Source organism: Varroa jacobsoni, unplaced genomic scaffold, assembly GCF_002532875.2.
Source record: "Varroa jacobsoni isolate VJ856 unplaced genomic scaffold, vjacob_1.0 scaffold_812, whole genome shotgun sequence".
Classification (NCBI taxonomy): domain Eukaryota; kingdom Metazoa; phylum Arthropoda; class Arachnida; order Mesostigmata; family Varroidae; genus Varroa; species Varroa jacobsoni.
In genome coordinates, this window is record NW_019213714.1 from 220,758 (window position 1) to 288,109 (window position 67,352).

A 67,352-nucleotide genomic window follows, 5' to 3' on the forward strand; every position below is an offset into this window, starting at 1 on the left:
GCACTTTAGCTCTTCTGCGGTAGCTAAATCCGATAAAACATTATTTGAATAGTTTTATTACTGATCACTGCCACCAAGCAGAGCCGAAAGAAGCTTTTAACTATTATATTTGCCAGCGCTCAAAAAAATAGCTCCAATGGAAAAAGAATTATGAAAATGAAATCAAGTGAGTTGTGAGCGTGCTATAAGAAACCTCTGAAAGAGTGCATAAAGAAAACAAGTAAAACACAGACATGGATCTCCAAGAATTGCTAAGGTTCTCTAGGGTAGAACGGTTTGCCCCCTTAGCTTAGTGGATAACGAATTTGCCTTCTAATTTACAGCACACGCTGTAGTCCTAGTTCAAACCCAGATATAGACAGATTTTGTTTCATGCTGATAGCCAGCCGTCTGATGGAATGCCAAATGGCAATACCGGACATAATATTCGAAGTATAAAGTATAAAATGGTTTTATAGAAGTACAAACTGTAGTTTACCAATTAATGCCTACCCAACCCTCATCTCCTACATGTCATGGTGATAGCTGTAGAAGATGATCAGGCACGTCACTGGTGCACGTGCACGTACTTTCTTCACACATACATTGACTATATCTTCGTCGTCTAGTTATTTAGTTACGTCTGATGTTGTTGCTGCCGCTTCGAATACGAGTACCATTAAAAGCGGAGTTTTTGTAGGTACCACAAACAGACCGCAATAGGAATTGCTAAATTAACTTGCAGCAAACGATGACTTACTTAACATCCTAATCGACACGGAAGAATGCGTTCTTCTTTCGTGGTAGTATTCTCGGAAAAATATTATATCTATTATTAAAATATCTGGAGTATCTAATCGATTCAGAGATTGTTGTTGTACAGTTAAATAGCCTCAGCAATGTAGTGGCTGAAGATGGAACTCAGAATACCCACTTCTATCCGTCACGGGAACCTTATACGGTTCTCGAATTGTTTACTGTGGGTACGTTCTATTGCCGTCAGTCGCTGTGTGTTTATAATATGAGTACGCAGAATTTATCTTTTCTACCTTGCTATCTTTTTGCAAGCAATTGCCAAGCTCATTGGACTCTTTAGATCTGAAAAAAAAGATCGGCCTCGTGAAAAGGTGAGAATTTTACGTTAAGGAACCTTAACCACGATTTGCGTTATCGAGGTAGAAAGAAGACTTTACAGTTATCCAAATCATATAAATGCTTTCCGCACATGACAAAGAATTTGTATTACTTATTTAAAATAGTTTGGTTAATGCTCAAGCAACGTGCCATGATCTGCTTTGATCTGACATCATGGCATCATTATATTATACGATCCAAGAATTTAAGAAGGGACCTTTCAGGCAGAACCCATTTTGTGGAAATTATTTTCCAAAGAAAAATGCCTTATTGTCTTCGAAAACGATTAAATTAGTAAAATGGTACTCAAAGTCCTGATTTTGACTCACTCGACGGAGAACGTCCGTTACTTTTTTAAATCGTACAATTAATTTGTACTTACTATTACGAAGTTTCATGAGACCCAAAACGCCTATTTGTGCTAGTTCGGTTACCTGCAGCTGTAGTTGCTGTTGTCTTCCTGGAGAAGGTTGTGCACCTGCAGCACACGCCAGGGCGGAAAACACCGCTGTCGCCACCACTAGACATGCCCAGACGGAAGCACAGCCAGACGTTTTGAGGTTCATGGCGGACCGGAAGGATAAATAGTAACACTCGAAGCGCTCGCACACGACGATGATATTGATGACTACGGGAACGACTACGATGACAGGGTGATCACAGCTGTGGGCATTGATGATCACAGCGGGCAATACGCTGGTATGAATAGCAACTTCACACCGGGAGTCACAATTTTCTTTGTTATTAATAAGCGAAATCGTTATCGCTACTTATTTAAGCATAACGCACTATTTAATCTACATAAAAGCACAAGAAAAGTCTACTACACGGCCATTTAATCTAACCTAAAAAGTTTGTACAAATTAGCTTAATAACAAATAGTGGGGACCATCCTACAGAAATATTATACGATTTAAGAACAGGAATATTGCAATCCTAATAAAAAAAAATTCAAATTTTGCGCGCCGATATGTTAAATGAGTATGGTAACCGGGAATGCACAGTTACAATACTCCGTTGCAAATTTTTTTGCGGCTACCTTGTCAATCACGCACGGCCATTTAGTAGCCTCAAGAACAAAAAGTTTTTTTGTAATTTAATTTCAGATTAACGATTAGAAAGATTAGACGAGAAAAATTAAACGATTCAGATAGCTATCAAATTTTCTTTTGGGTTAATATAATACAAACTTAATTTTCGGAACCTACAGAACTGCAGTTTTAATGGCATTTAGGTTTCCGTAAATAATAATAGTAAAACCTGCACCAATCAATTGCACAAAGCATTCTTTACTATCATTATAAAATTATATAATATATAATGTTATAACATTATTATATATGTTAATACAACATCGTAACGACTACTTATAACGGCTAAAAATATTTACACCTTTTTCATATAATTATTCAATTTACATCTTATTTAAGTGAGTTCGAATTTCTGTCATAAATTGTCTTACTGAGTTGAATTAACTCTTTTCATATGCAATAAAAGTAAGCGCTTCAGGTGCATATGAACTTAAAAAAACAAAAACTTCTTCTATCTTCATTTTATTTTCATTTGTTTTACTTGCGTGTATATATAATAGACTATGTGAAAATAAACTATCACACCAACTTTCGGCCTTCTTCAATCGTCCAAGCTATAGCGAGGACAAGCTTTTTTTTTTTTTTTCGTAAATGGACACTCTAAGGATCATACGCCGCGGCTATTTTCATCATAAGACTATTAACAGGTTATTATACGGCACATAAATAAACATCTCAATGTATCAAAGTGTCGAATTTGTTCTAGGGAGTACAAGGCGACCTTTCTCTCTCATTCGCTTCACCAACGCACTAGAGGATTCATAAACGGTCAACTATCGTCGCAAAATTGTGTTTCGTATATGAACTAATAGAAGGGTTTAGCGTGTTACTAAAACCAGACAGAGCTCAACCGGTTCTTCCAATTTAGAATGCAGTCAAATTCGTTGAAGTAGCATTGTTCTAGTTGTGGGCAAAGCAAACGACCTTGTGTACATAAGGAATCTTAAAAATCTAGAAACAAACAACCTATCCTTCTTGAGCCCAATTGTGTTTCTATTATGCCCATTCTTCCCTTTTTATGGAAATACCAACCGTGTCAGTGCAAGCTGGTGATTACTGATATACTGCCGTGAATGTACATATCTGTTTTGTTTTTTGCTGCATGAATTACGCGATGATCCGCCGTTTTTCGTTTAGGAATAACTAGCATAGGTCAAATCAATGTTAAAGGCAAAAAAGTACGATGCATTGACCTCCGGCTAACGAGTGAGACAGTTAGTATCGAAATTTCTAATGGAAAGGCGTCGCTACTGCTTCTGCCGATGGGGTATATGAGTACATGCGTTTCTATGAAAAAAAAAAACACCTTGCTCGCTCGACGCAGTACAAAAGTGGTAAAAAAAAAAAACAGTTAGCGACTTGTTGTTTGTCTCGTTATTCCATTATGTTGTTATCCTGAGAGGATAGGTGGGCATCAGTCTATGCGAGCTTATCCTCTCATTTATGAGACGATGTAAGTGGTCGTAGCAGTAGTCGTAAAAGCTTTCCTAGATTTTTACGGCTTACTCATGTCGAGCTGCCTTAAACAGTATCGGAGTCATAGCAAAGGCCTAACTTTTGTACAAAATATAAACTAAGATTATTGGAGTAGCACTTAATTGTACTGTCCTCCTGAAGCATCTTTTTCTATTTGACACTTGTAGTTTTTTTTATGTGATAGCAGGTGTTTTCCAACGTTTTTTTCAGCTAGTTGTCAAGGGTATCTGAACAGGTGCTCGGATTTGACCGCTCGAAGAAGAGTTTCATGTTTTCCAAATTGTCCTTTTAATTACTTCTAAAAAAGAAAGGCTTGGTGGTTTTCTAACTTGGAAATGGCTTAGCGGATTCTAACAGAATAAACCTTTATTCACTCAATCTTGTAGTTCAATATTGTATATAAAAAAAAAAATTATTAAAATAAGTAAGTCTAAATTCTCAGAAATAGAGTCAGAAAACATGATACCATTTTTTCTATTTCTTTCGGACTTTCGGACCATAAACGATATATACACTTCTCACAGTTTTGGATTTGCACCTCTCTGTGGCCTATACATATAGCATTTAAAATTCAGGCGACAGAGAAAGTAAGACTAACTGGTTTTTTTTTTTTAGTATATGATCTTCAGCTCTAAGACATTTATACCATTAAATCACTGTCGTGATGATTTAAAATATTAGCAGACTACGTAGAAGCTGCCCTGAGAATACTGTGAAAATAGAGCAATAGCCATGGCCTTTTAAAGAATTTAGTTTGCAACATTACGTAGTATAATCATATTGCATTTTTAGATAATACTATATTCAAATGGTTTTTGATGTTCCTCCTCATCGAGTTTTCTTCCTACCATTATTCGTTCGTCGAATCTCTCGAAATATCGAATCGAAAATATTTAGGATAATCACAGCCAGGGCTGTCATGAAGCAGACGAACTCGACCTCGTTCTTTCAGCGTTTTTTTGATGATAGTTCTTCCCATTTCTATTTATTCATTTATCAAAGAAACGTACATTGTGCGTGGTTTGTAACAACAATGAGGCAGCAGCACAATATTCGTAAGCTTGCGGTTTCTTGTGTAAAAAAAAAAGAGCGACAATTCTAAGACGTACGAGGGCAAAAAGGCGAAATCCGCTTAAACGTTAAAAACACTATTTACGTTCAAGTTGTATATCGTCTTAGTACTAAATTAAAATTACTGATGCGCATTAAGGACATACTAATGTACTAAGGCGTATCGAGTTTTAAGCTCATGGACGAAATAGAAATAAATTAGGTACAATAGTTAAAGGAAAATTTTTTTAAGCTAGCTTTATAGTAAGCTTCCTCGTGAAAAATAGTCATTACGCCCCACTCTTGACTTGAAGTTAAAAAAAAACCAGATACGATACCCGGCCAATAAACCAGATGTATCTATATCATTTAATTAATGCTGACGTTTACCTTTACCTTCAGGCAACGAATTACAATTCCTTGAATTTTTTTTTCAGATCAGGTTAATAATAGAAATAGAAAATGTTCTTCGTCTCGAGCCTGGTGCCTTCGTTTCCGTTTCACCTTAGGCGGCATCACTGAAGCGAGCATGCTCAACTATTCACCACATTCAAATTTAATTAGTGCTAATATTGTTAACTAACGGAGGATGTCTACGCACGCCAGATGCTAACAAGAACGCCCAAACACAATCGGTATCGAACTAAATGAAAGATATATTATACAACATCAGTTTGTATCGAATATCGATCGGGCTCATAACAAGATTCCTGTCTGCTTCGAAACAAACCAGCTAAATTAGCTTAATTGTTCCGAGTATCGACCAGCTGTATGGTTTAAACTTTGCGCAAGTGCCCTTTACGACCGTTAACACATTCTAAAACTGGCATAAAAATACTCGTTTAATAAAAGGAAAATAAATACATTTTCTTTTTTATTCAACGAAAAGTATGCTTGAAGAGCAAGTCCCCAGTCACATAAGTTATTAACAACAATCCTACGAAACGCAATTTAATAATTGGGGGCACAAGAAATTTACGCCAACCATTTGAGCAAAATCATTTACGATTCGTTCGTCCCTATGAAAATAAAAATGCCTTTTGAAAAATCATTACTAGTGTTCAATATATAAAGAGATCTCGGTAACTAATACCAACGCAATGTTCACAACACTGCGAAAACTTCAAGAGGCCAGCATGGGACGTCATCGCTTTTTTTTTTTTTTTTTTTTTTTTTCAATGTCGACGTCACATAATATTGTCCAAAGAAATTATGAGTACAAATAGAAATTGCTGCGCTTTATACGGATAAAATCTCTAACCATATAAACTAGCTAGGCACGAGGGTATCACTAGGGAAAAATATCACAGCCATTTGCATAGCACGTCGTATGCAAGCAAGCGAGTGCACGAGAATTATAAGCGTTTTTGTGGGAATGGGTTGTTTTGTTGATGTATACCGGTAGTGGGTCAACAACCCACTGGAAGAGACTGTGCCATTTGATAGTACATTAGAATCAGGCAAGCATCTCAGAAAAGCACACAATTACAGTTCACCTTCACTAAAATGATTTACATTTTGATTATCATTCTCTGAAGCTCATTGTTCGCATGTAAATAAAGCACAAAAAACAGGTACAGTATTAGACCTTACAGAAATCACATGGCTGCTTTAATTGCATAAAGCGGTAACTAATGTGATTTTTCGGGTGAATTTTCCACGAATCGCTATATCGAAGTATGGAGATCCAACTGTCTCTGATCAGCAAGTCAGTCCTATTCTACCACCAAACAGTTAACTTCTAGGTAGTCGTTTTGCTACTTTAATAAAATAGATTGATCAATGTATTTTGTGTTATGGCGTTTAGGTATAAGTGCGGTAGTCGAGTTGCTCGTTGTTCCCGCTGTTTAAGTGAGGCGTTGTGCACTTTCTACTGCTTCTCCTCCCCCAAGAGAAGGCTACTGGAAGGCAGCGCCGTAAGAAGTTTAAAATCTTTTTCCTAAATCATTGGCTGACAATATAAATAGAATCGCAGCATTAGTCCGCCGACATTCACTTTACGCGTATTTCAAATGAATCATTTATGCCGGCAAAACCCTGTCTTTAGCTAACCCTAGGTAGCGATACTTCTGGACCGATCTCGCACGCCCTCTATCTAGTCCCGATGCCGCAGGAAAATCATCAATATTATTAGTCATTTATTTACTAATATTTATTACTATTTGGTGGTAATTTCGGATTTGTCCACATACATGGTCAATGCCACATAACTAATAAACAGTATCTGATGAATACCAAGAAATTAACACTCTGCGATGAGGTTCACTGTTTCTTTATGAGATAAAGACTGGCTACAAAGAGCCAAAGAGATTCTAGCTTTTCTCCTACAGTGGACAATCACGTTTTATTAGAAATACGTTTATTATCCGCTGTTCCTAACGGTGTTATTAGGATAGCAGCGTTTGCGGCATATAAGATAATATTCCATGCAAAACGCCAAATTCAACATAACTTTCAGCTACACACAGTCTCTTCTTATGTATCGTCTTATAGTAATTTTATTCCCTTAATCGCAACAGTTCCGTATCGCATCTAAATGTTCACTTCGCGGCATTGCGTTCACTTCTTTAAGGACCTAGCCCTGCTGGATGAAATAGGCTGAATTGGTCGTTAGTACGTTTGCCTGGTGGTGTTTCGTAGAGGAGTACGCAGTCTCTGCTTGCTGGTCCTATAGTGTTGATTCGTAATGGCAATGACAAAGAGTGATTGATACACAATGCAAGCTCACCTCTTAAGCCCTGGCCATTGGAGGTTCTATCTAAGTCATCATTGGGGCGAACATGGCAAGGGTGGGTTCACGGGGGTTGGCATCGCCGTTCTTGAGGGTTGTCGCCCCAGGGCTCCTTGGCAACATGCTTTGCCACTCTTCGGACGCTTCGTGAACAGACGACTTACGTCGTTTCAGGGGTAATACCAGTCGCGTTGCTACGGCGGAGCGCGATGGAACCTACGCAACCGGATATGTATCGAAAGAGGTCGTTTGTCTAGACGTAGCGTTGAACTTACTTGGGCACGTACAGGCTATTCGAAGAAAGGCAGGACGTGCGAACAGTGCGAATGACCGCACTTACTTCACTCAAGGTTCTTACTTTAAGGTACCTCAAAATGGGTAAGGGAACAGAACTAGATCCACCTAACCTATGTACAACATATGAACAGTTAAGTAAGCGCACGGAAGTATGTTGCTTTGTTTGGACACGACGGCGTACATTTGTGAGATGCATATTTAACAGTATCGTGACGAAATACAGCAGACGCAGAAATAATGTTCCGAACAAAGATAATAACTGTGCTCAAACTGCATTACATCCTCACCCCGTGCTATTGACAATAGCCTATTTTCATCCTATGTTTATGTCTTATACTTGTATTTATACAGCAGAAGCAATCAAAAAGTAGATTTTTTTCCCTATACTACACAGTTATTAGTGTTTTTAGTATAGATACTGATATTGTTGAACAGGTATGCGCATCGTTCGAGCTAGCAGGTTGTTATCTTTGTTGTTGTAACCTACCAAGTACCGCCTACAAGTTTTGCATTCGATGACAGAAATAGCTCACTCACTGCGAAGCGTTGCTTACAAATGCAAGTTAATCCAAGTTCGGTATAAAAATACTTGAAAATTACATTATGCTGACGATTTAGATTGATCTTAGATATAGAAATACATGCGATGTCTCTTTCAATGCCTATTTAACTTCAACTAGCAAATAATAATAATAATAATAAAACTTATTTGCAAGCTGACGTTTTCTCATGAAATGTTCCACGTATTTTAGACCTCCTGCAAACTTGATAACTGCTTCGTTTTGCATGAACTTGAAGAAGATGTGTAATATTTTACACTGTATAAAAAAAAAGATTGCATTCCTTTGTCCGTACAAGCGAAATATTAATTCTCTGTGCGAACGTATATTGGACTATTTGAGTGAGGATGTAGCATATATGACACATAGCGCATGTTGGCTGATATAAAACAGGCGAAATGGCACACTATGATGACATCGTAAAGGACATTCTAAGATCTTACTATTTGTTTATCGGCAGGGTATATAACAGGTAAGTGCGTTAAGTCCGTGAAAATGCAACACGTACGTTTCTAGCCTCGCTTCTTCATTATTATTTTCTTTTTCATAGCATTTTTAATGCTCCACAAGTTACGGTGGGACCCCCCTAGCTGACTTGAATGAATGAATTTTTCGCGCCTTTTTTCTGCTAGTACTTGTTTACTTTTGTGCGAGAAAGACGTCTTGAACTACTCTAACAGGAACGAGTGTGGAGCGAGGGTGGAGCAACCGATTGATTGTTAGAGAAACAACTGAGCGCCTTGTCGTTGAAACTTATTTTACAAATATAACATAGAGAAATTTCAGTTTTAACCAAACTCCAGTGGCTCAGTCGACCCATTGTTTGGGTACATTTTTTAAGTGTACATTTTATGATAGAGAGACGAATATATACAGTTTTATTAGAGTAGGATACAGAATCAACATTTACTGCTAGAGTTCGCTGCAGTGAAGCTTTTTTCACAAACACATTAAAGCGGATTTTACGCTGCGGGCGAACTGCGGAATAACTGGAAGAATCGGAATGTCAATGCGAAGCTTAAATGGAACCTCGACTTTGAGAACAGAATGGACCATCCACGCATTTCTAAGCCGAGGACCGTCTGGCCAGCTAAGAAATGACTATTCAAATGGCCTTTGAAGTATCTGTGTTGTATCTTTCGAGCCCTCTCTAATATATGCCACCGTTGAAGTTTTCCGCTTAAACGGCGTGCTAGATGCACGCGCGTTTTAGAAAGGAATAACTCTTTCAATGGGCTCTCCGTGGATATTTTTCCCATTTAGACGTTACGCGTCGCCAACACATCCCTCACGATCCTTCGTTTAGGAAAATAAATTATGACTTACAGAGGAAAAGCAAAAGAAGCCATCCTCTCACCCCCATTTGGGGGTTATATTGGGAACTAAATATGCGTGTGCTACCTAGTGGACCTTCGTATCGTGCTATGAGTTGGACACCAATATTTGGGCACTGTTCAAGAGTCAGCCTGATAGAGTATGAGCTAATTTAACTATCTCGAGTCTTAAATTTGCTACCCCGCCATTAGGCGTTCATCAGATGGACCTAATATCGATATGCTGAAAAGGTCTGGCAGTGAGAAATAGGGGAGCGACATGCATAGTCGCAAGAATAATGCTTTTCAAAAGCTTTTGTGAAAGCCCATTTATAGCTCAAAGCAGTATTGGCAGGACCAATTGTGTCACTATCATGGACGCTCAGTATGTAGACATTCCGAAAGAGGAAATTTAAGCGTTTGCAGAACTTTCCCTCTGGTAATATTTTGGCTTATGTGTAAATTTACGTACTGATAACATTCGTAGAGAAAGCGATATAAGCCTTTGCCCGACGTCTCAGAATGGGTCAACAATTTTGAAGTATGAAAAATAATAGTTTATCTTTTCTACTTGTTTTGCCGTTTCAGTATCTCTCGCATATGGAGAACAACGTAAAAATAGCTATCCTTAGCTCATATTTTTAAGGACGTCCTTTAGAAAAAAAAAAAGCTGATCAATTAGAAATGATTATTACAAATCCTCGTTGTTCTATAGGTCCCATCATTACGAAAGCCAGCTACAATAAATTAAATTCCTCTGAACGTTGACTAAATGGATAAAACAGGAAAAGTGAATAGTGTGCCTCATCTAGAGTGCGTTTATATGCCTGTACCATTTTATGTTTAAGTGCGGATTTCATCATAATGTTTGTATAATGCCACTGTCCATTTGTGCACTGAGTTCGTTACTAGTCTGTTATTTGTTAGATTTTTGGACCAGCACCTTCTAACCTTCTGCACCGTCTGTGCCTCTCGAATGGCAGCAAAGTACATGTAATCAATATTTTCAATAGATTCAATTTTGCGATAGGATATTTCGAAATACTGCCAATGTGGCTTGGAATCGGATATCAGCCAAAACCATTTTCACGCTCATCTTTCATCCTGATTGAATACGCGTTTCGTTTTTTTGCATGACACGTAGTTGTTTGGTCAAACGTCTAATAACGTCTTTGTTTATTTTTTACGAACAATACTTGTAAGAATAACAAGTATCTAAATCCTTGTTAATAGTTAATTAGTAGCAAACGAAAATCTTCGACGGAAATAAATTGGCGTATTTCTAAGAAATGATTTTGCTCACAGTCACGGAAGCACAACAAGTTTTATCAGCAGATAGAGATTGATAAATAGAGACTGCCGAAAGTTACTAGGTTAGTTTTTTTGATACTGCAATGGTAAATAATGCCTCTGATAACGTAGAGACCAATTTCGAATATGGAAGTATGTTTACGCTACTAAACTGCACGGTGAGCTCTATTCTATAACTAAATAACTCAATTTATTAAATAAAAACGATTCAGCTCTCAGGAGACATATCAACCCCGAGATTTGATGATTATTAATCAAACGCCTTTTTCATAGCAGAGCAGTTCGAAATCCGATTATTCTTTATTAATTAAATTTTTCTTAAATATTAAATAAAATAGGGTTTCTCATACATAGTCGCATGACATTCAACTTACTCTTTCTTAAAGCGCATGTTTGGTCAAGTATTGTCGAAGGTGTGAGCAAAGATCTACACAACAAATAAATTGTACTGCAAATATAGACATAAAAAGATATTCCACCACTCACAAGCGAGTAGCAAATGTGAAATTAATTTTTAAGAAAATTTCCCTCTATTTAAGGCTCAAAGTCAGCCAACGATTACGTGGCTTAGGATGGGAATTCATAGTCTGAAAAAGCATTCATGGGCTTGATAATCAATGAAACGTTGAAATCAATTGGTCACTGTACAATGTTCTATGCGCATGACTTCTTGGATCGCCTCGTGTGGTCGATCTTATTATAAAAAAATCATCGCCATTTTGACACAGAGTTGTACATGCTCTACATTAAAAAATGCGGTTCTTATAATTGGCAAAAGTGAACAGTAATATCACGAATAGAACACTACCTCCATCAATATTTTCGTAACGACATTTCCGGGACAGAAAATGCGTTTCGAAAATGCGCGCGTTGACCCAGCGCAACAAGCGACACCCTCGCCGCAAGCAAGATAATACTCTAATTGCAGTTTCGACAGCGACATATATGACCCGTGTATACATTTACACTATTAAAGTTTCACATGCGCATGCTTAAGTTAACAATCTCGACAAGTACAATCATAATTGCGAATGCTTATATACTGTAAAATGTCAGCGAAATCGATCAATAATACTCCACAAGAAGACCAGAAAGACTAAACTCTACATGTCTGAAAATATTATTTTTAGCACATTGACTTAGCAAATTATAGGACTGAAATATTTGCCTAAATAAGTGCTTTTCGTATGGATACATCTGATTTCGTTCAATTTGCTACTATTATCGTTATTATAGTTTATTCAGTTTAGATGCAACCCTTTAGTAAACCACAATTTAACGTGGCTTACTAAAAGTAATTTGTTAACTGTGCAAACTTCCCTTACAGAGAGTTCCGCACTCTATATAGTAACCGGTCTTGATATTCATCGGACAACTTCAAGCTTGTCCAGATGCTGAGCTAGTCATCTTCAGCTTCTTTCTATTTCCCGAAGTTCAGATTCGATACTCGAATACAAATATACTCTAGTCGATAATAGCAACAAATTCGTGAGAAGCAAAGTACCTTATAAGACTAAACCACACACTATGTTACACACTTACAGGAAATCGCGGTGTAATGAAGTGTTGTACAATTTGTGTAACGGCTTTGTCGGCAAAGTGATTGCTCAATACGGAACGTTCGTGAAGTCCTGCGCGATGAGACTCCAGGGAGCTCCTCCTCCAACAGGCCGTTTTGTACCCCCCCAAGGAGAGGGCAGCACGATTTGAGAAAGGGACGTAGCCTGATTAACTCCCATGAGGTCGGCCTTCAATGACAAATCCCTTGGTGCTAGATCAACACGAAGTAGCCGAACGAATACACCCAACGTCATGATGCGACACAAACATGGAGTAGTTACGTCATACAAAAAAGGTAACTGCAAATGTTTGTGAACTCCGTGATGCTGCAATAGTGGGATACAAATGGACCCAAACATATTAATTTCACTAAAAAGTAAATTGTCCCTTTTAACATTACTTTGTGGATTGTTTATAGCGAACTTGTTCAGGTGGGTCCTCTGCCAGTTTTAACTACTGACACAATATCAGTATGATGTTAAAGTCGCCAACTGAAAGTTAATTCTCTGCTCTTTTGTGGTGAATGTCGTACTAATGTACTCCCCTTTACTTGCCTTTACGTTTGCCTGTAACCCAAAAGCACAGCATATTTTACAAAATCGCCGTAGAATAACTCAGACTTCGTGTTTAAATTGCCTAATATATTTTTTACAAGAATTTAGAAATACGAACAGTATCACTAGGTTAATTTGCTCGAAGGGCATATTTTTTACCTTAGAGCGCAGAAACAGCTTTCCAGTCACTGATAACACTTGACCATTAGCAAATGCAACATTATGAAAGAGATACATGAAGGACATCGACGTACGTTTACCATTGGGCAGCAACGTCCATTTGCTTACTAATTTATTTATCGCATACATTTTCTAGAGATTATATACACTGGACCCTACCTAGCATTATCTCGTTATTTTTAGCATAGGAATTTTAATTCCTATTTTGTGAATTATCCCATGCTCCGACTGCGATTAAGCTATTGCTGTCCTACCATTACCAGTGTGTGCTATTGTCTCTCACGCCCTTAAGATTAATGGCGTGACAAGTAACAGAATAATCTTTGGAGAACCAACTTCAGCTTTCGATATTCTATGAAAAAGACAGGCTACTCAACGACCAAATCAGACAACGTCCATGAAAACGTCGGTATCTTTTAGAAATATTCACTTGTTTCTTGAAGACGATACCATACTCTATATCATGGCAGAGAATGTAAAAGGTACGTTTTTTTAAAAAAGAAACTTAGTGGCTTCTGTGTAATGCTTGACAAGGTCAATTTTTAAACCTATCTGTTGTGAAAACTCTTAACCGTTGTCGATGTAATTTCTCAAGGTAGTAATTTTCTTACAGTTTGCATTAAAGTCTATAGACAAGCATTTTATACGTCTTAACACAGAACCATTAATCCCGACCTTTCGTTTTTAATGTACTATTTTCTATATTTCGAAAAATCACAAAGCTTGTTAGAACCGCTTTCGAAATAGTCCGCGCATACATGAAAACTCTTGTTCGCGTTAATATATGATATATCAAATTGCATTTAGGTTGATCGTTACCTTTTTCTGTCTATGTTCTTGAAATAGATAGAATCACTAATGGGCTCATTATTGTAGCAAAATAAAGAGTTGGAGCTTCTGTCATCGACATAGCGGGCTATGATTTGTATAAATCGTAATTATTTTCTGAAAATTTTAGAACGGCCATCATTCGTTAAACATGCAAGGCAGTCTCCATGGTAAGAAAACGTTTACACTTCGTCTTGTAGCAATAAATTTTGCTCTAAATTATATTAAATCCTTCTCAATTATTCGCGGTTACTTTTTCTTTAATCTTGTCAGCGTCATGGTGTTATGGATTATCTCAAAGCGGTGGGCAATTGATTGGCGTCTTTTTCGGAATTATTCAAGGACGCACAGCTAAGCTGTGCTACCAAGTGGTATAGTGTTGTTGTACCAAAATTGTAGCACTGCTAATAAATTGACTAAAAATAAGAAAAGAGCAAAATAGTGTACGCAGTATATATAAAAAGTGAAGGAGCGTAAGGAAAGATAAAAGTAGGTTTACAGTTGAGTCAGCCGTGGGTTTACAGTCCAAGCAGCATCTTTTTCTACGTTGAATGACCTGTTTTCTTACGTCGTTTCACTGGAGCTGAAACGTTTTGACGTTAAGACGTTGAAAAAGGGCTTGTAATTTGAGGAATAAGGGGACATATATTTAGTACTCGCGCCCAGGGACAGTAATGATATACAGGTTAATCGTTTAACGTAACTATTAGGAATCCAACAATGCATTAAAAAAGTATTGGTAGTTGGCTTAGATCGTTGAATTCAGATTTTAACGGTTATGAATCTGGCGTCCTATGGTACTGTAGCGACTAAAAATAAGCAAGTTAAGTAAACGCTCATTGGACAAAGGTCGATCGCATGAACAAATGACAAGCAGATGTTACTCAGAGTTTAGTACGATTTACTTCATTCAAAACGTGGTTTTTGGAAGGATCAGTCCTTCTACGAACTTGTTGCTTTCAGAGTGTTCCTATATAACTAACTGATCGCCTTATGCTAGAAAAAAAACGAAGTGCAAAATATTTGGAAAGGCTGGAAATTTCTGCATACTTCATTGCCCGCTGTGGATGATCTGACACGCAATTATCATTCGTCTCTAAATTAACTATCGATTTGGAAATCAACTTTTCAAATCAAGAACATTGTGAACAATTTGTTACGCTTTTTTTTTTTTAACCTAAACCTAACTTTAGGAACTCTCGTGTAAAAGTAATTTTTGGATTTTTCAGAAATTACACGCCAATAACTAGGATCCTAGAGAGTCGATATTGGGTAGATAGAAAACTTTGTTCGCTGTGGTTACGCTTTAAACCCGACGCGCGCTACTCGGCTATGATAAGCTTGGTTTTGATAATATCGGTGCTAGTTAATTATCATGAGATAACAAGAAGTTGCGATACCATAGGACAAAATTCGATTTCAAATTCGCTCGATATCCTGGTAACCCGCTGGCCACCTTCGGTGATCCTTAGAATCATAAATTTTAGCTATTTTTTAAGCCGGATATTTTTAGATAGGATATTACGGTGAGCTGGCAACTTTAAAAAGCTTTTAAAGCACACAGCATAGCTATTGATATATGACAATGCGTCTTTCAAGCAGCAGCTGTTTCCCCTATGGAAAGTAAGATACAGAATACAGACGCCGACGTGTAAAAGGCGCTCACAACGGGGTGTCATCTAATATATCAATGTAAGTTGACCAAATTCGTTTAGAAATCTTTCGACGGCCAACGTAGTTTAGACGTGAATTTTAAAATGTTCGAACAAACATATCAGAGCATTAAGTAAGCAAAAACGGTTAAAATGCCATATAATGGATAACAGAGGTACTATATATATTCTGTATATAATAAATACCGTGCATGCTATCTGTTTGTTTTTAACTATTTGATATGATTTGTTTTTTACTTTTATTTAGGCAGCTATATTTTGTGTAAGAAATGCTTAATTAGATAGCGTATTTGAGTATATTAGCATCAATTCTACGGGTCTTTTTTAATATAATCTAAATCTTCTAAATAATTAAAATAAAGCTTCTAGTTATCGAAGCTAAACATTATACCTTGCTCCGCTTTACCATACTTACAAAGGTATACGAGAAATCTATCTGCCTGCTATATAACTAGCTTCTGGTTGGAAAATCCCACCAAAAGACATATACTACACAACCTGTGTGTTGTGTAGAAAAAAAATGTAATATGATTGAAATTATATAAATGCCTATAAGTTTTGGTCTGGGTGTCTGTCTATCAGTCATAAATCAGCTTTTTTTTAAAGTCGACAGGTTACGTGTCGCTAGAGTCTAGGCCTGAGAATATCTGCACGGAAGATGGAGCCGGTTAGACGTATATGTTTGCTCTTAAAAGGAGAAGTCAATTTCTCACCGATAGCGTTATGTGAATACGCTGTAACACTGGATACGAGTTCGATTGTGACAGCAACGCTGGCCAATGTTGATTGGAGAACTGCGTCCGCGTGAGTGAGCTGTGTTACGGAAAAATCGTTTTGAGTTTGCGCTACGTGGACCTTCCCGACAAAAGCTGTCTTTCCGCCTTTGGCCAACACTTCGCGTAGGATGAACTGCAACACGAGTGAAATGCTACGAAGGCCTGACAAAACACCTGCACATTGCGACAGGACACCGGAAATATGCATATAAAGCTACGGGATCTGAGTTGAATAAGGCTTCAGAGTTACGCCGCGCACACAGTGAAAGGTTAGGTCCGACTCTGGAGAAAAAACTGAAACTGCGTTGCTTGAAGGAGCGTGCTCTATGAATGATTGTCTTAAAACTAAAACATAAAAGGAGCTATTAGGTTTTGTGCCCATCAGGGTTACGGGGGCCTTCATTTCTTGCTGGAGTACAAGTAAATAGAATGTGTGTAGTCTCGTGCTGCCAACATCAAGCTCAGGTATGTCTTCAGGCGGCGCGATACATACTGTAACTGCCGTCAGAGACTTATTGCAATGTCGAATATGTTATTAGGATATATCAATAAAAAAAGCAGAGTGGTTTAATCGAGATTACTAATCACTGCAGGGTAAACGAATATGTTACGTGTTATGTGATTACTTTAGTACTACGACAGGACTACTGAATAAAGGGGTTGCTGGCACGGTCAAGGACTATCTTAGCTGGATTGTTGTCGCAGGATAAAAGAATGCAACGTGCTATCCACTAGTAATAGAGTCTGTGTCTGCGTAAGGTTGATGGGCTGTTGGAACATTTCAATAGGAGGATGAAGCAGGAAACCTGCGATTTTATAAATGTTGCCCATAGAGTGACTGCACCAGAAAAGTTATTACCGGAACTAGGCCGAGATTATGACGTCGGTACTGTAGGAGCGTAAGAGAATTGTAACAAGATGTTATGGGCCTTCAGCCGAGCTATATTTTCTGACACGCATCATAGTGGTTCATATTAACACAAGCTCATAAAACAATTCCAAGGAGATAACAGCTCCAGTGTAGTAGAGTAATGACAACGGAATAGCTATTAATGCGTACTTAAGGTGAAGTTTGGGGTTGGCTCATTAAAGTATCTAAGGATAAAAAAAAAATCGTGTTGTTTTGTAAAGTAAATGGTTTTATCAAAAATTCGTGCTTTAAGCTAGTATCGTCCAGATATGATCTGCGCGTGACACGGAGCTGCCTGAGTATTTTTTGTCGGAGATAATTTTTTCCCTCCGTCATGAAAATGCTAATTAGAAAAGCTGACTATTTTAGTGCTTCGAGCAATTTTGTTTAAGAATTTAAGTTCTATTTTTTGGCTCACATGACTCTTTTCGAAACCAATCAACTTGCGGGATACATGTTGCGTAAACTTTTTTTAGGCGATAATTCCGGCGTGTAACAACTTTGCGAGTCAAGGTAATAAGGTAACTATATCAAAAATTTCCCTACCTTTTTATACATGAAGTGTCTCACTTAACAGGACGAGCCGAAGCCTACCGGATCACTTCAGTTTATAGGTTTTGTCATACCGGTAGCAGGCAATCCAAGGTGGCTTATTTTTCCAGCCCAAATCGGAAATTCAGCTTTTTTTTACTGGCAGAGCCAAACCGATATATGCTCATGTTCCTGCACAAGCAACGCGCATTGCCTATTACCCTGCCCAAGCAATGGATCCACAAGATACGACTGAACGCCGTCTACATATACAACGAGTCGTCAGACTGGTCGATCATCGCTGAGCCCTAACAAAGTCTATATCGACGAGACAACCCAAAAATGCTCAGAAGTTCATTAAAGATTGACAAGACGCTCGCGTCACTGTCGACTCTGAGTGACGACTAGTAAACAATTGAAACAGATGAACATAGGAGCAGCACACAAGGAAGAAATTTTCTGTTTTATATGGGTCCAATAGGAAAGAAATCAGCATGGTGCAATGTTATTTCCGATAAGAAAGCGGCACCGGCCCTATTGGACGAAGGCTAACCATACACTGCTGGAACCATGTAATAGAATATGCTATTTTAACCGGAGGGTTGTAACGGGGGAACACCTGTGAAAACACTGCTGGTAGGTTATCGAGCACTGTCTTCTGCTAGATCGATGGTTACCGTAGGAGAATCGTGTGACTATAGGGTAGCAGCAGGGCAGTTGAAACGTTTAAATTGCAGAGTGGGATGCGTGCAGCATATTAGGCTAAACGGAATAACCGTTACTCATTGATATCGGGCAAATAGAGTCACTACAACGGGATAACGTAATTGATACTATAAGGCCTCAGGGGATTTCGAAATATATACTGTCGTTGTGCACAACTAATTGAACGTTAGAGTCTGTTAGGTTAGGTGGCCGACGTATCAAATCCATTAAAATATGCTAACGAAATAGCGGCCAAAAAAAATCGGGTCAGGTAATCCGGAAATGTATCTGCAGAGATATTGCTGTTCACTATAGTTGGCATTATTACCAACAATTCAACTTAAAACAGTGCTCAAGTAGAGGATGTAGTGGAAGTGGTTGTTCAAAATACAAGAGGACCAAGTGTAACACCGCGATGTTTTATCCTACGGTTAAAAAAGGATCATTTTTGAATTACGTCCTATGACTTCCTACAGCACGTACTAGTGTTTTCATTTGGTGAACTACATAAAGCAGAACAAACTTAACTGCGACACTAATCATATTAAAATATGAGTCGTGAAAATCAATTTTCCTTTTGCAAAGAATGTCAAATGTACCCTATATTGAAAATAAACAACCAGGAATGTCTATGATCGTTTATGTACGGCAGACCTAGCGTCGTAACAAACATCGACGTTGGTAAACATTTTGCCTCTCAATCTTCATTCGGTCGAACTTATAGAGTGCCATGACTTACACTCGCACGTACATGTATTTAACGTTCATGTGCAGAGCGCATTGGCCAGACCATGGCACCTTACTGAGGGTCAACAACCGGAAGGTCGAACAATAAATAATTCAACAAAGATAAACTTTTCAAATAACACCATGTGGAAACGAATGCATTAAGAAACGGGCTTTTACTGTGGTTCAAGGAACACATTGAGCTTTTATTATAAAACTGTTTCGTGTAAGCTGAAATCCCGGATCTAGATGCAAATCTGGAACCTCAAAGGCTTTTCGAGCATTGATCGTCTTGCTCGAAGACGGTCAGGCCTCAGTGTTAACTCTGTACAGCATTGTACACCAAATATACATCACTGTTTTCATGAAGTAAATTATTGTATAGAGACAACATGCAAGTCACGGAACTATGTCACGGTCAGTCGCTCCATCTTCTACCGACTTTCAGTTGCCTCTTCAACGTTGGTCAACTACGTATATTGCTAATGAATGCTCATCGGTCAACAAAGTATACGACGAGATAAACATTCAAGCAAAGTGACGAAGAAAGAAAAAAGAAAGGCGAAATCAAACAACACCAAAAAAAAATGCATAATAGGACGGTGTAAACCTTTGTAGAAGGTCTAAACTTCTGAACCCATGAGCGACACAGGTCTACCGAGTCACTCCTACACCCAGCGCAGGAACAGCAAGAACGATTGTATGAAAAAGTTATATCTGTGGAAATGTTACTAGCAACATGCAGCTAGAAGCCGATTGCTTCCTAGATTTTATCGGACATTAATGAAGATATATAACAAAAGTATGCATTACACTGAAATAGGATTCTATTAACCCCATCTGAACCGATTGAGTTTCTGCTAAGGGATGCATATCAGTTTTCGTTAGTAGATCGGTCCGGATCTTCACGGAACGATTTTTTGAAAGCACTAAGGAATATTACTCGTTGAATACTGATTTGCAGTTATGGGAAATTAAGGGAAAGTTTGCTGATTGCTACCAGCGGTAAATTCACATCGTAGTGCATTCAAGGGCAGACAAATGGAAAATGTCATCTCCTTCGAAGGGCCTATGTTGGATTAGGGTCTACCACATGTTGCTCGCAGTTGCGTGGGAATCTCCGAAAATGTCCAAGTGTCCTTTTTATTAAGCACCACAGTTAAAAATATTGCCATTTATACCGTTCTGAAACGAAATCTTGGCAAGTAAATTTAAGGGCACCGTACAGCGGCGTTAATTCACACGTAATTGTAGTAAAATCCTCTGGGCAAAAAACACAGATCGTACAAAAAATATCTAAAGTAAACCAAACGATATTCCGAAGCTTTCGAAAAATGAAAGATCAAATGGCGAGAGACACCTCAAAATAAGGCTGAGGACATTTTACATTACATTTATGGATATTATGAGCGAGATATGACGGTTTGTTACCCCCATACACGCAGTGTTGGATGTGTTTAATAGAAATATGTAGGCCGTCGGCGAGGCCATCTCATAGCAAATGAAACGAATATGTCATTAAGATTTCTCAAGCCGTTTTATTCTTTTTGGTAATAAATAATTGCACACAAGTAATTGGTATGTTCGGGTTGGTATATCGACTCTGATTCAAGGACGTAAACAAAACAATTTTTTTTGCCAATTTTTTTTACGACCTCTTTTATATTCTATAAAAGTCACAGGTTACATGGCAAATTCGCTCGAAAAGCCATTCAAAACTCATTTTCACCCCATGATATCAATAGTGTTTTCACGAGTAGATGTACTTCGTTTACACTCGCCTCATCAAGATCTTGAAGAATTAGCTTCATTAAAATAATAGCTAACATACAAAATAATATTTCGCTCACAAAGTGGCAAAATATTTTCGAAGGAATCTATTACTTACACCATTTTATATAATGTTCCCTAGAAGAATTTCTGATAAACAAAAAAGCATTAGAGATATTCTCAAGAAAGGTTCGCTCTCTCCGTTGCGTGGGAAGAGAACGGCAATAGAGTGAGCAATTTGGAACAATAGATTTATTCTCACAACCTGGGAAACAAATGCCATTTCCTGCTTTTTGTCTTTTTCGCAGTAAACTAACTTATCTTAGATATTTGATTTCTTAGCCAGCTTGTTGAGGTCTGTTGACCGGTGGCAAAGAATCCCCTTTCAACATAGAACATTATTTATAGCCTTTTACTTGTCAAATGATGTAGAATTTGAGCATAGAGACATGTACTACATTTCGATGATATTCGTCGAGAGCCTTAGGTCTAGGCTTCCATACAGTTTAGGTCATCTTTGGTGTTACAAAGCTACGACGTATGTTAGTTCACTAAAGATCTATTCAGCCGTGGGAGGGCCTATTACATTTTTAGTCAGCTTGGCGACATCTATCGGCTGGTATCAATGAACTAACAAGTCACAAAGCAAATTTCTGATAAGTGTTAAAAGCAACGTGAGACGCATTTCCACCCCATTTGTTACCTTAGCAAGCATATACCTTAATGAGGTTTTAATGATTTTCACGGCAAAATGTCAATTTTAGGTATTTACACAGCTTATCGAAGTCTGTCAACTGGGAGGTTCTCCTTACACTAAAAAAATGTTATTGATTGTTTACCTGTTGGTTTTTGTCAATAATAAATGCAAAAGGAAAACGGAAGCCGGTCACCGAAAATCAGGAAGGCTTTGCGTCACCCCGTCAGATAAAACCCATCGTATGTGAAGAACGTTGAGGTAATTATCGGTGACTGATTCTGATCGTTTGTCCGAGAATGGTCATTTGCTAGAAACACCGTCCGAGTCCCCTAACTAAACAGAATTCTGTACCACAAAGCAAGTGTCCCGCGAGCCAGTTTTAAAATTTATTACTAAAAACAAAAATAGACATAAGTATTAATGAATAGACATACGTGTGAAAGTAGTTGAAGCGTATGTTGGCGTCCGTTTGGATGATTTTCGAGATACTGTGGCTGTTGGAGGTGTAACGAACGGATGTAATGCATGTTTCTCCTAAAAGCATTACTTTTGAGAGGCACTTTGATACATGTAGGCTCACGAACAAAGTTGAGGGCAACGTAGGATGGGCCGTGGCTAAAGGCAAACTCTTCGAGGGAAATAAAAAACTTCATTTATTGCAAAGCAAAGCTGTATAGGAGATGGGCTATACAAAAGTCTTAGAAAAGAGTGCTAATACTTGTCGGCTGCATACATAAACATATGTGATACGGGGCAATTTGGCAGTCGATTGAATCGTATTTCCAATTCTTTGTGAACGTACTAAGCTGTTTGTGTGATGGAGCAAAATTCTTATGTGCCATTGCCCTCAAACAGCTGCTAGCATCCGTCTCCTCTAGACAAGCTAAAACGACAAATAGCCGAAATGTCACTGAGTCTGGTAGTGTGCGTTTACATTAACGACGACAATACGCATACGGAGCTAACTGCCAATGATGAATCTATTACTGTGCAGGGGCAAAAGCAACCTGCATCTTGTATAGCAAGCACTAGAGTAGGCTGTATTATCGATTTAGTGTATAGTTCTCCTTAAACCTTGCGCCAGTGTTACGCTAGTCTGACAAATCGATTCCTTTACTGGCTGTCTATGAACTACAGGCCGTTTCATTTGCTTTGCTTTAATGTATACTGTAGTTTGCCCGCTAGATTCCACTCATGTTTAACCCGCTTCTAAATTTTACTGGGCGTCAACTATTGACCTAATAGACCTGAGGCTTCTGCAGCGTGGGAGTGGCTTGTAGATGCATCATAATATCGCGTTTGAACCGGCCCATGGTAATGTGGCCTCTGGTAATGAAGTGCGGGTACAAAAATACTGATGCCGTTAGGTTGTTAAGATAACTAGGACATTCTTTAAGTCGCAGAGTATGTGCTGGGACTTTAGATACTGCATTACTGTTAAAATAAATCGACTGTTGTCGTTGTTGTCATTCAAGGCCTGGTTAAAAGCGTTGTGAAACGTCGCCCCCCTCCAGGAAAGAGATCAACGCGTCAATTGCCAGTGACGGAGAAGTGCTGTCGAAAAGGTGTCCATTGGAGTCACGATCGAAAGAGGTGTGTAAAAAACATTTGCAATGTATAACAATATTGGCAAGTGGAATGATATGATCTTGGATTCCTGCCAATCTAATGGAAACAAAGGGTAGTCGGCGTCACCGTGATGAAACGCATGTTGATAATTAACTTGCATATCGTCCACTGCCTCAACGGGTGGGAGTGTTCCATGCACGCATCTTCAACTCCATCAGCAGTGCCGCATCTGACGACAGGTAGCAGCTGGCGGAAGTTAGGATTTCGCTGAATAGTTCGTCAGTACCATTTGTATCATTGAGGGAATAATCGATTGCGTTCGAAGCTTCGCTTTTAACCATTGAGCGCTTGTTCAATACAATACAATACAACAAGTGCTGTCAAGCGAAGAAGATCAGTTGTTTTCAAGTTCTTGTCAACGCTGCATTTCATGTTTCTGGTGTCCTGAATGGGGATTTTGAAGCGGGAGTGCGCAGTAAGGGCGCCAGGCATCGATGATTGACGAAGGCACTGCAAGTGCCATCTTGTCAGCGCGCCCATTTGTGAAGGTCAAATTAGTGAGAAAAGTTCCGCTTGTGTCTCTAGGTGCTTAGGCCCGCCAGACATCACTGTAGACTACTTTTTAGGCGTATCTATGTGTATGATTTCCTGCTGCTCACGGAGGTTATACTGGAGTTTTTTTTTTTTTGTTGAATTTCAACGTTCACATTGAATTTTGGGGAATTCTTGTGAAAAAGGGGAGCTGACATTGTAAAGTCATGCTACACTTCGTCAGCTTGCCTTGAAAATACGTTACCGTTTGATCAAGGTGGGCGTCGGCAATCGGGAGCGTTACTTTGCCCGCCGCCATACGTGCATTGCGTAGAAAGTCTCCAGCTATTACATTTTACCACAGACACAGCGAATCGGCTAGTTTGCCGGCCATTAAATGAATTATAAATAGATCTAAAATTGTCGGTGGTGTTTATGTGATCATCTGCCACCGTCAGGTCTCAGTACTCGTATAGGAGAAGTCCTTGGCTTATGAAAGCCCCTTTGGCAGCGTCAACGCCAGTTGCTTCGGATACGTCACATAATGAAGACGAATGGACGTGATGAAACAAAACGCAAGTAATAAGTTTTGTTCAAGCGGGGGGTTAGCTGTATATATGCAGTGAAAAAACATTCGTCTGACGGGATTTAACAAACGAGTACCGTGCTTCTGTTTTACCCACCTCTTATTTGTCCATGTATGGAACTTGAATAGTTCAACGTAATGATTTAGCGAACGCGTTTTCCTCGCAGAGTACCATGAATACAATCCACTTTAAAATCTTCTCACAAATTTCAGGGGCTATGCGCTCGTAGCGGAACACTTACTGCTTGTTCATGTGGCCGGTTCAAGATAAGTTTTATTAGATCGCAGTATGGTAACGGCTCTAGCATTTAGATATTATCTTATGTCCGAGATGTACTAAAATTTAACAAATACATCCGTTACGTTATTTTGATCTGCTTATATTATTCAGTTGGGCATTGATTTAACTACAGAATAAAGCGTACACGGCATTGCTGTCATGGGTTCTGGATTGGCTTCTGATTTAAGGGCGTTCAGTTATAATCCACTGATCCTAGTTTAATGGCCCTCATTTTTAAACCGAACGCAAGAGCTTATCGTTCCCCTCGTAAGAAGCCGGATTACAATCACCATAACAAAACGGTATAGTAACACTAGTTTGCCTCACGGCGGTCCAACGCCAGCTCGCAGCTTCTCTTGCACTTAACTCAAGTGCAAATGGAGTTTCCTATCAAAGGCGAGTTACATTCATGGAGGGAAGGCGGAATATTTGTGAACGAGTTTGACAGGGCCCTACGTTACGGTCATCTACAATGTACTGTTCTTCCGCATGTGATGGCGTATGAAAAGTATTGGTTAGCAACTCACAGCTAAATCTGGCCGATCTGTTGGTTTTTGAAGAGGTGGCGAACTGCATCTGGCCTTTGCACGTTACACCTCATAGTTAGGAATAGTGATATAGTACTACTGGAACAGGCGGTTCGGCGAATCGTACGGGTAGTGGCGCAGTGTGGTTAGTGTCGTACTGTTGATTGCCCGTAGCCCGAGGTGCTAGCCCCCGTCACGAAACGAGAATAGGAGAGCGTGGTGTAGGATCAGCGTGAATTCAAAATGTCCGGAAGGAGTCCGGCTGCGTGTGGATTGGACACGGCCTAGTTATCTCGGTAAAGCAGAACGATGCGGCACGGTGCCGGCAACCTTCAACAACATCTGGCTCACCATGTGCTGATGCTAACGGACGTATTTGATGATAGACAACTTAGTGTATAATTAAGCAAGGACTGTGCGTTCCCTAAACAGAACGCCACTTCCCATTTATGCAAAATGAGGTCATCGCATGAAATGCATGAGCAACGGGCATGTTAGTTCTGCAGGGCGCGTTAACTCCAAAGGAAAATTGTCACAAAATTTGAGCTTAGTTTCCATGCAGTTAAAATTTACATTTTCACCTTTTTTGGTAACACTCGTCTGTTGGATTAACACTTTTCAGATTTCCGTTTTTCTTGAGCAAGACGTTGATTAACAACCGGAAGGCATCATAAGGGTCTTAATCGGATTGTGACTGGGTGGATTCTCTGCACATGGATGAGCTAACGGGTGATTGTCCGCCTTGTGATCCTCTGACTTCGTCAAATCATCGCGGTCGGATTGTAGCAAGCAGTTATCATCGAGAGTGTCTGCAGGCTGCGCGCCTGGTGAGGAATATAAAAGCCCTCCTATTTCGTAGGACTTGAGGAGGCGTCCGGCTATAAAAGCCGGAGTCTAGCCTACAAGAGGTTAGACTCGGAAGCAAAGCTTTATTGATCCATGCCTAGAGAACTACTTGGGCAGGTCATGCTGAGGGGCTTGCCGTACTCCTTTCGCAGTTCTATCATAAAATATGTGTTGGATAGGTGAATAATATCATACATTTGACAATATATCAATGCAGATATTTGTCGCTGCTGTGGTGTTCTTAAATGGCGCTGCGGCGTTGCTTGTATACATGGAAAATCAATCAAAATAGTTGAAATCTAGTTGAAATAGGCCCTATTTTCCGCACCGCCTTTCTAGGGCGAGACTGCACCGATTAGAAAAAAAAATCAATCCAATATGGTAATGCTACGGGGTTGATTTGGGTAAGAGAACACCAGCTATCTAAGGGTTGACAAATGAATGCATAGATAAAATTTGTTTTCCGTATGCCCGAGCCAGCAACTCAAGCTGAATATCTGCCCGAGCTTAGCAAATCTCAGCTTTAGACTTACTCATACAGAAGATCCTATTTGTATCCTTATTTTTAGCTGCGGTAAATATTTTCGAAATAATTGCTAAATATTGAGGGCTTTAATTGTATATGAAATTTTGCTATTTTATTTAATTACACATATCTTGTAGCATTTGTTGTTAGCGGGGCCTCAAATCGCGAGTGCCGCTTTTGCTAGCTAGAGGTTCGTTCGCCTAAGCCATAATGCAATGCAGGAGCTCCGCGTTAGAAGACACGGACTTAAGCCTCGTGTACATTATTACCCTGTACATGTTTTTCCTTATGTTTTCACATAAACGTTAGTTTTTTTTTTTTTTTTTTTTTTTTTTAATAAACAGGAGTACAAAGCCATTCAGTATTGCGGATTATTTGAAAACGATGGTCAAGTAACTTTGGCTATTTAACCAACGTTTTAATTGGACCGAAAATAATATATTAAAAGTGGTGTAAAAATGTTACACTAAAAATAATATTTCATGTCCACTTATCATATCGCAGATAAATGTTTTTTTTTTTTATCAATAGATAGTTATTTTTATTATTAGGTTTTTCACGAATTTCTCTAATAGGCAAGAAGTAAACTCAATAAGCAATAAATATGCAATTGTTTATTTATTAAATAAGCATCAAAGAAAGAATAGTGCATCAGTCATAATGAACTGTCCGCGTAGCGCAACGGCACAAGGAATAATTACGTATATCATGATCTTTCTTCGTAATTATGGTGTATCCAACTTCAACCCACTTCTTGGAAACTTTTTTTTATATAATTTTATGATATTTAAATTTCAGTAAAACTCAAGGAACATGCTAAGACACTTTAGGTCACCAACGAAGAGCTTCAAGACAGCGGATAGTTCTATACCGCAGGGTTGCACAGCAAGACTTCTAGTTCATCGTCCTCTTCATATAACTGCTTAGCGAATACCATCGTTGATAAACCGATGCCTATACGAATTAATGAAAGTTCGTAGGTCAAACTGTTTACTATAAGATGCTTAATAGAGAGAAAAAAAAAACTAATAGCTAACGTAATTCACGAAAAATGACTCTATATTCCACGGTTTGTCACCAGTAACGAAAATTTACGGTTCTGAGCAATATTCAGGCTCGCTGTCCTTCAAGTAAAAGCAAGAAGAGGTAACTAGGCTTACGTTAAAGTTTTCGAACAGCATTCGACCAACTGCCGACAGCTGCCGTTATGCTAATTGCGCCTGTTCAGAGAAATCCATAAGCCTATTGTCATCGCGTTGGGCGATGAATCAACTATCCATCTCCCGCCTCTGTGCCTGACAAAAAATAGGCACTTCACACATTTACTTCATTTAAAAAAATTGCTGGGGTTGATAAGCTACCGACGTGCCCGACATATTGTGCCCTATCGATTATAGTTCTGCTTTATGATTATTGAAAAGACTACTCAGTTTTAGTTATGAGTAAGTAATGTAGTGCACAGCATCTTGAACCTACAGCCCAGTTCACTCGATCATCCACGGTCGATGAGGAAGACGCAACCATAATGACCGAATCCAATACGAAATTTTTCTAAGCCTACATCAATACGAAGCCGAAAACGGTATGGCCATTTATTAAAAACTGGATCTTAGCTAATTCGATGGAACTTTCCACTCATAATACTAGCAGAAGCTGACAAATCTCTTTGTTGTGGTCCAGTTGCATCGAGTCAACTACGCTATCCAACAGAAAAGACGAAAGATCTTTTTTTTTTTTCACGAGAACGGCATCACGCAAGGTCATTACTAGGACTTTCGTTAGGCAGTTTCTTGTATCCACCGTATTCTTCATTCGTATATTTTTCGACCACTAATGAATTAAATGGGTAACATTTAATTATGGAAACTTTCAAATGTTAGCTAAATTACGTCCTCTACGCCAGACCTAAATATTGTTGGTAAAGCGAAATTTAAATTGAATAATTCCAGACAACCGACAATAATGGCGCCAATAACATTACGAGACCAGACATCATTTTCTGATTTATCTAATGCTATAAACACTGACGAGTATTGGAAATATTTACCTATTAGAACAAGTACTATTCCTACGAGAAGGTTCAAAACGGGCCTTTGAATGCGGAACTCCTTGCTATTAGTCGATATTCCTACCAGGCACATACCTGAAATAAAGTCAGTATTTTATTTAGATTCACAGTGCGTTGTCAAGCAATTTTAAAATTAATTAACACTCCCTAAGAAACAGCTACGCGCTAATACGATGTTGTATGAACTTGCTGAGTTTTTTTTTTGTTTAAGCCTTTTTCCTGTTGCGCGCGCCTTCACCGTGTCGATTGTGGAATACAGAGATTCAGTTTGCGCTAAATAGTTATAGCTCGGCGAGCTGACCTCAATGGCATCAAGGACATCTTCAAATATCACTGAATCATTCAGTTCAGATATTTTCTTGTTGTGGCGAGGTCTCGAAATCCGTAACAAAACCATCTCAAATGCGCGTCGAAATGAATCGCGAACGTCTGAGACGAACTTTAAGTCAGTCTCTAGTGTAAAATTATTGGCGGTAGACCTTGTCAAAAGGCCCCGGTTTAGTACCTTGCATGTTAGTGATGCTCTGCGCGACTCAAATTAGGGAAACGTTTAGCTTCCCAATATTGCAAATTCTAAGCATTTTTTTTTCTTTCCACAATTGTGCCGTAGTCTGCAACCTGTCGATGGTCTTAACATTTGTAGTAGTGTTTGCTTTTACGTGTGGTATCCTATGTTGTGCTTTCCCGCATCTTTAAATACCAATATAGGCCATCAAGCTAGGAATTGCTAAGATAAGGAGGATGTTTAAAGGGCGGCATCACAAATTTGAGCTCCGGGTCACATTCCAAGGGTATGCACAAACAGAAATGCTTGCAGAAATGAAGGAAGAGGACACGCAACAAACTTAGGAGCTTGTCCTCAGTAGAGACCCAAAATTAACAAAGAGAAAGCGTGCAGAAATGTACTGATGAACTAATCCTCAAAAACGCTCGGAACACAGGAAGGTGGGAGTGATTTTCTCGGGAGCTTTTAACATGACCTCAAAAAAGTTTGTCGAGAACGAATGAAACGAGTAGGAAGCTAGTAGAATGAATAAATACAAGAACTAGAGACAATTAAGCACGGAAAAGTTTCAACTTTCCTTAAGCACGAACAAGGCTCTTTAAACACCATAGTCGAAGCTATCAGAGATTCCAGTTAAGAAAAAGCCTGTCTGGCATAGAAAGGAAGCTCATCCACGTGATCCGGTAGGTGCCTGTCACTTATTCATACCAACGCATAATACTATTAACACTCAAGCAACAAATACCGGTCAATTCTTTTTGGCAAGTTCATAGATTTAAATCTGTCAGATCGCCGTTGAACCGTACGCTATCGTTAACCAATCACTAAAAATTTAGACAACAATAGCTTTTAAGTGTCAGCCATTTTTGCATCGGGTGGGTTAATAGGTATATTTGGTGTTCACGTTGGCTCAAAGTGACGTATCTATAATTGAAAATAGCGTAGGACAAAAGAGGTATCTCGCTCCGATTTTTTGGTCCTAAATCGCTTCAACGTACTGTTGCTTTCACTTTCTCGGGTCCGTTGTTAATTTGTCGCTATTTAATACGCTTTAGCAGCTCCTCTGCAAAAAAAAGTTGACCCTCGTATCAGTTTCCTGGAGTTCTAATTACACGGAGGCCGGTTAATTACGTCGCTTATTTGGACCCTGGAGATAGCAAGTTGACCTAGCAGTACCTGTGCTGCAATTTTCCCCCGCAGTGTTTTACGTATACGTGGCTCCGAAAGATTATTCCTGATATCGGTTTATAACTTGGAAAGGTTCAGAATTCACGCCACTTAACGCCATCAGTCAGGTAACATGCTGTCTGACCCCAACTCCTGTTGGGGTCCCAACTCCTTGTTGTCTGAACTTTTTTTAAAGCTTGGCTAAACTGATTTGCTCTAGTGAAGTGTTCACTACCGCCGACTAAGCAGACCTGTCTGTGTTTCATCAGTTTGTGCTGCAGGTCGCCAGAAATGTACAGTGATTATAAATTAAGATGTGTGCTATGTAGCCCATTAAAGGTCGCAATGCGTAGTCAATGGCAGTGATCCAATAGTATGACTTATTAATGCGTAGCGTAAAAATTAGCATTCTGTAAGTTAGATGCGCCTAACTAAAGAATTGTTTGAAAAAGTAAAAAGGACGCTGTTTATTCACAGTTAACTACATAAAACAACTCGATTATTATATAGTCGTGCCGTGTAGCCATCGTGACTGTAGATGATCAAAGGGTGCTTTAGGGAAGGACCTCGTCAAATTTCATTCAGCAAAGCAGCCGGCAACACTTTATCTTCTGCGGCTTCTGCTGCTCGTTGCAGATCAACAACGAATCTCATGAAGCTATAATTCCTAAAGGCGGTGGCATAGATAAGTCATTATTCGAAACGCTTTCGATCAGTAAAGTCGCAAGGGAACGAGGGTTCGGAGAATTTTGTGCTGAAATGTTTGTTCTTATCAGCGTTAGTCAGTAGGCTCAGTTGACCTATGAACTACTTAGTAAGCAAATGACGTGCCCTGCTTCGCGACTCCCGATCAGTCTTCATTGTGCCTAATCTGTGGAGCTAGGTAGTACTTCCCAGATGTTTAGGGTGGTGAGTTCACACTGAAGATTCCTTGACCAATAATGTATTCAATTCGCTAGCCCTTGAAGTTACTACGCTGGTTAATGAGCCAGAAATGGACAGTTTAATGGAACTGATAGCCAGCATAAGCTTGCAGCTATTCAGTGAAAATGGACGGTTTCTGTTGCTGTGTTCGTAAAAATGAGATAACGCTACGAAAATGTTGTACAAAGCATCAGTTGTGTGTCGTGCGTAATCGAGCACCTGGGTTGTCAAAACCTCATCTTTTAAATATTTAGCGAATCTCAGCGGTTTCAAAAATCGGCTTTTGTTGCCGTCACGGCATGCGGACCACTAATTTTTTCTATCATCGAGACGCTGCTTCCTTTGACGATGTAAAAGAGTAACTGAATCTGCTTAATTGATTGCCCTGACTTCTATGGCTGGCAGTCTTGTTACTGTTAGCGGTGGCCACGATATTTGTATGAGAAGTGTCAGCGGTGTGCTTCTATTAGAATTTTCGGGACAAGAAACGAATCACTAATCAGTTAGCTAATGTACGTGCTAATTATTAATTAATTAATGCTAATTAGTTAATACTAAGCTAGAGTAAATTTGAAGTAATTGTTGAGTAAGTAAGGCAAAGTATGTGTTCTGTTTACCTTTATACATTCTGGTACATAAACACTAGTCCGAAGATTAGGAACTAAAAAAATGTTGCTTGGTAATAATACCTAAGAACGCCTACGCGACTCACGATTTAATCATAGGTGGCCTCATTGAAATCGGATCGACCATTAGTCCTAGACCAAAGAAAACCTTCGTAGGAAGATGGGCAGTACTAGGTGCGAACGTACAGAAGCACCAGATTATCTGGAAGATTATCCTTCCGCTTGAGTTTCAGTCGAGCCTTCTAAAAAGGGCGCAATGAGCCAGAGTTATTCGAAGTGCAAGGATGCAGTTTTAGTTTGCAAAATTAGGAGCTCAATTTAGGAGCTGCTCCACATGTATGCTTCGGCGCAGCGAGATGCTTCGTGCATATATGTACCCAGGACATAAACCCTAGGCCGGGAGATCGGCGTGAGCGACGCAAAAAATCATACTGTGTTCATAACTGTCAAACTACAGCTCGATACTGAACAGCAGTCGCAATTGATAAGACGATGCTGTGACTGGTTCAGTAGGCCCACGTGCAGTGTAATTTAACGAACGGAACCTCGGGCTGGTGCACACAGAAACGGGGCTGGTGCAAAGCTAGTCTGCAAGGCGTCCACACAGTGCGAGGCCACGGAAGTCTGGCCGCAATGCTTCGATAGCAGTTTGGTTCTGATGCCATTCTGATGAAGGCCATTCCGGCGGAATGGCCTGACAATGCATCCAAGTGTGTGCGACCGCATCACTACTAAATGGATCATGTCAGATCGAACAGGCCAACATAGTGGCCATCAACAGAAAAGACCACCCAGTGACGAACCCGGAGGCAGGTGTCATTATACTGATACAGGAAAGCAATAGAACAAGCCTCACAAACCTCATAAGGGTCGGCAGTAGTGTCAGTATGTAGGCGAGCGTGTGATGTGACTGGGTGACAATAAATGGTTTCATTCAATCATCTGTGTTGAATGATGCTGTTTGAAAAAATCTACAGTATAGCGAAGAAAGCCCAGAACTTCGTTGCCTAAGCAGTCTATCGCTACATTGTTGCGCGCTAAGGACGGCGTGTCCTACCGCCATGACCTGTGTGTTGTAGTAGTCAAAATGAACGAGGTTAAGGATGATTCTGTAATAGTGGAAGACAAGTTGTGGTCATTTACCGGTTAACCGGCTACGGGAGAGCTGTACTGGAAGGATATACTGTTGGCTGTAAGCTGTGGCAAGGGTAATTAGGGACGAGGCGGTAATTAAGCTAGGTTAATTTATCGGCGGCGATTGTTTTATTGTGTTGGGCGCAAATATCCAATCCAACTAAACGAATAACTACACAATCCAACTAAAGAGGAAAGGCAGGTTGAAGTGGTTAGCTCTGCGTCGTTGCAAATACGTACAGGAGGATATGGGGCATCGGTATTTAACCCAAAGCGAATGAAGCTAGCTGAGTTTGACACCGAGGAATTAGTACGATGAAATGAGGTTGACATTTGTGAAAGAGGCATTACAAAGGTCGGAAAGTCTGGAATAGTGATTCCGTCGCGGTCTGCGTATGCAGATCTTGTCCTTATAGTTGAACAGAGAGCTGCATTCACAGAACTGTGTAACGCGTTTATGGATATTTTTATTATGGCAAGCTACAGCTCAGGTGAACTGGTAACTTGTAAATATTTAGCTGATTCTAATAGCATTTGAGTCCACCGAATCTCAATGAAGCCAATGGGCTTCCTCTATGCAAGGTATGAACTCCTCGGGGCCGGTTACTACCATTAGTACCCGGCGTTGAAGAGCGCTGCAGATGTGCGAAAGTTTGTCAGAGTTCTTTTGTAGATGAAAGGATTCCTTTGCGTGAAGGAGGTGCATGAAACTCGATTAGTTAGTGCAGTATAAGTAGGTATGGAAGCAGCTGCGAGAACGCTTGCTAAGTGATTTAGTGCAAATAAAGTTGAAAATAAAGCGAACAAGAGAACTCGATACAAATGCAAATAGTCTCGTCTTGGCTGCGGTATCAGCGCAACAGATAAGAGGCAAACGATACTATTACGCACTATCAGCCGGGCGTCGCAATTGTCTGTATTAAAGGAAAATTACCACTCGACCAAATTACAACATTTGACGATTGCATAGATGAGAACGCCCTCCGCCACTTCTACTCGGGACAATAGTTTACACTAGAACCTTACTGATGCGCAGTACGAGTGTGAGAGTCGGTCGGTTAGTAGCGGAACTCCAGTTTAAATTCAAGCACCCCGGCAGAGTGATACAATATACCGATGCGTTAGGTCATAATCCTGCACAGCTGAGCTCACAAATAGAAGGGGAATTGGAACGTGACATCGTTCTCATAAAGTGTATTATGTTTGTGATTCAAGTGACGAGCCAAAAGAACAATGCGTGTGTTATATATGAAAAGGACGCAAGCAATCGTGAAAAAAAAAGACGAAAAGACAGCCAAAAAGCATCTCTGTAAGTTCCATTTAGACCTTTATGTTAGGGGAGACCAGGAGAGGAGTCGTACCGACCCCACATATAATTCAACTGAAACATGCAATTGGATTGAACACGGCACCAAAAGCCAGTATACAATCCTCAAAAAATGGTAAATAACCGCTGTTTTCCTCTTTCGGGGCGCCAAAATGTAGATAATTCTAAAATCCAATATAAACTTACGGGACAACCGATTATTAACCTCGACATCTGTCGATGTTGCAACAACCGTTATTATTACACTGTTTTGTCGCTATGGGGGTCCTTCTCTGGACAAATCAGTCTATCAGGAACGTGTGATGTAGGACATCAAGTATTTTAGCATAAATTTGAATAATAATATACTTACGGCTATGTAATGCCACAGTAGGTCGCTATGAAGCATTCGTTTCTCGCGGCCCACGATAAGACGAAACTGGTGCGCTTCATTTTGGTTGCAGCCCCAAGACAGTCGATGATATGGTCAAAAATATAAAAATAATCGTATGGATAGTTACCTAATTGGTAGTTGCCCAGTAAAACTCGACGGAGGCAAGCCCAAACCGTGAATTGAAAAGCGAGCGGCTCGCCAACGAATGGGAACGGCCACCAGAATGCTTTGTGTGCTGGGCTCGTAGACATTTGCAAGGAACGGCTCGCGCTTGGCACGATTAAAAGATCGGTGCAGCGACATGTGAACAGAACTATAGGAAAACCTTCCTTCCTTCCTTTTGGAACGTTAAAACAATTCTTCCATCATTACAGGGAAACTGACGCGATGTGAATGCCAGGCGATCTTCGCTAGATGATCAGAACTTTGGGAAAAATTCAACCCTCTTTGATATTATAAAAAGGTTAAAGATAAGGTGGTATAAGCATAGTTGAATTAGATTAAAGATTACAGTATAAATATGAACGGATACATGTTTAGAGTATATACAGCTAAGTCACGTTGCTTGGGTAAAGTTAAACCTTATCTTTTGGTCCACCTTCTCACCATAACGTTTCATTAAGAACAGGTATAATATTCAAGTTATCATGAAAAAAACTTTACGGCAATTATGGGCTATTGAAGCTACAAACGCTTGTTAGATTATGAGTCTCCTGTAAGCACGCCACCTTTACTGTCCATTTATGAACCGTAATCTCTAGGATCGTACAATTCAATTTAATTTGGTACTGACAAATTGGAAGTGAAAGCAATATACTTCAAGTAAGTTTTGTTTCAACTTTTTTTTAACATCAACAACACTTTGTAAGTGCATTAGAAGGCAATCATAAACGTAGCCTTTTGAAATAAGAAATTGCAGAAATACGTGATGTGACATGTTCGCTCATTCATATTTGTGGCCCTTTTCCTTGTGTAGAACGCTATAGTTGTCATTAACGTCACTGACGTAATTGCAGAGGGTATGTGCGAATACCTATTTGCCTCTCTGTTGATTAATGTATAAAACAGGAAAATATATATAAAGGACTCAGTCTACAATATTTTTAACAGTTATTGTCAAAAAGGAGGGCTGGTATAAACTTTTTCTTAGTCTATTAAAAATCTCATCGTTTTAAATTCCCCCTAATAGCGCGATTATTCCTTATTTGATCTAAATACTTTTGCTATCTAATTATGATTATTATCTATAGTATCATTAATAATTTTTTCTTAGCCGCTCTATAGCAAAAAATGCTGTGTTGTGTTAAATTACCGTTATCAGTCAAAAAAAACCTATGTTCCACATGCCATCCTGTCATCTCTTAGTTGACAATCCAAAGGCCTACCTGGAAAAATAAAGATATTGGCGCAGGCTAGACCTCCTATCCAGTCGATGACTTTGGTAAGGTTGTATATAGTTGTAGCAAGCATCAGGCTCGTAGCGAACCATACGAGGGTGATTATATAATGTGTATACACGCTCCAATCCCTGCTGGTGCAATCACGTTGCTTAAACCTAGCTAATTCAACACGTTCCAGCACTCCTCGGCCGCACACAACAAGTAGGGGATACGTGAACACCATTTTTATTATTAAGACAACAATACCTGACGATCAAATCAATAAACAAAAATCCGAGTTACTATCAACAGTAAAATATTCACACTCGCGTTTTCCAGGACAGGGCGCCCAGAAACGGTTATCATAGTGTGATAATTAATGTGGATAATTAGAATAACTCTTCGCTAATGGCCAAATAAATAAAATATTCGACGTATGTATATACATATATATATATATATATATTGTATTGAGAGAGAAAGGATCTTAGGTATCTGTTATTAATACTGTGCACCCAATTTCTGGTTATCCAGTTTCCTGCTTAGAATCTTGCCGAATTTTCCTTGAGCAGATTAAGTGGAAGTTAACATTTTTTTTAGCTTGCTTATCCTGAAGCTACTAGTCCTGCAACATTTAACTTTTTTGCACTACAATTGAGTGATCACCCAGTTTTCTAGCAAACATAATTTTTGCCGAATTTACGCTTCCATGATCACTAGGTTGGTTCCGCACTTACACTAAAAGTTTTGTGATAAATTTTAAATATCATCTTGGCCTGGACTGGATATCCAGAGCGTTCACATGACTTTTTTCTTTTGATGACCTATAAGTAATATTATATCGAAAACGGCCTACGTTTGCGGAGGTGCTCTTATTGGTTTCAGAAATACATATCGGCGCCTGATTATCAGCGATGAGTATAAAACACCTTCCGTAAAGGTACACCATGCATCTTTCAACTTTTTTCTCTTAACTTTTAACATCTTCTAACTTCCGCCAAAACTGTATTTTTATTTTACATTCCTGGTAGAAGAAAATCGCCGATACACCAATAGAACATATGTCTGTTGCTAGAATACTTGTTTCAAATGGCATCAAAGTATGATATTGCAGAATGGTTCCTAGAATCTGTCCTACCAAAAAAATTTTTACCAACTTTAAGAAGGTCATATAACGGCTTGGATACATCTTAGATCTGGCAACAAGTTTTCATAGCAATGTGTAAGACTAGAGGAAAAGCGCGATCCTGTTAAATTGGGTTTGGGCATTTCGGATGGTGTGTTTTTTTGAACGCATGAATATGAGCACGAATGAACGAATAAATACATAGAATTTACCTTTTTTGAAAAAAAAAAAAAAAGATTATTTGTGCTGATTTATTCGCAATTCGTTCCCATAAGTTCTGCAAAAACTTTCTGTAAAATGTTTCTTCATTTCCAGTGACAGCCAAAGTTCCTTACTAATCCAGAAACTCAGTTATGCCCACCAGAATCGTGTCAGACAGCAGACCCGCTGTATACCATAAGCATAAAAGTGAATTTGACTAGTGCTTTTTTTGTTTGCGAGTGTCCTGGGCGGAACGTCCTAGTCATATTAGTTAATCGGCGGACGCGCGGCGGTTTGTCGGAAGGGAAGCATTAAACAGGGAGAGACTCAGTTGTGAATAAGCACAGCAAAACGCGATTTATATTTTCCACGTAAGCTACTACAGTGCCACTTACATGCAACCTTAGTAATGCCTTACCACTTAGGAATGTAGTAATTTAGTTTATAGGTTCAAAGCATCTAAGGAAAATTACAAACTATAACTAACCTGCAAGAACGTATGGTGAATTCGCATCAAAGTTTTGTATGACGTCCGGTCGAACGGCGGCGCCAAAGGTAATGCATCCGAGAATTCCAGTGGTGGAATAGATCGTAAATAGTACAGCCATGCATAATAGAGTAGCACGGAGCATTTCATACAAATGACGGTTTCGTAAATTCGCGTAAATCGGCACAACGACCTCGTGAGTCTGGTAGGCAAAACACACTGTTGGTACAGCCCTTCCTGCGGCTACTATTTGATCCACGATGCTGTAACAATAGCGTTAAAAGACCCTGAAACTCCATCGAAGAATAATTACGTTCTTACGTATTATTTATTATTATAAGTTAATTAACTTGCAGGAAGTTGCTGGTATTCCTTTCATTTTAATTGTGGAAAGTGGTTAGGTTTTTCATTTTTCGGATCTGTACTACACAAGTATATAGCAGGTCCAGGATGTGCTAGATATATATAGCATTCTGTTTAATACAAATTGATTCTGTTATGCCATTTTATATTGTTACTACCTTAAACATAGATTTTATTTACTAAAATGTTACACTTTTAAACGAATTTCTTAAAGCGGTGTGACTAAAACATGAGCGAATTTCATTGGACAACAGAAAATCTCAAAAGATGACTACAAGAAAATGGAGGCAATATGCAATATCTACAACAAATAAGAAAACAAAGATGAATCTAGGAAATTTCTATCGTTTTTTGTTTTTCCCAGCAAGTTCGGCTGATTTTTCTAGCTGATTTTTTCTTAAATATTGATCTTATTTTGTAAGACGTCGAGATTATGAGAAGTATTATATCCACGTCAAGGTTAAGATCCCGTTTTGCGTCCATATCTTGTCATATATGTCATCATATAATCATATAAAGATTTTTCACGGGTATATGACACTTGAGTATCTGCAAGCAAAATAGATACTACACAATAATATTACGTGCTAAAAAATTGAATTACTGATCAACGAACAAAAGCTGCTAAGTAAATACAAACAGAAGAAGGTACCGAAGTAGGAAGAAGTAAGTTTCTATGAAATGAAACCACTTAAACTCACTCGTATAGATATAATCGCGAGTTAAAAGAGAAACTTTTCTAGATAAGTAAATTAGCATAAACCTGGAGAAATTAAATAAATGAACAGAATAAATGGGTAAATATTGCAACGAGCGAATTACTTTGGCCACATCGCCCACTAGTCATATGCCCCTTTCAGAAAATTTGCGTTCAAACGGTCTAATTCGATTAAATTAGTTTTTTTTTTAAGTGTACGAATACAGTTTTTTCTGTCCTACATAGGACGGCTCACTACTACCCTCGTAATCGCTTACTGTTGTCTGTTAATATTCGAATGATAAGAGTCACCGGTATGAGAGAATAGTATTAAGCAAAAAATCATGATCTCTGATTGAATTCAGGGAGTGACTGTTTTCTCCAATAGGGAAGCGCGATGCTAATTTGGTTAAATTTAAAAAACCGTATGAATCATCTGGAAATATAGTACATATTCCTTGAACGGATAACCTTTTTCAGGGTAGTAGGTCTTGTGGAAAAAAATAAATAAAAAAGACGGGATGTACGCAGGAGAGGTATCGAGATTACAATAACAGTCCAATGTGAGGTTGTATGTAGCTGTAGAGTGTTATGGAGTAAGATCTTGCGCGCACGGTTGGAGGTTAACTTTACATTTACAAGAGTAGTAAAAGTTGCTGTTAAACTTATACTGACAATTTGGAGTCCAATTTACTCATTATTTTGATTTTAAGTAAACCAGATAATTGAGAGCAGATAGATCTACGGGCCGATGCCCGTAGCTCCGTCTGGTCTACATCTATCTGTTTGCACTTCTGTACAAGGTCACGGGCCACGATCCCACAAAAGGCACGGATTAGGCTGACTTTCAACACAATGAATAGAGCGCCATCAGAGAAAGAGCTACCTTTTTATACTGATTGCGTTATAAAGAGTGCATTCTGGAAAGCAGCTTGCCAATGAGACTGAAGCTTACCAATCCACCAGCCCATGGGGTGTGAACCGTCGCGTCTGAGATAACGGCAACTGCACTGCAGTTGAATACGTCTACGTAATCTGCACTGGAAAGAATACAATTTGTGCTGTGAATCATGTTATGTATTTAACATGGACAGTGAAACCGTCTTTGAAATAATGCTGAACCAAACTGCAGCCCTTATGAATGAAAAAAGTCTCAAAAAGCTACAACCAATGCAGACAGCGAAATGGTCGTGAAGGGTCGCGCGTTTCATGACCGAACGAACCCGTAGGCGATCCAAGTAATCGATGTGAATTATCCCTCAACTGCTATAGCAGTTCTAGCTAAAGTGAAGCACACCTCGAGATAGACAACCATTTCACATGACTGGTAAAAATCTAAATTTTCACCGAGCACGAAATGCTACCTAGTAGTTGCCGTAGCATTTCTACGGCCTTGCCACCGCACCAGGAACAGTATTTCGGTCAATGGTCTAGGTACATCGTCATTGTAGAGCCTTTCTCTTTTAAGGAAACCTTAAGACACAGTTCAGGGAAAATAAAATTACGGGACAAACACCGATTTGGTGAAAGACTACTGGACACGTGCCGCCACCGCCTTTCGAAAAGTTTATCAGCCAACAACATTTATTGTGTGATATGATTGAACGAAACGTCGTTGAGGCTGTTAATTGAACGTTCCTACACGTACCCTGTAAAGATGATTTTTTTGAAAGAATCTGAACGGTAACTACTAGTTACACCAGTTACTAGTAATCAAACAAGGCATCGTGCTACTGCAGGCAAGACGTGACACTTGGCAAATTGCCATTTCAAGGTTATTATGTTACTCAGGCAGCTATGCCCATTTCTCAGTTGATAACCTATGAAACAACTGTGCAGCGACATACAGTGTGCTACAACTGAAGCCGCATGACGGCTTATGTATACTGCGGTTTACGCTCATCTGAATGAATAAAATTAGCTAGTTCAGCAGCAACATAGGCGCGGCAGCGTCAAGCCATAGGAATTAATCAGATTATGCCCGAGAATTCGCTAGTGACGTACGTGGTCCGATCGTGACGTACATGCACCAAAGTTATAGATAATATAGGTAGAAAAAATGTACCGGTGACAAAAAGAAACGCATACTAAATTAAAAAGGGATACGTGGCATCTGATAGCGTTTCCTTAAGACAGCGTTTCGGCGAGCTGTTGAGTCCTGGTCCAACGCATTAATCATACAACGGAGGACCTCAAGATGTGGATGGCCACAAGTCATATTCCCACCCCGCCCCCATATGACTACCGTAGTGGGTTGCTGGATCGAAAACAGGTACTTAGTAAAACGATGAATGCAGACCGCAATTATAAACCGTAAAAAAAAGAGATCAACGCAAGGAGGGCCTTAGACGGACATGGGATGGCACAGAAATACGGTAAACGGGTAGCCATAAAAGCCAGACGTGACCTCCCTATCTCATTAAGTGACGCAGCTAGAAGGGCAAGTTCCAAACTTACAAGAGTCCATAGTACCGGTGACGATGGCCGATTGTGGGACATTGCCAAAAGACTTTCGGACGGTCCAACGAAAAGCAGAAAGAAAGAACTGGAAGCTGTCTTATTAAACGTCTTGTTACGATCTTCGTCCGTGGGTGATAGGAAAAGACAATTATCTGTAGTTTGGAGAGTATGGTGAAAATAGAAAAACCCTTAAATAATACGTCAGTAACAACTTTCACTATGTACAGAAGGATGACTTGAGCATATTTACCTAGCTTTGCTATAAGCTTTGAATAAGCTCATTTACTCAATGCATCTTGGCAAAATGGATTTCATACACCGCTTCATTTTTCTTAAGCATTACCTATTATACAAGCCCCTTTCAGTTTTACCGACTACAAATTGTCGTTTCTCTCTCTCGTATGAGAATCCACACCAATGCAAAGCCCCAGCCCAGGTGTAATACATAATTTAAATGGTTTTCTCAGTTATAGAACCCTCACCGGACAAGAGACAAATATCCTAAGCGGCTTTGAGAGGTTACTGACTTCAGATAAAAGTCAAGGTATCTAAGGTATACATTTTTCACTTGCAACATTCTGCTGAACTAATCTCATTCACAACACTATGAAATTTAATTGAGATGAGATATAACTTGTCAATATTACGTACTATAAATACTAACAACAAACGAATAGTTGAGCGGCAAAAAGAAAACCTTTGAAATAGTATGATCAACGTAATGCACAACAACTTATGCCTGTAGGCCCTTAGAGATGATTGTTTTCAAAATTATATTCAAGTGAAAATAATTTTCGCCGCTATTGTACTTAAAAATGACGCAAAAGGTTGCGTCTGCATCCGAGGAATATGTGACGCCAACAGAAAGCGCTAACGGAACTTCTGAACTTGGTGCCGTCACTGAAGATATCGCAATATGGTTGGAAGGACCCCTCGTAGTCACCGGCAGATCGCGTAGAGAAATAGCACCCTCAGACCTCGCTCAAAAAAGCACTTTAGTGGGGTTATATTTTAATCGAATTAATCTCGGGGGTGTCGAAGGTCAAGTTTATGGACGATGTGAGAATCAAGAATAGAGTTAAAGCCGAAGGTTATCAGTCATTCAGAAAGAACCAAAGTGAGAAACTACCACTCTTAGGCAAAACAGGTTTTTTTTTGCGTCGAGCTAGTTATTCGCTGCATATCATCGCGGACCTTTCATAACTACATAAACAAACCATTGTGAAGAATCACAAAGGCTGCGATAGTCCACCGTGTTTATTTCAATGGGAATGTACACATTATACTATGGTACAAATGTTAGTCACCATGACTTAGGAGGCGCGTTAATACCAGGCACCCAGTGTGCGCGTTTCACTGGCTAAGCTCTGTCAAAAGGAATTATTAAATTATGATAGAAAATAAAGGCCTCACCCGCAAATCATTAATGTTCATTCATTTATAAGCAAAAAAACCTAGTGTCCACTTAATGGACCTTTCGCCTTATGTGCCAATGAGGAATACAGGAGTACATTCAGATTAGAAACCACAAGCACATTAAGGCTCAAAGAGACCTTATCGGATCAGGTTCAGATTAATGACATCTAATTTCATAAAGCATTTACCCAGAAATGGAAATCTGGGCTAAATGACTTTGAAGAAAACCAGCTAAGGTAAAGCATAGATAGATAGATAGATATGAACTGTACTTTTCCTTTCTCTACGTATTACAATTAAAATCTTTAAAACTACCGTAACTACAACTTATTTAACTCAAGATTAAATTGCTATTATTAATTGTATTAACGGATCCTCAGCATGTTTTTTTATCAGTTTCTTATTACGTAAGGTAGTCTTCGGCTGCATAGCTAATCTTTCACTATTTTTAGGTTGAAAGAAATCGAGAAATATAGACAAAAATATGGAAAAAGAAGGTAGCGAGCAAACGGCAGTTTTGTCCATTTATAAAGCACAACAAAAAGATCACAAAGAACTCCTCAAAGCGTCTTTGAACCAACAGAAAAAAACGTTCGGGACAAAATTTTCTACGTGATAAAATTAGTGCGGATTAAGGTGTAATGAACTGAGAACATTGGTGGTAGTCGTACTTAAGCTCTGTTTTACCTGTATTTGAAACTCGATTCTATACACCGGGTATTTACTGATTGGAAGTCAAATTTACGTAACCTATCGCTCGGCCTGCTCAATCTGTTCTAATATAACTACTCAATAGCTCACAGCGGGTTTGCCAAGCAATTGGCTACCACGCACTTGTAGCGGGAAATGCATCACTTAGCCTTAGTAGATGTATGGATTGGATGAGTTGGGACGGAATACAACAACTAATTTAAAAACCAAACGTGTAGTTCGCTAGCCATCCACACAGCGAAAAAGTTGTGTACAACTTTTTCCTATCTTCCCAAAGTGGGAAAATGAGCGAACAACACGAAGGGATATTACCTTGTGCGTGAAAACTACGAGCACGACCTTATCAGCAGGCTATGTTTCCTAGGAGAAGGAAAAAGCCACTCACATGCCAACAACACCGAATACATGTTGACGTTTCGTAAGAACGAGGCCGAGCGCTCCCACAGGAGTGCCCTTAAAATCCCAGAGGACAAAAGCTCTAAAGCACTCCTAGCTGAGAACCTTTATCATTAGAAAAATGGAAGGCTATCAGTGCTGTTTAGAGCCAACCATATTGCGGTTCAAGTTGGAGTTAAGAGAAAAAAAAACCCCTTAGAATGGCGAGCGACCATACAAACAGCTTCTGTCTTTAGGGAAATCATTACATGGCTATAGCCAACGTTCCTGCGGACACGGGAGAAGCATACAAATTGTGAACAGGTGACCAGAAATGATTTACAGTAGCAACAATAAAAATTAAGATATCTCTCGAGAGCAAAATCATCATAACAGATCCGTAACTTAATTTTACAGCGATCTATGGATGTCTCTGTGTGAATGGAGGATAGGCCATTGCATTGAAGAACTGAGAACAAGCGAAACCTGTGCAGAAGATAAATGCTTCTCACTTAAATGATAGAGCAGCATCATATCGGTTAATTTTCTAGTAAATATCAAGTATAATACTAGAGCTCCTTTGTTTACGAATTCATGATCTAAATCTTCTCTAGCTTTCTGCATGCTCGAACATCGCATATTTACAAATAGCGTAAGATGTTAAAAATGTCGTTATTATAAAGGGCTCGTCAGAGTAATACAGCCTATGAATACATTTCACTAATCCGAATCAAGCATATTCAGTTTTTATACTTTTTCTAATATTATGCATATCAGCAAAAATAGATCCTGCGTCCTGTAGTCATTGAAATATTTTTCTCTAAGTCCTTATTTGAAGCCCCTAAGACTAGTTTCCAAGTACATTTGCACTTTTGATGGAGGCATCTCGCATAAAATAACTATTATAGCAAATATTAGTGAATATAATCATCTAACTAAACCCGCTATTACCTGTGCAGCTGTGCTTCCTTATAACGTCTTATGTCGGCTGCGATCCAAGCTTGCCCCGGTCCGCAATACGCGAGGATGATCAGGAGTATTGGATATACCATTACCATCACGCCCAGAATACTGTCATCGTTGTAAGACAGGATAATAGTTATATCTTACAATACAATGGCAAAGATGTATCCGACATTCCACTTTAAAGTGGCGCATTCTCTGACCCTTTTCAACTAGACAAGTTAGAAAAAAAAAAAAAATAATGATAGATATTGGTTCATCAAATAGCTCCAATGAACGTAGTAGTAGTGATGGGCCGATTTTATAAACAGCACAATTTAATTGTTTAACGTTTTTTTCTTTTTCTGATAGGCAAAGTAGTCGGGCAGCCTGTTGTCCCTGGTATCTATTAGTAACTTAATTATTCACGTACAAACAGCTCCACCTCGATCAATACGAGAATATTTGAAGACCCGGACAAGACTTCCGCTCAGGCAAAAAGACGTGGTCTTCTTTCTTTAATTTCTCTACACTTTCTATTGCTTTGATATTCAGGGTCCCTACTTAAATTGAGGGAGCTTCGTCCGCTGCAAATTGCTGACTAAAGTATCATTTTCTGGTGCCGCACAATTAGTTCCTAGACGACCAAACAGCATGACAGTATAGAGCACGAGCCCCGTCAACCTCTCATACAGGAAGCCATCATATCATATCATATCAGGACGGACGGGTTATCAGTAGCCCCATTGAAATACGTCAGCGGACGATTATTAACCTATATTCGAGCATCTAACCAAAGAAAACGCGCCGACATATCCGTCACACTTAGCGCGCTTCCGTCTTCTTTGTTTTTATCTATAGATCATTTTTATTATTAGTACTCAGGGTAAAATACACGACATGCCAACACAATTTATATTATATTCATTCACTTCGCTACTTATAGTGCGGCCACTCTGAGTTCCACGGATATTATTACAACAATATATTCGACATGAATCTTCGCAAAAATTTAATTTTTTTTTAACATTATATAGCATATCTGTTCTTCGTATTTTACGTCCGCTGCTTAGGCTGTGTTTTCGACGACTGCCTCCTAGCGCGAAACCAATTTGAATTTATACCCTTAATATACGCTTAAATTTAGTAGGTAAGTACGTTATTCACTGCGCTATTATGGGAAAAAAAACGTGACATTGTTAAGCATCATGACGTTTGCGTGACGCGCGGATGATGCGACCAGCCACTCTCATTGACTTTAATAACTTGGTATATGTTTCGAGTTTTCCGCTTAATACCACCCCCAAGCATTGTTTCAGTCAGCTTCCAGACGAAACGCAGTGTATCAACGCCCGATTTTGAAGATCGCGGGTTTCGAAATTCAGCAGGCGAACACGTTACCACTGGATTATCAGATACACCCTACTCCTATCTTTTTTTTAGAGTGAATTTTCATAGTGTTTTTAAGAATAGCCAAATTCCATTCTTCTCTCTCCTTTTCAGAAGTCTACTTCTAGAGCGCTTCTAAAGAGATCACTTTGTGAGCTATTTCGTTTCAGCAGAAAAAAAATTATTCAGTACGTTTTTCTTCTGCGATTTCCGACATGTTTTAGGTCTGTTTGTTTCTGCAGGGACTCGATGATTTGCAGCGCGGCAATTTTTCAAAATACATAGGTACATCTATATTACACGTTTGGCAAAGATGGCTAGCATACTTTGTAATAGGTTGATGATATTTTAATAAAATGGGAACCACATCTGTGAAAAACAGGAGTATTTGCATAGAATTATAGTGTCAGCGAGTTCTAGACAAAAATAGGATCTTGAAAAGTTATAAAAAAGTAAGATATTCAAGGAAGGTTTGCAGTAACTGCCGAGCCGCGGCGCCGTTATTGCGTAGTCAATAATATGCGGTTGAGAGCGGTCTCACAGAATATTACCTTTTATTTAAAACTCCTTAACACCATAAGTAGATTATGACCCCTCCCGTAAAGAGGACGAAAAATCGAAGGAAACGCTGCATAGATCCCAAACAGCATGGTGATAATGTCTAGTAAGCGTATTTTCAATAGTTAAATGCGCGCTGACTTATTTTTTTTGAAGCCATGCTGGCTTGGATTCAGAAGTCTCGCCGCCGACAGATAGCGGAGTACGGCACCTACTATGGTAGTTTTCATCTAAATGAAAAACATGGACACTGAAACCCGCGCAACTAAGTGATAATTATCATGTGCTATGCATAGTCTTTTGTATACCAAGGCTGCGATGGGCCCGTTTAGGGTTCACCATCCTTAAAGGACCTGGCAGAAATATAGAAGTGGTTTTTGGAGAACATATTTTGATTCCTTAAGGATAATTGATAGCATGCGGCCAATTAAGTTACGGGAAAGGTGTACACGCTTTTTGAATGCGAACTTGGCTAAAAAGGTTCATTTTGTTTGACTGTTACTCTTCGATCGCGTGTCATCAGGCGCTCCGATTGAAAGCAGATGAGGCGGACGGGGGCGTTACAGGGTGCCATCGGCCGCTAAAGGAAACCCTGTTGCAAAGAGGAACAGGATTGTCATACATATTCAGCCAGTCATTGGTGCAGCGGTAGGAGCAGGGTGAGTGCACTGGACGAGATTTTCAATAGGGTTCTGCGTCGATCTACAGCCGCTCTGGTGTCTGGAGCAGGGTACAAATGTAAAAGTGTACGCAATTTTGTCAAAAGTTACGACAACTGTTCTTTCAGTTCTATAGTTAATTTAAAGGAACAGTATATTGCTTTATGTGAGCAGTGTGATATTCGATATCAATCGCGGGTCTATTCGGGCTCAGGCAGTTTGGAAAGACACTATCGTTTTATTCCTAATAGCGGAAAAGGACGCGCTAGAAATACACAAAGGGAAGCAAATATAAAATTACATTATTCGAAGATCGTAAGCGTCGTCAGAAGCCTACGGCAAAGGCTTGGAAACTATTTTCATTTCGCGACTCAGTGCTTAGACGTATTTGAGTTTTACCATACGTACTTGGAAAACCTTGGCAACTGAGAATGAGTGCTTCCAATCTTGAGCTTAGGTGAACGGTATCAACTCGTTATCCTAGAGTGAATTTACTGCTCTCTATGAATACGTCTAGGGATTTGCATAACTTTTTGATGCGAGAAGTCAGGTCAGCGGTAAGTCGCCAGGAGAAGCAACAGTATATCAATCTGATTTGAAGCGTTGTGCCATCATCACTTAGTCGTCTGGGGTCGAATCAGATCACAAACACACTTGGTTCTGTACTGGGAGCCAACCGCCTCATGGAACCCTCGCCGCGGCTGCCACACGTAAACAACTCGAAACATTTAACGAGCATTTCTATAGCTATATTGTCGGTGTGAGAGATCGATATAACATACTCTGTCTTAATAAACTTGTGACGGTGAAGCATATTGGAGGCGCCATTAAATGAGACTTCGGCAAACGACAGCGCATCGCTTGTCCTATTTCCATGTACTAGCAATATCATAACAGAGCAATAATATATTACACACTCGGAAGACCTCATATTAATGGCCGTCAATGGCATAATGTTGCCATCCCTAGATTCGCTAAAATCTTGTTCAAAGGTTCTCATCACAATGAACATACACCTTGGCCATGAAATCGTTTAAAGGTCCTTCCTTAGAAAAAAAAAAAGCCTCAATTTTTCTAAAAGGTTTGTATTGAACAACGGCACGACGTTGTCCTAGTTCATGTCACTCAATACACGAGTACGGATAGAAAATTTGATTAGCCATAACGGAAATACGTTTGATGTAGGAAATTAATTAGCGATCTTTTTCTTCTACGGATGTTTGATCAAAGTCAGTTACACCTTGACAGCTGGCAATTGTGGAAATCTTTAGGAGTGTCGGTAGTCTCATATGCCGTGTTCGAAACACGAAAATTTCCAGCTGAGTTCGATTCGAAATTATAAATTGAACGTTTGGTCGTGATTACGCTAATTGTTCTGTAATTGACAGGGTAGACGTTCGCTGATAGCCGCGAATTGGTAGCTAAAGGACCATTTTGACCGTAACAGAATCACTCGAGGATTGCGTCCAATCACATTTGCTATGTCTGTTCTGAGCCAGGTAAGCAGACACGTTTCGACAATTCGAAAAAGGTTGCCGTCGTAAGCTCATGGCAAGTTTCTCCTCCGATATTTAGTTAGGGAAGAAAATGGGTGCTGCCATATGGACGTAGGGAGCTATATGTCGTACCATTGTTTCAGCGGCTAATGGAGGCCGCTTGCGAGGAGCATGCCATCATTACAGGAGAAGAAATCCAGTGCAAGCGAAATACCGCTGGAGTGATGCCATAGAGCAAGAGCAAGCCAACCACAACAAAATAAAAGGAAGACTTGAATGGTCCAAAGTGTCCGGCTTCTGAGTCAAATCATCGATGACCGTAGGATAAACGCAAGGATAAACCTTAGAAAAGAGATTCATATTAATAACGACAAGTGGCAAAAGGAAATACTTGCAAAAAAAAAATAAGAACATTTTTCTAGAAGCCCTTATAAAGCAGCTGGAAGGAATATTAAGAAGGGGACAACTAACAACAATAGGAGAAAGCAGGTTAATATTCACACTTGTCTTCACTCATACGAAGTTTGATCGCTTTTCCTACGAGGCGCAAAAAAAACTACCCCTTCTGTGAAGAGAAACAAGTTAACCGGTAAACGCATACCAGGAAAGGGACCAGGATCAGATAAAGTTCCCGCTGTTAGCATACTTTTTTAAAAGTTTAGATTTTTTTCCAGACTAGTAGCAATGCAAAACAAAGTGTTACCACAAGTTCAAAAAGCTGGAAAGGTTGTGCTTTTTCTTAAATGTAATAATCTACACCGTCCCATTCGCCCACTAAGATTGTTAGTAAAAGGCTTCTTGAAGTTAAGCTACGATATTTTGCAAAGCTACACAGTTGGCTTCAGATAGATTCAGGAAACGGCGGTTAGCACTCAGCACTATCAGCGGTCTTCAAGGCCGAAAGGTAAATGACAATCGAGTGATCTGGTCCTAACAGTTCGTTCCGATGTCGAAGTCGCTTACCCGAAGAATATCTGAAAAGACAACGTCCTCCGGTACATCATATGTGTGATCTCAGGCCATTTAAGTAGGCGGACAGTGAGAAACGACTTTCAGCATCATGGGGCGCTTACTTTTAAATCCGCCGTACGACGGACTACCATTAGACTTTCCAAGGGAGGTGGATCTGATTGCGTTCGCGGACAATTTTACAATAACGGTACGAGTGCGCACAGCGAAGAAGCTGTGCAGCTGCATAAACCAAACGCTGGCTAACATGGCGATATGGATGAGGAACGGCGGCCTGAGACTGGCGCCGGCAAAATCAGAGGTAACGTTTCTATACGTGGGAAAAACCTCCTGACATAGCAATTTAGGTAGAAGCCAAAAGAATGGATATTACTTACAATGCCAAATCTCGGAGATCCAGTTAGATTGGGCCACGAGGATCATGAAGCAGGTAAAGAACGTGATAGCCAATGTATGACAGTGTCAGCGTGTCCATTAGAAATGATGGTAAACACCAATAGTTTTAGGGGGAAAAGAGAAGGTTGCCTATAATGGTGGTGAAGTTAATCGTTCTGTTTGGAGCCCCATCCTGAATGAGGCCGGACTCGTTTCACAGCTTTCGTAGCAGGCCCTTTGACGTACCTAATGTGGTCGGACTCTGAGGGTGTTTCGAACGTACTGGGAAGTCAATACGATGGCAGCACTCATACAGGCAGCACCTATTCCATGGTATCCTAAAACTACACAACAACAGAAGGCTTGGCACAGCAAATGAACTGCTATTCCTGCCCACGCTTCTAAAACAGTGACAAAACACAATGTTCCGAATATATTGTAAACTGGTCGGGAAAGCCGACAGGGGAACTATTGCACTTACAGATCCGGCTGTTCAACGGGCAGATTTAACATTACTTGCAACCAACAGAGAAGCTCTTTTTCTGCATGTGCCCGCAATGCGCGGACGAAGTAGAAAACAACGTGTTTTATGACGTAGCGCAATGCAAGATACTAGCGCGCACTAAAATAATCTTTTCTAACGCCAGCATAAAAAAAAGTCTCGACATATATGCATTTTCGTTTCTTGACTATATATGTATCTTTCGAAAATACTGGCGTAACGCGGACAGGCCAGAGAGCTCCTTACAAAAAAGAGTAGACTATTGAAAGGCAGCCTGAATACACTCATAGAGCAAGAGGTAATACTAAAATGTTGCGTTTCCAGGCAGGGGTAGGAGCTCCAAGCCCTTGCGCCACCTATCACTCGTCTAGTGCGTCACGGTGCGAAACCCGACTGAGGTGTCACCGATACGCTTACCCAGCAGTACATGCCACTCCTTTATCCTAGCCGTAGTTGTGTACAAATTAAAGATTTGGCCTGCTTTAGAGTGAGCTTAAAAAAAAATTCACATAAAATAAGCATGGGTGTCCTGGCTTACTTGAATAGTATTACTAAACTCTTTTTTTGAGAAAACCGGCTTATTGTGATACGCATTTTTCGTGTTATGAATTACTATCTTTTCACTTGCCTGCCAAATTTTAAGAAGTCCAGCCTTCTGAAAAAGCAAAATGGGAAAATAAAAACAACGGAGGTAGCTGAAATGGTGAATTCGCGCCTCAGGTAGAACACGTCGCAAAATCGGCTTCCGTACAATGATGAAAATACTAAAAAGAAAGCAATAAATTGTACATGTTATTCCATTTGGGTTAGGCGCCTTTTGTGCCGTGTATACTCACCTCGGTTCCAATTTGCCACGATTAAATAGACAGAAACGCCGTCAAGTGCATTTTATATTGCCGAGTAACAAACACAGTAGGTAACATTTCAGCTAAATTTCATTCCGACAAAGGGCTTTTATCGGGAACTTTACGCTCGCTTGACTTTTTTCTACACTTTTACCTTAGAAACCTTCCTTCGATTATAGTTGTTGTACTCACATCGATCATACTGATCACCGATGATAACAAGAAAACTGACAGACGCTCCGTAGCAGGCAAGTACAACAGAGAGCGCAGCAAGACGTTGCGCAACTGGTCCACAAGCCGTACGCACGACATCGTGGTAGGCATTGTCGCAACGCAGGTCAGCCACGGATGCCAAAATGATCATGGTCAAACTCAATAGGAACATTAGATGCTAATGAAAAGAAAATTATTCAGCAAATTTGAATTGTGGTGCAAATTAGTGCTACTGGTGCACAGCTTAAACAACTATACTTCTTATTATTATATATATTATTCTTAGAAATGTTTACTACTACATTGTATAAAAGCATCGACCCATTGACGTATAAACTCGCTATATAGAATTAAAAGGCCAGTGTGTCTAATCAGCAAGACTTACCAACAATAATACTATAGTGCAATATCTAAAGTACACTGCACGCAACTCGTTCATGTACGCATAGCCCCTAGCAAATGAAAACCCATTGTCCTACATATAATTTGATAAAACCCACGCAGTGCAATATGTGTAACTAGGTTTCGATTCATTCCTGTCGTCCCCCACCAGGCTTCGTCAATCATAGTTCCCGTATTACATGATATCTTCCATCTTTCTCTTTAGATGCAGATAAACTTCGAATAGGCCACGATAGTGGAGAGTTTGAATATATCTTTCGGATGCTCTACGAACAACGCCGTATAGCTTAGAAGGTATCTTCTTAACAATTCAAGCTCATGGCGCGCTGTAGAAACGAAAATTTGGCTCTATCAAATTTTTCGAGCTACTTCGATGAGGGATTCTCAGGCAACTTGAATTCGTAGGAAAAAGTAGGATCGCTTTTGTTTTACATCAGACCCGCGCCTTTAAGAAAGTTTCGAGGGCGTATATATTTCCGCACTGGAACCATCGCTCGCGACACTTTGTATGTAGTGTACTCTACGAGGGTTCAGCTGTTCGTGGGCAAGATAATTCGCAGATTTTTTAAGCCGTTCACGTGCTTTAAGCTCGTCTTATCTAAATGGAACGTGTAGGAAGCAACACTACGGTGGAGCTTTACGATTTGTCTTGTTCGTGTTGAATAGTTTAGCCTTATTTATGTAACACGAAAGCCTGACGAGAGCTTGCTGATTATGAAACCAATTTCTTTCAAGGGTGACAAAATTATCAAATTAGAGTTACGTTTGTACTTGCCCCGCCGGATCTTAAATACGGAATGGTATATCATCCAGTAGCAGAGAGAATGGCACAGGTCCCTGCGCAACGCAGCTTTATTAAACAAACGGCTCCAGTCAGACCACTCCGTTATCTACACTCAGTGTCGTACGGCCCTCATAAGATGCAGTACGTTCTGTGGTGCCCCGGATTCTACAAGTTTTCCCAAAATGTTTGTCTCTGGAAACCATATCAAATGCAGATCTACAGTTCACGAACACAGCGAAGAGCGCCCATTTTTGCCTGTCACAGACACGGCGCACCTTTTAAGCCAGTATATCACGTGCCTTGAGGCAAAACATTCTGCACGAAATTTATGCTGTACAGCAGACGCACGTGAACGATTTTAAGCACTTTTTCAGCCGACATGTGATGAAACGAGACAAAGGTTTGTAGCAGCAGCTTTTCTTCGCGATCGATTTCCAAGAAGATGGGTCAGGCAGGTCGCCTATTCTCTTGGGTATAAGCCGTAAGATGGCATCACTCCAGCCTACTGGTAGGCATCTATGTTGTAAGCCTTAAATAGACTTACCCGTTCTTGCTGGGGGCAACTGTATGTTGCTACGATGTTACATTTACTACCCGTCAGTGTAAGTGTCAAGCTGATTTTTTGGAAGTCATTGGTTATACAGCACTCTTACTAATATTGATTGAAGCATAGCCACCCACATAGAAACGCTAAACGAAGACAAAAATGGGTCACCAATAACCTAGCGACATTATCGCGTAATACTCTAACCACGACATGCTCATTTAATTGCATCATTTTGCATACTCGTCTGTAAACAATTTAAGAAATCAATTATAAATCACGAAAAGTACGTATACTGATAACTTTTCCTAATTATTTCAAACGTCGACGAGGAGCACCATAGAAGTCGCAAACTTACAATCTGCACAAGCGTTGCAGGTAAAATACCTCCAGCTTCGAAGTACGCAGATGGGAAATGAAGAACGCCTGCTCCTAGCGCTGCATTGATCAGCAAAAAGCCTGCCATAGGCCATAAAATACCTGCAACAAGAGAATTAGTGGGGCTATTACGTACCGTAGTAATCAGTTATATATGCACTCCGGCACAAGTTGGCTCAAAAAGAAAAAGATTTTGAACAAACGCTAATGGAATCGAAAGCAATGCGTAGTTACAACATATAACACCGATTATTGTAGGAATGGCAATTACTGAAGAGAATCTATCTATATCTAATAAATTTTAGATGTCCAGGGCGGAAGGTTTTAAAAAAACCTGTACGTAAAGTAGAAATTCAAATCGGTTAACAGTTAAGTATTGTACACAGAATACGCGCCACTCGTTCCTGCTGTCGCACAGATGTTCCTGAACGGTCTATCGATGAGGTAAAGCTCGCTATCATCGTAGACTTTTTAACAACGTTTATCCATTCATGGATACGTTGATTTCGTGATAGAAACACGATTTTTTTCTATTTAGCAGCTAATGTAGATCCTGAATGTACTAGATACAGGAGCTAATCTGCCTGAATACACGTAAATAACAACCACACATGGGCAATACATGCTGAAATCTTTGTCAGGATGATTCGTTGCGTAATCACGAATATCCTGTTCTTTGAAACCCTATGGATTACTTAATTTTCGCCAGAGGAATCTTGCATGCCGTGGCCATTGTATTTAAATGTGTATTACGCTTAAAAATTGCATTTGTGCTTTTTAGAAATTCCCTTAGCCTTCATGCTAGAAGAAGCTTGTAAAGAAAGGGTGCCGGTTCGAGAAAATAGAACAGGCATCGCTGAATTACGAGGGCTAGACAACGTTGAGGATTGGCAGGAATTAGTTGAGAGCGTGAATGACTTCAAGCACACATACACGCGGCCAGCGCGGCCGAGTGTTAATAATACTAGGAATCTCAATTTCTATAGCATCGAGCTATTGCTTGAATAAATGCAATACGTGTATGTACTAATGGGTCATCGCTAGCCCAATACCCAGATGTGCAATATATTGGGACAAATTTCTATACTGGTCTTTGTTTTGAAGAAAGATTGGCTCCATTAAGCTGCGTAGATTATGGAACCTAATTTCAATCGTTGAATTTCCGGAAAAAATAGAAAGCCAATAAATAAGTCTAAACTCCGGCTAAAGTGCATAATTCTACAAAAAAATTTGTAAATTAAACCAAAAATAAAAAATAGCTTATTGTAACTTAACCGATAAGTCTCTATACCGTAAATTGCTCTTTGTTAGCCCGAAGGGATAGCGGAAAATTAGGAAGACTTAAATACTGGAGTATGGTATAATAGTATAGTAAAATACGCCATTATTGCTACGCTATTTAAATTTATAATTTATAAAAACGCTTTTAACTATATTTGGCTGTCAACATAGCACTGCTTTCTATGTCCTGTGCTTTACCAACTAACTACTTACGGGTTTGTTATAAGGCGTAAGGGTACCCCTATTGTTTGACAGCATCAGGTTAGAAAGTGACCGTGAGTTTTCACAAAAAACATTTAAGCAGACTTTTTGGCTCAAAAAATTAAGATGTTTGGAGCACCTTTGCTAACGTGGACGCTAGCAAGAGATCGGGCATCCTCAATAGCTCTTCGTGTGTTGCGTGCTGTATCTTCGTAGGATGAAGACAAGATTGAAACTTCTAGCTCATTTAACTCGAATTCGTTGTCAGTCGTCATGGTCGGGTTATCTGAAAGTCCTGTTTGTATCTATACCGCGTTTATTTTCTGAAATTAAACTAAATTTAATTTTTAAAGTAAGTATACAATAATTATTATTGTAAAATGGAGTGCATTATTATTATTATAGCTACTATATTGGATGCTTATGTAGTGTACTTTTAAACTTCAAGATTTCAAATTTAAAACTGATTCCCAAATAAATTCTTCTCAGTTCCTTCGTAGAATAAAAGATGACGCTTTCTCTATATTTTTTTGCGAATACTGCTGAAAGCTTTGGAAATAGGTCAATGAGAAGGTTACTTAGATTAGAAATATATATCTTAAAGTTTAAACTAGAGACCAAATGTCCGTAAAAAACGTCCGGTTGTCAATGCACTCTAAGCAAACTACAACCTTTCAACAGAATGAGAGGTTATATATAACGTTCTACTGTATCTGGCCTGGGCAGTGAACTTTAGTGGATTGATCTGTATTTTTACATTAATTTATATAACCTGCTCACACAGTGCAACGACAATGCTGTTGGTCATCTTCACTATGTCGGAAAACGGTTGATAAAACTTTAATGAAAAAAATATTAATTGTCCAGGAAAACTACCTAAATGTAAAAACTCCTACGGAAAGCTAACTCATTTTAGCCATTACGATTCCGAGGTGCCTCCTCGCAGCGTTCCGTACTATACTTCACCATTCCTGCAATAGTAAGAGTAACAGTGACAAATACTTACTTTAAATAGTGTGTGTTAACCGGAGCCCTGTATGATTGCTACTAAAGCAATAATCGACTGGACACTCACATACAAAAAAGTAAATTGTACTAGTAAACTGCAAAGCGTATTGAGACGCTTAGGGCAATGCTCGTGGCTGCCATCATAGTACTGTTTAGTGCTATGCCCCCAGCCTTTGCATTCGATAGAAATAAAACCTCTATGTTTCGCGTTTTACGTCCGATATCGTCGTTGGGCGTTCCATCAGACAGCTGGCTCCCAGCAGCAAACGAAGTCTTTCTATGCTCGAGTTTAAACCTAATTCACAACATGTCCTTAAAATCAATTGGCAAATACGTTACCCACTGAGCTATTACGGGGCCGGATAGGATCTACCGGAAGATAGCCCAGTCTAGCCCCTATCACTTCATATACACACACCCCTAAGAAGCTAGGAACATAACCCCTGAATAAGAGCAAGAATGCACTCCATTGATAAACAGATAGGCAGACATCATGAATACTAATATATATTATAAAAAGCATCGTTTTAATTATTATAGTATAGTGATGAACTCCATATTTCTGCACGACAAGCTGGCCTACGTTGAATAGCAATTCAATCTGTCACTGAGAAGAACTGGAAAACTGGGGTCTAACGGTTGGGATCGAATTCAATTAGAAAAGCAATAGGAACCCTATTTGCATTTTGTAATCAAATTAATAAGTAAAAATAGCAGTTCAGCACATTGGCACGATTGTACTCCCAAACCAACCCCCTGTGGCATGGTGCTGTCATTGGGCGTTCGAATAAAATGAAAATAACGTAATGTAGGTGATTTATCAACGAGGAAAAGCACAATTTGTGATACCTATAAAGACTGACATGTCATGCACTGGAAAAGGATACCTCTTATCGTCCCGAACATTACACTGCCGTGTTAATGTGCGTAGCGATCGCCGCTGTTTATCCCCCACAAACCAGCACGCGTGGTAGCTACGTAAAGTTCCTCTACCCGAAAAACAGCATGGCATGGTGGTCTGATGCTACCCATAAATTTGGAGCTAGCACAGTTTATACTTGTCAGCCTATCGCTTAAGACTCTCCTCGACAAACTTCAACTGGAGGGATTTCGACCTATTGCCAGCCATCCTACAACTGCTACCGAAATGAAACCGAATGATTCAGCTTTGCCATTGACTGGCAGGAAGAAGAGCTTCACCTCCACTCTTCCTGCGCTTGTGTATTTATTCATATTTTGCTCTATTTCTCGTAACGCATGTTAAGAATCATGCAACTCTGTAGGAAAGTAAATAAAGTTCAACGGTCTTCAAAAATATTTTATGCGATATTGTCCTTTTGCTCCCTGTACATAAATACTGTAGTGGTGGTAGTATGTAACAATTATGAAGTTCAACTCAAAAAGCATCAAAACTACATTACATATATCCTTATACAGTCTTTTGAAGTGTTTTTCTTTCCTTGTATCTTGACCTATAAAGTTTTATAAAGATTATATTGTCGAAAAAGTACGATATTACAAAAAGAATAGCCACGTTTAACACCAAGCTCAAACTAATCTCATTGACAAACATTCCGTTGCGTTTTTTTTTTTTTACTTCTATTACACTGCTGGCAAATCCCTATTCCGACCGTATGCCTCGCGAAAAAGGTACGGGTCAGGCCATCATAGCTATAAGAAAAATCGCTGCCACCGGTGATTGCCATGATTGGATTCGCTACGGAGAATCTATAAGTGTAACTTTCGCCGATACACCTACTATTTATTATCAAGCCAGACGTTGATAATGAACAATCAATGAAGTCCTTCGGCAATTTTTTTAAACAGATTCAGCCCTTTCTTGAATTCGAAATACTGATATATATAGAAACTTAAATTCTAATTATATATAACCGAAAGGATGACCGTAATACGACTAGAAAATATTTACCTCCTGGTGAAATTAGGAGACAACTGCTGTATAATGAATTCAAAACTGTCAACGACAATCATGTGCTTTACTAGTTTTTAAAGCATCTTCAAACTGAACATACCTCCAACATGAATATGACATGCCCAGAAAGCACAGAAGATCTATAGAAATAAAAAAGAACATTGTCAAACCTTCAACGGATATACTGGCTCACTGACGAGTACGAGCTGATTCCGATTCGAAATCTGGAATCACGGCCAAGCCGCCAAGGAAAAGATGGCCTATTGGTCTGGTTTAATATATCAGGTGGTGATCTCATGACTAACTAGAGCGGAATCTTACATCACATATGATGCAATCAGCGCTAAAAAGAAACGCTTCAATCAGATACGCAGACACTGTCACTGCGAAAATATATACTGGGTCTGCAGAATTAGTAACGGTACTGAGTGCTTGTCCCATAATCCGTTTAGGAACAAATGGCATCAACATGCTTATGCTTCTCAGCACCTAGGTGTATTAGGACAATTTTCTCGTATATGACCTGTTTTTGAACCCAACCCTATTCGTTCTGTTTTCCCAGTTTAGTCTAACCTTGCGTTTTAAACCAAAATCCGGTGCAGCTTTTTTCTATCACTGGGTTCTTCTACTAGTTCTACTGCTTCATTGTATTTATTCTTATTGTTCCGTGGAAGGTTTTCAGTTGCAGTTCCCTTATATCCAGATAAGTATAACCTTCCGTGTAAGCAGTTTCCATTTTGTCGCTCACTAAACATGTATACAGATAGCGTTAAAAATGGATATTTAAAAATGGACGGAAAACAATAAAGATACACTTAGTTCAGAGGACATTTAACATTGGTTAAAATCCTATCAATCGGTCATTCTAGATATTAAGCAGAGTTTGGCGCCCAGTAAGATCAAGATCTTTGGATACGATAAACTTCACTATCTGGACATGTATTTGCAGAACAGTGGATGGATGGTAGCATGGAATATCACCTCCGAAACCAAATTTTCTTTGAATTCCCACGACTAGAGGCAACGAAGATTACACCATGAATTAATCAAATATCAACTTATTTTTTTACAAATCCTTTCGTTTTCTAGTAACTTCATAAAAAGGCCACCTAAAGCTTACAAAGGTCTAGCGCGGAGCCCAAAAGTTTGACCTTTTAAAACCTGAACGTTTCAATTTTAGAATCATCTCAAGATCATGCGGAGCGATACACTGTTTATCTGCGCGAAATGCATAATAAAGATCTAAAAAACACAGTTTCCCCCGAGCTTAACCTGATAGCTTCATAATGTAAGCAATGCTCTTCATTATTTCGTGCAGCGCTTTCATTGAGAAATTTTATCTAAATTAAGTTGTTATTTTACCATTATTTATATTAGTATTTCAATTATTTGGGTTGAAAGCACAAAAGGTGAAAAATCGAGAATGGATAACAATAATAATAATAATAATAGGGTTGAGAAAACTTTTATCTTTACTTACCCTCCTAGTACCTAAATTTGGACTAACAAATATTCGTCAAACTGCTAGTGGCACTTTTAAATACAATCTGAAATTTCTTAAGAGTTCCACTTAATTAGCACCGTCTTAAAATCACGTTGCGTTGCTTTTTATATTATATTTCTCGACAAGACGACCACCTGGACAACACGAAAGGAAGTACACACCCTCCATAATTCGACCGAGTTTTAAAAGAGGGCATCACTGTACGTAACAAGCGTTGTTTCTGAATGAGAAGCTGCCCATCATTAAAGAGTCTTTTACAATGCATGTATGCCAACCGTTGTACGTGCTGTTGGCGTTAGAATCGAAGTCACAGTCCTTCACCGTTCAGTGAGGCTGGCTTGCGAGGTAATCAAGGCATGCTAGAAGTCTGCTTGAGACACCACCCTATCTATTCTTTACCTACACATGACCTTCCTCGGGGTAAGCAAAATGTCTGCTATCATACGCATCTTTGGTCTACAAAAAATCTCACCGAGATAAATAAACTAGTATTAAGCAATGATAGCGTCAGTTCTCTAAATATCTAGTTCAATGGAGTAAATATGTAAGGTAGTGAAATTGCTCGGCGAGTGAAAGATGTAACATTGATTAAGAACATCGTCTGTCTATCGCAACGATATACAGCGGTGCACAATAACACATCTAAATTGATAATTTTTTGACATGCCCTGTTTCTAAAACTGTATATAGATAAAAATAGATATTTGTGTGTGTAAGAAGTTTCGTTTTTGGTGGTAATGTTTATTCAATGTAACCACATCGGCACTACAGCTACGATTTTAAACACAACCACTACCTAGTCGTTTTCAAAGTATTCTTTCTTTAGACCGCAAATAACAAAACAAACATCCCGTTAGTATTTTCTTTAATTCATATTACTAGGTAAGTATGTATCTTGAAGATATATAACGTTTCTCAATATACGTCAAAACATTTTTAAAACTATTCTGGCTACTTACTGGCCACTCAAATATCTATATATATATATATACGTATACGAAATTTTTTGGTAAACCGAAACTGATGAGAACTGTTCAAGAAAATGATAAGTGAAAGCCGCATAAGTTCGCTCCAGAATAATTAGACTCAAAAGAAGAAACGCCGTTTAGTTTCTGAAATCGATGTTCAGTGATTAAATCCTTGTTCCTCCAAGGCCACAGCGCCGCGGAAAATAACCGAGGAAGAAAGCTTTAAGCAGAAACACAGTGCGTAAATGGTACAGACGTTTTAATGACGAAGATTAGAATATTTAAGCGAGGCAAAAACTCATTAGTGCATTCTGAGAGGCTTTTCACAAAAGCAGAACTCCAAGAGAGTCCAAGGCCTCTTTCAGCCAGAAATAACATTTTACATATAGCCTATTGCGAAATGATCATCCAAACATCTAACATGCCAGTTTTTCAAACTCCAGGCCAGTTGGAAAAACGTTTTGTGCATTCCGCGTATAATTTGTAGAACCTAATTCTATAAAAAAAAAAAAAAAAAAAAAAAAAAAAAAAAAAAAGGGAGGAACGCCTACAGCGTAAGATCGTCATAAACGGCATTTCAGTCATTGATCAGTCACTCAGGAAACCAGCTGGAGAGAAGTCGAGTTCTTTGGCAATGTCGCGTAGGTTCGGCTGCAAGATGACTGTAGTTGACATTGGGAGCATCTGCTACTATTAGCCGTAAATGAAACAATTAATGCTATCCGGTTTTCAAAGTTCCTCAAGAAATTGATGAACCGTTAGCATGGCAATCGAGAACATGCAGCTCTAACATCTGATGTTAACGCCAGATCCCACTTCCATGGCTCAATCATTCCCTGAATTGAGTAACCCGTTTATTCCCTGATCTAAGTCTGTGCGACTACAATGCTTTCTTTGCTGTAAAGACATTGCTGGCCAAGTATATCTCATTATAGATTTATTTCGAAAAGGTGTAGATAAACTAGATGTAGGAACGCGAATGGTAGATGTAGTGCTATTTATTTAGAAGGTGCCAGTCCGCCGAAATCGCTCGTAATAACCTAAGAAGCTACTAGCCATAAAAGCCATTGATCCGTCTACAAGATTTGACTACTGCTACGAAAAACATTCCCTGTCACTACTACAAAACACCAGAATGATGATTAACGCTTGAACCTTGAAGCTTTTTTAAATCGATTTTTCCAAAGTGCATCCATCGTATAGCTTAAGCACAGACCCTACCAGCGACACAACAACAATAACAAGAAGCTACATTATGCAGTGACTTCATGACAAAGTTCCGAAAGAAAACTGGCATCCCTGGTATAAAAACATAATCACCAAATATGACGCCACCCTAGCGGAAGACAGAGAACATGATTTGTGATCCAAAAGCTGGATGAAATATGTTCTGATCACTGTAGTTCGTGCATTCTTCCAGGACTTTCAGTTTAAGTAAATAGAGTGAGGCAGTAAAGTATTCATAAAAGAGAATATGATATATGAGCCATCTGGAGAATCCAGTAGCACGAGTAGTAACAGATATTCTCGTCAAAATATTTCCAACTTCCTAAGCGCATGGTTAAACCAGGCTACTACGTGAGCTATTGAACTTTTTTGAGCCCGATATTGCAGGGGTCGATTTTATTAACAATAGTGATAAATCTACTAGGATTTATTGAAGAGTACAAACAACAAAGCCGCATCGCGATAAAAACTAGGAGCACCTCTACCGATACGTTGTAACCGTTCATTACGTGCAGTCAACATACAAGAACTAAATTGCTTTATACACTTAATAACAAACTTCGAATAATACGGCAAATATCACCGAAACACTATGCCATTAGTTACAATGTGTTGCTATTAGGCTAGATGCAAGCAGTAGATCGAGAATATTCGGAGACCCAGATACAATGGTAGAGATAATCGAAGTTGAAAACAATATCATTGTTTTCAACTTCGATAGTAGTAGTATCAGATAGTATCGGAATAGCAAGAAGGGATCCGATAAATAACCTAACACATGTATACCTCCACATTTTCGCTTCCGACCTGAATAAATACGCCAAAATGAGGACTCATATACGAAAAAAAACCCGGAGCAAGAAATAGCTCAACTTTAATAAAGTCTAGACCAGTTTGGTACCACAGTCTTTCTAAATTAAGGAAGGAACTGCCATTTGTGACAAAGTCGCCTACTATGAATATGCTACTTAAATGTTACTAACTTAAAGGAAAAGAAAGTTGACATTAACTTATGCGTAGATTTTTCTACCGGTCTGAATGATATACTAAAAAAACTGCCACTGCCTAAAACCAATACCAAATGGTGTCTCTACTTTGCTTCACGACGGAGAATATTTCTTTGCGGTATATGTTGGAAAAAGCTAAAAAGCAGTTAAAAATTGATGACGAATTAAAGGAACTTTAGCTTTAGACGCACATTTGATTTTCAAAAAAAAAAATAGTCTCAGTTTTTGTTTCACAAAATGTTAGACCGTATTATTATTATTATTAATCAAATGGCGTGTCAGCCTATTTAGTCGATATCATGACAATCTCAATACATAAGAAAAGGCTTGATGAATTGATCTGACGACATAAAGATGACGAATCTAAAGTCCATATGCTCCGTTGACGGAGACGTTGATCAATTAGTTACACTAAAAGATCTGAAGAAGATTGAGGCTACTGTATCTATCTAGAAATGGGTCAGAAGTATAATCATTTCTTGAAATGGTCACCGTTTTAGAGAAATCGGTAGACTTATTAATAAATTCTACCTGTCTGAATGATCAGGAGAATGTCAGAAATTTCATAATTCCACTAAAAATATCTTATAACCAGCGTTTTTACCCATTCACAACGAGCCCTTACTATTAATTATAGTCGCAACTACGACTATAACATTGATACTGTAATATTGCCTCAGCATCCAAATCGTCCGGAGAAGCTGTTCAACATGCTGACACCCTTTCTCAATTTGGTAATAATTTACTAGTAAAATAAATTTGGGCAAAACTATAGGCAAACCGGAAAAGAAGCTCCAGCGATAATTTTTTGCTTAGCAAAGCTTCCATAAGTAGATTTATGGACGAGTTTTTTTTTATTCACCTGCCATAAATCACTGCCAAACCATATCCAGTATCAATTTCAATCTACACGGCCAAAATATTACAAAGATAACACGACACTTCTATTAGTTCAAGATTCAGGGTAAAAGAATTGATAAACTCGGCAATGCTTATGCCCTATCACGACTTGCTATTGCTCTATTGCTATAACCAACAGATCCTTAGAGAACTTGAACATAAAGTTGTAAAGTAAAACATAAACACAGGTTGAAAAAAGCTTGATGAAGTTCACATATTGAAATCACCATTGCATTCCGATAACATTGAAAAATATCCACTGTACAACCATCAACAATATGACTCTTCAGAAAACAATCATTTTACTGAAAAGAAATAGTTTCCATCAATTAACGACTATTATCCTGCTTCGATAACCGACGTAGTTCATTATTTATTTTTTGATTGGATGATTTATTGATTTATGATTTGATTTTGATGGCAAAGACCAGATTATTAAAACAATTACTACTACCACATTAGGCAGCACCAGGGCGAAATGGATGACAGGATATTAACCATGTGACATCAAACAGATGATTCGACACTGTCCTCACTATACCTCCAAAAAAATGCAACAAAAATATCCTGCAGCCGTATGGCTTTTTGCGTGGGTACATATTGACTTTGCTGCTCTCCTAGGAGAGAAAATGTTTTTTATTTTTGTTGAAGAAATATTAATTTAGCTATCACCATGTTCGTATTACAAAACATACGTTTTTGAAACCCATAAACAATCTCTATTGACAAGGGTCTACAGTTCACATCACGAACGTTTACAGGCTTTACCATCAAGCCTTTCGCATTAATCACGTCAACACCGCGCCGTGACTGGGAGATTCGTCAGTATTTTTAGAGAGAATTACAGAAAACTACAATTCACCAATGATTCAAATATAACTCGTGAGCTGTCTCATATCCTACGGATGTTCTCCAGTACGGATGCTGACACCAACTATTTCAGCAAAGCTTTTCCTGAGAATAAAACTGAGAACAGTTTTTGATCTTTGGAAATTCGAATAACACTTTCTCCTTTTGCATCGGTCAGCACATACCAGCACGCGACTTTAATAGATAAAAACATCCTAGAAATTGGTTTTCAGGAAAAATTCTAGCAAACATAAAAGTCGTCATGTGTGAAGTAAAAGTAAAAAACAAGCAACGCACGCCAATCAATTAATAATGAAAGATACTGTTCTTGAACATAATATTAAAAATGACTCCAACATATCAAGATATATCCATTACGCCGCTCAGAAATTCGTCGAATAGGCTTATCATATTCTAGGCAATAGGTACTACGCCGCATTAGACAGTCTGCTTTACAACTGTGTGGAATTGGACGAGGACGAACTTGTTTCTGATATGATAGCGTAAAGTATGTGCTACGTTTACTTGAATGAAACACTTTATTGTTTAGTGCATATATTTCTGCAAGCTACTAAGTATCTAGGGTAGCGTGTTTGTTTGACCTAAATCCATGCCTTCACGTAAGACAACGAGGCTGATCAATGTCGCATACGACTGCAAGCGAGACGCAACGAAAAGGCAATTATGCCGTCCAACCAACTGTGCCCATTTTATATCTCAATCTAACAGTTGTGGCGGCAATGTACCACAGTTTTACTCCGTTCCAAATTTTGTTCAAAGTAGAAAGTAGACCAACCTATAACGTATTTCGCCAATCAACCTGCCCGACCGATGCATGTACAAGACAATATAACGTCACCTACAACTTCCAGATTATCCTGACATCGTTCAACCCTTACGCAATGTACTTAGGGGGGACAATCCATATATCTGGTACCCCACAATAGCTGAGACTTGCATTAAAAACTGACGAAACGTTTGCTTCATTGTTGATGCTTACCGATGGCCACCAGGCAAGCACGAATAGAGCTATAACGCGTAAACAGTGCACGAGGTAGGAATTATTGTTTAATATAGATTGAATGGGAGCGCGGGAAGAATTGTAGAATACGAGATGTGTTTTATAATAGACAGTTGAACTCTTGCGTGCCGGTTCGCCAGAAAAGCGCTCGCCCCTAGAAATCATGTCGTGAAGGGCGCAAGGAGAGCCGAATAGAGTGCATACGAAACTGATGATTACGAGAAATCTTACATATCGCGAAAAATTGATTCACCAGGCAGGTCCAGTGATAGCCGTCCATCTTAAACTAAGTGGAGGAGCAGGAAAGTTCCTGATATCAGCCACGGCCCTGATACTTAGTGGTAATTACACCCGTGGTAACAGAAAATATTGAATGAAGGAGATACTGAAGCCATTACTGAGGGCATTCACGACTCAACGCCCCGTCGAACGAACGGACCACACTGACATGCCTTAATCGAATGTTGGCACAATGGACAAGGTTGGCCGTCACCGGGAAGCTTTATTCTTTAATAGCGGGAGGTTAATTTCTACAGGAGAACGTATTATATTAGAGTGACGTTTCGTATAGAATCGACATATCTGCCGCAAAGGCATTTTACAGAACTATCAGACAATACAATACTTACAGAAAATTATTTCCTTTCGCGTCACCTTTTTTAGAATAGATACGGTACGTTTTTGATTTTACAAAATGCCTTTTAGCATAGAATGAGGGCTCTGACAGCAAAAAATAGCAAATCTATGTCTTAGCTTCTCAAAATAGCATTGAACATTGCCTACAAATTAAGGTCATCCCGACTTCCGCAATATCTTCGAATACTTATTTAGCGAGATAACCAAATTAGTACTGCAAGATCTCAAATGGAGATAGCTGAAAAGGTGTTGGTTTACAATTTGCGTTGTTTTCACTGAAAGTTATATAAATCGATTCCTTTCGCAGGTTTTATCTGGCCGACTACAAAATTTTGCAATGGCATTTTTTGAGACTTCTTGGTGCCTCTTATGGATGCTAATGAAAAGTCGTAAATGCTAGGTAAATTTTATTTAGCTTTTTGGAAAGTCAAATATTTATATAGTTTTTTTTTGAACTAGTTAAAGGCCATTGCCGAGTTGAATCGAAATTTTTTCGTTGGAGTTCCGTGTAAAGGCCAGAAAACTTGATATATCGTGTTCGCAGGTTCATTTTTTGCGTTCTTCGTAGGCAGTTTTCGCTACCAGTCGGTAAATCTCAATAAGCTAAAACGTTCTTTCATTTGAAGTGAATATATATATATATATATATATATATTCAATTCAGAAAGGACGTCTTGCGTCCCGTCAAAGTGCACACGTAAGCAG

At 39.2% G+C, this 67,352-nt stretch overlaps 2 protein-coding genes across 15 annotated transcripts in view; both read right to left on the reverse strand.

Annotated features, from left to right (window-relative positions):
- Nucleotides 1-12,841, reverse strand: part of LOC111263999 (uncharacterized) — a 22,767-nt gene extending 9,926 nt beyond the window's left edge. For 3 of the 6 annotated variants that reach the window (XM_086969913.1, XM_086969912.1, XM_022839554.2), the window contains exons 1-2: nucleotides 12,485-12,840; nucleotides 1,548-1,825 (exon numbers count right to left, since the gene is read on the reverse strand). In XM_086969913.1, the coding sequence (XP_086826039.1) occupies nucleotides 1,548-1,679 (132 nt within the window). In that variant the 5' untranslated portion in view covers nucleotides 1,680-1,825; nucleotides 12,485-12,840. Of the gene's footprint in view, nucleotides 1-1,547; nucleotides 1,826-12,484 lie in introns of all 6 variants that reach the window. The other 3 variants (XM_086969916.1, XM_086969915.1, XM_086969914.1) reach the window with 2 other exon arrangements.
- A 14,470-nt stretch (nucleotides 12,842-27,311) lies between these two features.
- On the reverse strand, nucleotides 27,312-60,345 carry LOC111264000 (sodium-coupled neutral amino acid transporter 7). 9 transcript variants are annotated; one of them, XM_022839557.2, is made up of 12 exons: nucleotides 60,016-60,343; nucleotides 56,471-56,565; nucleotides 55,734-55,928; nucleotides 54,093-54,214; nucleotides 51,984-52,182; nucleotides 51,575-51,710; nucleotides 45,008-45,127; nucleotides 38,035-38,297; nucleotides 36,227-36,487; nucleotides 28,765-28,860; nucleotides 28,194-28,274; nucleotides 27,312-27,671 (listed from the first exon to the last, which is right to left on the reverse strand). In XM_022839557.2, exons 3-11 carry the CDS (start codon nucleotides 55,867-55,869, stop codon nucleotides 28,210-28,212), a joined length of 1,398 nt encoding a protein of 465 aa, XP_022695292.1. In that variant the 5' UTR covers nucleotides 55,870-55,928; nucleotides 56,471-56,565; nucleotides 60,016-60,343; the 3' UTR covers nucleotides 27,312-27,671; nucleotides 28,194-28,209. The 9 variants fall into 9 exon arrangements, with proteins under 9 accessions (XP_022695292.1, XP_022695291.1, XP_022695290.1 ...); XM_022839556.2 differs by lacking the exon at nucleotides 28,194-28,274 and having other exon boundaries at nucleotides 56,502-56,565; nucleotides 60,016-60,338; XM_022839555.2 differs by lacking the exon at nucleotides 28,194-28,274 and having other exon boundaries at nucleotides 60,016-60,338.
- Nucleotides 60,346-67,352: the final 7,007 nt, after the last annotated feature.

What these genes read in the sequence shown, in the direction of transcription:
- LOC111264000 (XM_022839556.2), bottom strand. Translation starts at nt 55,869, where the DNA reads ATGACGACTGACAACGAATTCGAGTTAAATGAGCTAGAAGTTTCAATC. An exon ending in CAATATCTTTATTTTTCCAG is followed by an intron (nt 28,861 to 36,226) that starts GTAGGCCTTTGG and finishes ACTTTATTTCAG; the next exon opens with GTATGTGCCTGGTAGGAATA. An exon ending in AATAGTACTTGTTCTAATAG is followed by an intron (nt 27,672 to 28,764) that starts GTAAATATTTCC and finishes TAATTCGTATAG; the next exon opens with GCATCGGTTTATCAACGATG.